A 72,089-nucleotide genomic window follows, 5' to 3' on the forward strand; every position below is an offset into this window, starting at 1 on the left:
TTGGGACAAAGTCAAAAATGGAGGGGAGATATGTAGCAAGGTGAAGTCCCTATTGAAAAGACGTTCCCGCTAGCTTGGCTAACAGGGAATTCCCCATTGGCTGACCTGGTAGAGTTCTGGTCTGTAGTTCGAGCAGTCTGGGGTTCAATCCCACCACCGTCCTGGCCACAAGTGGCCAGCCAAAGGAGAATTCCCCGTTAGCCAAGATAGCAGGAACGTCTTTTCAATCTGGACTTCACCTTGCTACGTACATATTACCTGATGAAATCAGAGCTACTGTAATTGACTGTGTTCTTGTACATGGTATGAGCATGAGGGAGGCCAGTCAAAGGGTCCAACCAAACATCAGTAGATTCACTGTGTCCACCATAATCCCAAGATTTAGAGAAGAGAACTGGTCATTACCTTTTCTGACATTATAATATGTAAATGTTGACAGGAATTACTGTATGACTATACTACTGTACCACAGTATACTGTAAGTAAATATATGCTTCAGTACATCACTGTGCCAATGTACTGTAGTATTGTAATGGAGGGTTAGTCTAACTGTTTGTAGGCCTAGTATTCCATGTACATTTTTGTACTTTATTTTTATGTAGGCTTACTGTATAGTAAGTCCCTTCAGCTGCTCCCTTGTTTGCACTCGGGGTTGTCACAGCAAATCCAAGGTGGATCTGCATGTTGAATTGGCACAGGTTTTACGCCGGATGCCCTTCCTGACGCAACTCCACATTACATGGAGAAATGTGGCAGGGGTGGGATTTGAACCTGGAACTGAAACCAAGTGCATTAACCACTTGGCCACCATCCCTTCTATGTAGGCTTACTGTATACAAGTGCTAATGCACGATTTGTTAGTTTTTGTACTGTACAAGTGCTATGTGTAAATGCACAGGATTTCTGTTATTTGTATTTGTATTTTTTTTTACTATGTTCGAGTGCTAAATGCACAGGGTTTTTGTTTTGCAACCTGCATTTAGCCTACAGTGAACAATAAACATTTGTTTCTACAGCTTCATGTCCTGAACATTGTATTTTCTATTTTTCTATGTAGCGTTTAGAGACTGCTCAGTAGTGTTTTTAATTTTGATTGAGTCTGGGCAAGATTTGACAACATAGTTCAGTTTTGAGCACAGATTGAAATGTTTTGAGGCGAAAGTTTGGTTTTGCAAGAAGAGTCTGTGGTTTTGTGAATGAAGCTTGAAAACTGGGTTTTGTGTTCACAGTTTAGAGAAAAAGAGAGCAGTTTTTGAGAAATGTGTGTTAGCAATTGAGAAAAACTGTAACCACACACACGCACACACACACACACACGCATATATATATATATATATATATATATATATATATATATATATATATATATATATATATATATATATATATATATATATATATATATATATATATATATATATATGTGGGATTTCATGTTAAAGTCCCATGCTCATATGACTGTACATGGAAAATGTCCCCTAATATAAAAAAAACTTTAAGAATTTAAATGACTCATTATGGACTTCTGTGACATATTGTATGCCACTCCTGCTTGCCCCTCATATGACCAAAGAGGGCATCTTGCAAGTGCTGTCAGTGACAGCAAAAGGTTGCCGAACCCACAATCTTTAACCATTTGGTTCTTGCATCTGTGTTGTAAAACTGCTTTAAAAAAATAATAAATTAAAAATTGGTCATTGGTCATTCGTAACCTACCATCCCTGGTTCTCAAGACCAGGCACCTAAGTGGCTCTACTCTTCTTCTTTTTTTTTTTTTTTTTTTTTTTTTTTTTTTTTAGATATTTAGATATACTTTAGTATACACTAGTAGAGTTCTTAACCTTGGAATTGGTATGTACAACCCCTGGCAAAAATTATGGAATCACCAGCCTCGGAGGATGTTCATTCAGTTGTTTAATTTTGTAGAAAAAAGCAGATCACAGACATGACACAAAACTAAAGTCATTTCAAATGGCAACTTTCTGGCTTTAAGAAACACTATAAGAAATCAAGAAAAAAAAGATTGTGGCAGTCAGTAACGGTTACTTTTTTAGACCAAGCAGAGGAAAAAAATATGGAATCACTCAATTCTGAGGAAAAAATTATGGAATCACCCTGTAAATTTTCATCCCCAAAACTAACACCTGCATCATATCAGATCTGCTCGTTAGTCTGCATCTAAAAAGGAGTGAACACACCTTGGAGAGCTGTTGCACCAAGTGGACTGACATGAATCATGGCTCCAACAGGAGAGATGTCAATTGAAACAAAGGAGAGGATTATCAAACTCTTAAAAGAGAGTAAATCATCACGCAATGTTGCAAAAGATGTTGGTTGTTCACAGTCAGCTGTGTCTAAACTCTGGACCAAATACAAACAACATGGGAAGGTTGTTAAAGGCAAACATACTGGTAGACCAAGGAAGACATCAAAGCGTCAAGACAGAAAACTTAAAGCAATATGTCTCAAAAATCGAAAAATGTACAACAAAACAAATGAGGAACGAATGGGAGGAAACTGGAGTCAACGTCTGTGACCGAACTGTAAGAAACCGCCTAAAGGAAATGGGATTTACATACAGAAAAGCTAAACGAAAGGCATCATTAGCACCTAAACAGAAAAAAACAAGGTTACAGTGGGCTAAGGAAAAGCAATTGTGGACTGTGGATGACTGGATGAAAGTCATATTCAGTGATGAATCTCGAATCTGCATTGGGCAAGGTGATGATGCTGGAACTTTTGTTTGGTGCCTTTCCAATGAGATTTATAAAGATGACTGCCTGAAGAGAACATGTAAATTTCCACAGTCATTGATGATATGGGGCTGCATGTCAGGTAAAGGCACTGGGGAGATGGCTGTCATTACATCATCAATAAATGCACAAGTTTATGTTGATATTTTGGACAATTGAAAGGATGTCTGGGGATGATGAAATCATTTTTCAAGATGATAATGCATCTTGCCATAGAGCAAAAACTGCAAAAACATTCCTTGCAAAAAGACACATAGGGTCAATGTCAATGAGCAGATCTGATTTGATGCAGGTGTTAATTTGGGGGATGAAAATTTACAGGGTGATTCCATAATTTTTTCCTCAGAATTGAATGATTCCATATTTTTTCCTCTGCTTGGTCTAAAAAAGTAACCGTTACTGACTGCCACAATCTTTTTTTCTTGATTTCTTATAGTGTTTCTTAAAGCCAGAAAGTTGCCATTTGAAATGACTTTAGTTTTGTGTCATGTCTGTGATCTGCTTTTTTTCTACAAAATTAAACAACTGAATGAACATCCTCTGAGGCTGGTGATTCCATAATTTTTGCCAGGGGTTGTATATAGAAGATATACCTTACTGAATTTTCATGTACCTGCAGAAAGAGCTTTGCCTCCTGTTTGAAAGCACTGCAAAAAAGCATAAATTAAACTTTAATAAATAATCTAAAATTATATTAAAATACGAGGTCTATTAGAAAAGTATCCGACCTTATTATTTTTTTAAAAAACCATATGGATTTGAATCACGTGTGATTACATCAGCCAAGCTTGAACCCTCGTGGACATGCGAGAGTTTTTTCATGCCTGTCGGTGATGTCATTCGCCTGTGAGCACGCCTTGTGGAAGGAGTGGTCCAGCCCCCTCGTCGGAATTCCTTTGTCTGAGAAGTTGCTGAGAGACTGGCGCTGTGCTTGATCAAAATTTTTTCAAAAACTGTGAGGCACATCCGAGTGGACACCATTCGAGAAATTCAGCTGGTTTTCTGTGAAAATTTTAACGGCTGATGAGAGTTTTTTGATTCTTTCTATCGCTGTAAGGACTTCCCACGGAGCGGGACGTCGCGCAGCGCTCCGAGGCGACGTCGTCATCCTGTTTCAAGCTGAAAACCTCCAAATTTAAGCCTCTGTTGACCCAGGACGTTGTGAGAGAACAGAGAACTTTCAGAAGAGGTCGGAATCAGCAGTTTATCCGGACATTCCACTGTTAAAGGAGATTTTTTTTAATGAAAGACATGCGGACGGATTGGCGCGTTGGCTCGCAGCCAGCGCAGCTCGCCCGCCACAGGAAAAACACCTCCGTTGGAAGCCTTAAGGACAAGTTGGAACATGCCCTGCTGTTAAACAATTTCTCAGATACTCACTCAACTGAAAGCCACCAAAAGCCGCCTGGATTTTACAAATGGTTATCAACACGGAGGTGTCTTTCCTGTGGCGGGCGCGCCCGGGCCAATCCGTCCGCACGTCTTTCATTAAAAAAATCTCCTTTAACAGTGGAATGTCTGGATAAACTGCTGATTCCGACCTCTTCTGAAAGTTCTCTGTTCTCTCACGACGTCCTGGGTCAACAGAGGCTTAAATTTGGAGGTTTTCAGCTTGAAACAGGATGACGACGTCGCCTCGGAGCGCTGCGCGACGTCCCGCTCCGTGGGAAGTCCTTACAGCGATAGAAACAATCCAAAATCTCTCATCAGCCGTTAAAATTTTCACAGAAAACCAGCTGAATTTCTCGAATGGTGTCCACTCGGATGTGCCTCACAGTTTCTGAAAAAATTTTGATCAAGCACAGCGCCAGTCTCTCAGCAACTTCTCAGACAATGAAAATCCGATGAGGGGGCTGGACCACTCCTTCCACAAGGCGTGCTCACAGGCGAATGACGTCACCGACAGGTGTGAAAAAACTCACGCATGCGCACGAGGGTTCAAGCTTGGCTGATGTAATCACACGTGATTCAAATCCATGTAGTTTTTTAAAAAATAAAACTGTTTCTTTTCTAATAGACCTCGTATATTAAAATTACTTACCCAAGAAAAACATCTAAAATTTCTGGTATAATGACCAGTCATCTCTATTTATTTGTCAGTGATCTTATGACGTGAGTCAGGTAGCTAGGCAAAGAAACTTGCGCTATATTGCTTGGGGGACAAAGTGGGAAAGTGGGACAAATTACACACAATGGACATTAGAAATTGTGTGTAAAAAAAAAAAAAAACCCACAGCCAACAAAGAACATGAGTGGCAGAACAATGTCCACAAACCAAAGAAGCTAAAACTGATTCAAATGAACTATGCTACAATTGCTAACACTACCATTAACAGCTAGTAACTGCTCCCTTGTTTGCACTCAGGGTCGCCACAGCAAATCCAAGGTGGATCTGCATGTTGAATTGGCACAGGTTTTATGCCAGATGCCCTTCCTGACGCAACTCCACATTACATGGAGAAATGTGGCAGGGGTGGGATTTGAACCCGGAGCCTTCTGAACTGAAACCAAGCGCATTAACCACTTGGCCACCACCCCTGCCAATTTGAATAATTGCCTTCAGCTATCAAAACTTGTACTAAATTTAATGTTCTTGTTGGTATTGACTCTAGGAGACCCAACATCATGGAAGAACATGGAAGAACTTGTTCTTAATTTTGAAGCAGATTTTATATATGTGTTATTTTACACATGTATACGAGGTCTGTGAGAAAAGTATCCAACCTTTTTATTTTTTTCAAAAACCATATGGATTTGAATCGTGTGATTGCATCAGCCAAGCTTGAACCTTCGTGCACATGCGTGAGTTTTTTCACACCTGCCGGTTGCGTCATTCGCCTGTGGCAGGCTTTGTGTGAGCACTGGTCCACCCCTCTCGTCATTTTTTTATTGCTAATAAATGTCTGAACGATTTGGAGCTTTGCTGCATCATTTTTTTTCCAGAAACTGTGAGAGACCTCCAGGTGGACACCGTTCGAAAAATTAATATGGCTTTCAGGGACGATTTTATGGAATTACACAGATTAAGGAGTGATCCAGACGGTTTAAAGACCGCCCACAACTGCTGAGAGTGTGGCGCGCTCCCAGCCCCCATCGACAGGCTCCAACCCCACTGGAACAACCAGATCATTTCCAACGTGAAGGCTTTGTTGATCCGGGACGTCATCTGACTTTCACAAAAAGGCAGAAGGTGTGGACATCAGCACTTTTTCGGCACATTCCACTGTTACAGGAGTTTTTTTCATGGAAAGAAAAGTGGAGGGACGCGCCACGGAGTCGTTCATTACGCGGCACAAAACCACCTACGTGTTGGTCTCACAGGACGGCTTAAAGGTGGATTTCAGATGGCTGTCGGTTGCTTTTCAGTCGTGTGATTATCCGAGAAATTGAGCATGAGCTGGACATGCCCGAACATGTCCTGTGAGGCTTCATCACGGCGTTGCTTTGCGCCATGCGGCTCCACCGCGACACGCGGAATTCCTCCGCTCCTCTTTCCATGACAAAAACTCCTGTAACAGTGGAATGTGCCGTTCATTTCTAAACTGGACGCTGTCTTGATCCGGTATGTCGTCTGACTAACACAGGAATTGTGAAAAGACGTGGACATCAGCACCTTTTCGGCACATTGAGACAGACGTGCGGAGGAGTTCAGACATCCAAATCATTCAGACATTTATTCACAATAAAAAAACAACAAGAGGGGTGGACCACTGCTCACACAAAGCCCGCTCACAGGCGAATGACGCAACCGACAGGCGTGAAAAAACTCACACATGCGCACGAAGGTTCAAGCTTGGCTGATGCAATCACACGTGATTCAAATCCATATGGTTTTTGAAAAAAATAAAAAGGTCGGAAAAGTATCCGACCTTTTTATTTTATGCAAAAAATATATGGATTTGATTCATATGTTTTTACGTGGAAATGGCGGAATGATTTGGGCTTTGTTCCATAAGAATTTTTTCAGAAACTGTTAGAGACAGGCAGCTGGAAACCATTCAGAAAATTCACATGGCTTTCGGTGAAAATTTTATGGGCTTCACAGAGATTACGGAGTGTTACTACCGCTTTCAGGATGGCCCCACAATGGTGCACGGCGCGCAGCGCTCCAAGCTGCGATCGACAGGCAGAAACCACCATTTAATTTCTAAACGGATTGCTGTATGGCTCCGGGACCATCGTGTGCAATTTCTCTGGTTATCACAAGAGCTGGACATCAGCCATTTTCCGGCAGATTTCACTTTTAACAAGAGATTTTGTCATGGAAAGCTGCGCGGAGGCTTCGCGCGTCAGGACCGATTCGCTGATGGAGCGAGACAAAGAACACCTCCGTTTTTGAGTGCCCAGCTCTCCACAATTTCTCTTATACTCACTCGACTGGTAAGCACTGAAAGCCAAGATAGGCATGTCCCAACGTGTCCTCTGACACTCCAAAACGGAGGTGTTCTTTGTTGTTTTCACTCCAGTTTTTCATGAGCTGAAGACTTCTATGTACACAAAAGTTTATACTCCTTGAATTGTGTTTGTGAACTTGTTAAAATTCATGTCAGGGTACTTCATTTTAGCCAAGGTAATCCAGCCACCTGGCAGGTGCGACACATCAAGATGCAGATTAAACAGCAGGATTATTGCACAGATGTGCCTTGAACAGGGTTACAATAAAATGTCAGTGTAAAATGTGCAGTTGATCATGGAAAAAAGAGCTTTATTCGGTGAAGAAGCTGGAGTGTCGTTCCTGGGCTGACATGGTTACATGTGGTCTGCAGCTGTGAGACCCGTTGGAAACAACATTAGAGGCGGATTGTAGTTGTGAAATGAACATTCAAAGCACAGCCAACGGCTCTGGTGGACACTCCTGCAGTCAACACCAACTGCACGATCCCTCAAAGCTTGTGACGTCTGAGGCATTGTGTGGTGTGAGGAAACTGCACAGTTTGGAACCTTCCGTGCTTCATCTACAGCTAATTAACTCAGGTGTGTTCAGCCAATCAAGAGCTGAGAAACACCAGAGTTTAAAAAAAAAACACTTGTTAGTAGAGCAGGTGGACAAGTAAACCGTGTGAGACAGGTCCTGTTCAGGAGCAGCATTGATCCTTGTCAGCATTGAGCATTGAGATCCTTGTCTAGGGGTTACAGAGTCTTGTAACCAGAGCATCCTTGGTACGTTGTTGCTGCTGGAGTTGAGGCTGTGATGTGTGTGAATTGAATTGGTGAATATGAGCCATGGTTGTAAAGCACCTTAAATGTATCACAGAGAAGCAGTTCTTTCCATTTACACTGAGCGTGTGACATCCGTTATGTTTGACACTAGCAAAGCCCCTTCAGCTGCTCCCTTGTTTTTCACTTGGGGTCACCTCAGCAAATCAGAGGTGAATCTGCATGTTGATTTGGCACAGGTTTTACGCCAATGCCCTTCCTGACACAACTCAATATTAAGATAAGATAAAGTTTATTGATCCTACAGCGGGGAAACTCGCTGCAGCTGCAAGAGTCATAGAGTATTAAAGAAAAATATTTACATTAAAGGAAAGTAGCTAAAGTATATTGCAGTGTTTGCCGGTGGGTGCATAAATACTGATGTGAATAGATTATGTGAAAAATAGAATACAGTGAGTCTAAGTATGTATAGATGTGGTAAAATTATTGCACAGGATAAATTGCACAGTTGTGCATGTAGAGAAGCTTGAATCTTTGACTGGACTGGGTTGCTTGACGCGAGGACGTTTCGCTTCAAATCGCAGAAGCTTCCTCAGCTAAAATTCTTGCTCTGGTAGTCTGACTTCTGTCTTGACTCTTGTAGAGAAGAATAAACAGAAGCCACAAAAGCTGGAGTTTTAAACCTAACCAGACCCCTCCTACTGAGAGGCAGACTGCTATAGGCTAGTGACTAAACAATTGCTCTAATTAGCACCTATTGTGCTCTAGTTAGCACCCTCCTAATGACAGGGCAGCTGTCCCTCCTAATGATGGGACAGACGCCTCTCCTGCCGGCTCCCATGACAACACTCCTGATGACGTGAATGAGTCATTACCATGACCAAAAGACTGATTTGAAGAGAAACATCCTCGCGTCAAGCAACCCAGTCCAGTCGAAGATTCAAGCTTCTCTACTATGGAAACCACCTGGACAACTGAGAGCCTACACAGAAAAAGTTGTGCATGTAATAAAGCACATTTTATTTTGTGCAGGGGTGTGTTTTCTTACAATGAATGTTCAAATTATTTCTTCATGATTGAGAGACAGCATTATTCTGTCCCAAACTGAACTTCATCCTTAGTGAACACACAACCCTTCCACTGGGTCATGTCCATATTGACTCTCAACTCTTTTGAGTTAAACAATGATGACCTTGACATTGACCTTTTAAGGTCAACAAAAGCCAAAGGTCAAGTGATCAAGAGAAAGTTGTTCATATTTGTGTTTCATATTAACACTGTTACTCTAAATAGACATTCTAAAACTTAGCTTCACGGTCACTCAAGGTCATGTGACAATAGAAAGGTGATGCATGTCTTCATATTAGTGTTTAATAGTAACCATAGTTGAATGTTTTTTTCGAATTCCTCAATTCCATGGGGTTGCAAGCGGTTCCCAAGCAGAGAGCCTCTGGTTCAAGGTCCCATTCTGTGTGCACGTGGAGCTGCATCAAGAAGGTCATCTGGCACAAAATGTGCCAAACCAACATGCAGATCCATGAACCTCAGCAAACAAATGGGGGCAACCAAAAGACACCCATTGTACCTGTAATAATTTGACCTTTGAAGGTCAAAGGTGATGTGAAGAAAGACTTCATATTATTGTTTAACATCCATGAGTTTAACTTTTGAGTTCCTTGAAACAGCCATTCTAAGCATTCCCTACACAGACACTGGGACAAAATTTGTTTGACCGATTCTTTTCTCGCCTGTTACTGCTGTTTAACAATGTGGCATCAAAAATAGTCATACTATGGTCCTCATTTCAAAAAGTTGTTCCAGATGCAGCCACTCATTTTTAGGCTTTGGTTTGGTCGGTGATTAACAAACTGATTCTTTGGAAGCAGAGGAAATGAGTATTTTTTAATTAACTAATAGCATGGATGAAACCCATAATTAAGCAGGTGATTTTGTTCATCTTAAATGAGCAATAATAATGCAAAGTACACATTTATGCACAAATTGCTGTGCCAGAACTGTCAGAATTTGCACAATTTCTAGAAACTCGACTTTGGGGGAGGGAAGATTTGTTGTTTGTGCAAAAGCCTGTGGCCACATATCAAATACTGTAACATCATTTATTCTTCCCGGTGGATTCGGAATTAACTAATTAAGTCTTCCTGAATGGAATAAATCTTCCAAAGTGTGCATGTGGTGATATTACTGAGGCAAACAAAGAACAGCAGCAGCCTGTGCACTTGTCATTTATTTCACACATTCATCAACCGCCTCACAGTACATAAATAAAAGCTGTTTGCATATAAACACATTCCACTTTGATTTACAGGGACACCAACATTGCTTTTATTTGTTATTTTCTAAATGCTGTGAGGCTTAAAGTTCATTGTCCTTCGCTGGAGACACATTTGCATAAAGCAGGAAGGAGTACAAGGGGGCGGGGCTAGCTGTGTACTAGTTACACTGTAAAATGCCAGAGATTAGAACAGCCAATCAGTGACAGGCTTTCAATCAAAACAAGTAAACGCTGTTGTTAACATTCATGTGCCGTTTGGAACAAAAGCAAATATACAGAGAAGCGTAAAAGTTGTTGGACTGAAACATGAAGCCCTTTGCCACAAAACCACCCTGTGGACAGGAAGTGCCACAGGCTGGAGGGGAAGAGATCTCACTCACACACACAGTCTTGCATCCTGATCAACCTCAGCTTCAATCCCAAATGAACAATGTCCCATTAGTGCCATCTAGATGGCGAGGGCAGGACTACACAGAGCTTAAGCTCGCTGGGTTTCATATTTTCATGAACCTGACTCAGGATTGTATTTTGCAGCTTTTCTTTAAAAAAATAAAAAACAAAAAACAAACACTGTCTTCAAGTAAAATCAACAAAGGACTATTTGTCACGCTCTCTGAGCTGAAGCACCAAAACATTTACAACTTAAATAAGAGAAACACAACAGAATAGTAACACTAAATCCAAATAATAAACTGTACAAAGTCAAGAAGCCATGAAGGTGCTTGCAGTTAATTATGATTCAAGAAACAAACATGAAATAGGTTAAGGAGTCCTCGCGGTATCAGGTAAAACTCATCCTCAGGTCTGTCCGTTACAGAGAGGACATACGGACGTTTTGGAGATGATGGCTTTATCACTTCGGTTTTTTCTGGCCTCGTCTGCTCATTGCGCAGATGAAACGTGTCCTGTATGATTGTAAGAAGTGTTTCAGCTGAGTCCAGCAAGCGGCGAGAAGTCATGACTTATTCCTCGTCTGTGTTCTTCAGCATGAGAATGGAGTTGTAGATCTTCAGGGCCGGGCCTAATTTGATTGACAGGATTTTAACTATGTCCGTCTGAGTGAGCAGCAGGAAGGCCTCGCCATCTATTTGCTGAAGACAGAAAAAAGAAAACAGGTTGATTCAGATCCTTGCCACATTCACACAGATGCTGATATGTGCATGTTTTTGGTCTACACATTATGTTTGGAGACATTTCTTCTTAAACACACAAGTGCAAAGTGAAGCTAAATATGCCCAACTTTTATAATTTTTTTTCCTGTGTGGCCTCTGTGGTAGAATAGCAGTCTGTCAAGTGTTTAAGCCAGTGTTTCAAATGCACAAAATACAGACACTATCAGCACCCGCTAGACTTCCTTTTGACCTTGATAAATTGTGCTGCTTGTGCAAGCCACCTTATTTGCTTGTTCCCTCCCAGAATTTTGTGCACCCGGGTGGACAAACCCCAAATTGCACATTCATGATGGGAAATGCGCTAAACGGACAATGCATGCTATTCTGCTCATTTGACAGAGGCAATCCTTATTGTGAACAGTTAGTAAACGTTAACACAAGTCTTTACAAACACAAACCTTTAGTAAATCGGGTCCACAGTGTCTTGCAGGTTTTGTCAAGCAGTAATAATCCAGGTTAATAGTGAAGGTCTTACCTCTGTTTTAAAAGTAGCAGCATGTTCTTTACATCCTGGGAGTCCTTTAACAAAAGTGGCCACCTGCAGAAAAAAAAAACAAAAACCATGGATCAAATATCTGCTGACTAGCTGCACCTTAAACGACCTTTAAAAACCAATAAATATCTATGGGTCAGTCATTTCCAGACTGACTGATACTTGTGTTTTAAACTTGAAAGGTAAGCAGAAAAGCTCCCCTTGTGAATTTACTGCACTGGTGGGCTTGTACACTTCAGTGGTGGATAAATGTGGACTGTTTCATTTTCATGGGCGCACTCCAAAGCTCCTCAAACAACATCGATCATTACGTGACTCACACGTTGGTCTGACACACGGTTATGAGAGATGTTTTAAACGCCTGATATGGACTCCAAGTCACAAGGGATGTTTTAAACGCCTGATATGGACTCTGGGACTTAATGTAGGAGGAAGAACTGAATCATCTTTTGCAGATGTCATTATTGGTCCAAAACACATCTTCAGTGCAGCTGGTTTGCATCACCACAACCCAGTTTGTCAAACTACCACACAGAAAACTTAGTTGTAACATTAATCCAATTGTTCATACATTGCGGGCCTGTTTTACTAAGATCCCAGATAATGAATGCTAAACTGCGTCGGCAATCTAAACTTTTACACATTGGGGTGGAGATAATTTTGCGATTGATTTACTAAAAGCAAATGCACAACTGGTAGCAGGCAGTAATGTGGTGTAGACAGCAGTATATAAATTAGGGATGGGACCGATCCGATACCGATGTAATTCACGTATCGGAAAATACCAATCCAACGACATTTTCCGATACCGGAGAAGAGCTACTGTGAATCCTCTCAACTGCTGTTGTTTGTTCTCTGCTTGTTTACTGCAAAGTGGGCAGAGAGGAGGAGGAGAGCTTTCTGAAGCTGGGCAGTTTGAGAGAGCTCTCTTCTGCAGTGTTCTAGCTGCGGCTAGTGGCAAATTTCTGCCCAGCTCTCGGGTTCAAATTGTCTGTTCGTCGAGCACGGATTTTCAGAAAAATTAACTGAATTGTTGCTGAAAATGTGTCCTAAAAAGTTAGTCGCTTCACTGTCCCGAGGCTGTCAAACGGCATGAAAAGCCAGTTCAGCGTGCAGCCGAGGACAGTGAACAGAGATTCTGTCCGCCAGGGCTGTGAAATGAAAATTGTGAATTCCGAGGGGGGCCCCAGAATTAAATTTTTATCTAATGATACTTTTTCAGCATCTCCTGGAAGAACAAAGCTCAAAATTAGTGGATATGTAAATGATCCTATATTCAACCTTTTATTTGACCTGTCAATGATGATGTTGAAATAACAGAATATGACGTGGAAGTAGGATCTGGAATGATTTTCCTTTTAATTGTAAACCAAATTATGCATTAACTCAGAACAATTAAACTACATGAAATTCATGAAGACTGAAAAGACTGTTACAGCATTTCAAAAACCACAGCTAAAACTTGTAGAATATTTGGAAAATCATGGTAAAATATCAATAACATACCTTATAGTAAAAAGTCACATATGCTTGTGTAAATTCATGCAGCCTAAATCCATTTAAAGCCACAATGTCTTTTTTACAATGAAAGAAAGTCTAGATTAGTGAAAAAAAGTCACATAATCTTGTCTAAAATCCTGTTTGAACAGCAGAATGTTTATTTTCCAGGGAGAGAAAAATTCTTACCGTGTTTCCTGGCACAGTTCACTTTTCCCGTTTCTTTTATCTTTCAGGTGTGTTGATAAAGCCAGCGACAATTCCACAGATTCTTGTCCTTATAAGACTTTTTCAAACCGTCTTTCTCGCCATCTTCTCTCTGTGTGACGTCGGTCCGTGACACAGACATGCTGCACAAATCTTCTTTTAAAAACTTGAAAGCTCTAAAAGTTTGGGATGTCCACATGCTAAGTTTAGCTTAAGCGTCGCACAGGAGCCACACAGCATCGCAGCAGCAACCAACCAGTCCTGCTTTATGACAGCTGTCGTAACAGCTACGCTTTGAGTGTCATTTTTCCTCCGCAAAACTTCGCAGATCCGAGGAAGCTGATCTGTATCTGTAACACACAGATCAGTGACCACGGACTTATAAAACTTGCACAATTTTGTAAAAAAAGAACGCTTTGCAATAAGCATTTTAAAAACTCAGTGATGTTCACGACTAAAGAGTACATCACTAACACCCCACCCCCTCCCCATGATGAAATCCGCGGAATCCCGCGGATCCGCGGAGGTTTCACAGCCCTGGTCCGCTGAAAGGGGAAAAGTCTCCATTAAAATCCTGTGCTTGGGCATTGATGATAATACACTAATTTTACAGTTGAAAGGCTTCATGTTTCCAAAAAGTTTGAAGTCTGGGCAGCACAAAAACAGCAAGAGAAAGAAGAAGAGAGAGAGATGGAGGGAGGGAGGGAGAAAGCAAGAGAGAGAAAGTGAGCAAGAGACAGACAGACAGAGGGAGAGAGACGGGCAGAGAGAGAGAGAGAGAGACAGGCAGAGAACTAAAATTCTTAATTCTTTCACCAAAACATCAAATCTAGGCTTTTATCTTACATATACACCTTCTGGCAAATTGTAGCTGAACTTTCAGGTCTCCTTTTTAAGAAAATCCTCATATAAAATCAACAATAATGATAATAATGATAATAATAACAATAATAATAATAATAATAATATTAAAGCAAACAGAGCTCTGGTATGGGATCGGAAAAGTATCAGTAGATATCCAAATTCAGGTATCGGGATTGGATCGGAAGTGAAAAATTGTGAATTGTGCATTCCTAATGTAAATGAGGATTTTGTGTGTGTGTGTGTGTGTGGCTGTAAGTGCAAAATTAAATTAAATCAAGTCAGCCACTTGAGTTATTGGATGCAGGTGCATAGCCCCTCTTTATCCAGATCTCATACACATAGAAGACAACACAGTTCTTTGAGTTATTATTGATGCACACAGTAACAACACAGCAGAACGCACACGCAGTGCATACAAACGTGCATGCACCATCCCACATAGCTACATGCAGTCGTGCGCACACTGAAGTCTGCAAGGGACGAGACACTTGCTCGTGCGCATAGGTAGCTGTGCACAGTGGTGGAACACACAGACAGCTGCCTGTGTGCCAGCAGAAAGTACAGCTCTGTGCGCTATGTACATATGGTAGTTTGTGTGCATTTCACCAGGAGAATGCACGCACAGTGTGCACATCATCCCACATAAGCCTCGAGATGTGCGTGCATGTGTGCTCTTATCCTTATCCTATATCTAAGTTGCAGCAACAAGAGGTACAAGATCAGATGTATTTCACAACTCTTTTTAAGGATATGTATTTGCTAATTTCACAAATGTTTAATTTTTGATTGCATTTTTTGAGCTTGAAAATTCTTCTCTGCTATAAAGTTAATCAATATGAGGACAAAGCTTCAGCTTTTAGCTCATACCTTTTTTGTTAAGGGTCCAAAAAAGAACATTTTATTCATTAAAAAAAAAAAAAAAAAAAAAACCATCGGCTGATTTATCGGCTATCGGCAAATCAACCGATTTATCAATTATCAGCATTTTTTTCATCCAAATATCGTTATTGGCATCGGCCTCAAAAAATCCATATCGGTCGGGCTCTAATACAGACGCAAACAGCACTCCTAAATTTAAATATTGGTTATGCAAAACTCACATATTTGCATATTGCATTTGTATGTTCCCTCCCAGAATTTTCTACGCATGTGGACAAACCCCAAATTTCATATTCATAAAGGCAAATGTACTAAATTCACAATAAGTGCCATTTTGTGCATTTGACAGATGCAATCCTCGTTGGTAAATTGGTAAATCAGCATGCAGGTGTATTCACAAGTGCAGTGGTGCACATTTTTACACATGCAAACATTTAGTAAATCAAGCCCTTTTTTAAGTGAAGAACCAACCGACACTGAAATATTGAACACACAATTTTAATCCTTGTCTATTTACCTAGATTTTTGTTGTCATAATCTCTCAGTCAGTTTTACTTTCACACATGAAACTGGAAATAAATTTCTCTTCATCTGGCAGAAACTATTTTAATTTAAACAGTATTTCCATTTTTTGTAAGACTTTTGAGACACTGAATTATTTTGTACATAATGATAAAGTCTTGTCATGATCAGGATCATTAAAGGTGCAATCCCCTTTGATTTAACAATTTAATAGTCATATAAACTATTTTCTTCCGCAACACAATAATTTTGTTCCTTAGTATTCAAAGAAAGGAGCCACAATCTTATATCACGAATACAATAGAAAGTCATTTTGTCTGGAAACAATTTAGAATTTTGACCCATGTGGAACAAAACAGTATGACACCATAACACAATTTCTGTGATGACAACATATAGATGATGGGTGTGAGGCTGTGAACCCTTTAACACCAAACCTGAACATCATGGAGTAATAAGAAACATGGTAGACTGATAACTAAGACTGAAAGTGCCAAAAACTATGTAAAACTGAAGCTGAATTACAAGTAACAGCCACATACATAACAGGCTACCAGAGAAGAATTCAGGATACAATATGGGCATATTTGTCATTAAGGATTTGCTGAATATCTGCTGGACAGGTGATACAACACTCACACCTCTGCTGTATCAGTTATTAACACTAATATTAGTTACATTTACAATGTTTTTTATTTTGTTTGCAAAACTGAGACAGTAAAGAGACTTTTACACATACTTTAAGGTAAAGGTCGAACCTTAACCATGTCTACTCGTACATGTACTTCCTTCTTCATGTCATCTGAACGAACTCACTATATTTACTATGGAATCCCACAAAATAAATACCAGCAACAAAAATCAGCTGTAATTCTGCAACACACCACAGAAATAACCATAATTTATAATAACTAGACTTCAACATAAAGCAAATTCTGTGGAAAAACAAATCAGACTAGACCTTTAAATTAGTTTACAAGATAATTGAATGCGGAGGCATGTGAGATGTTTTTCTCTCATGACTTGCAGCTTGAGCATTCAGTTTGAGCAGCTGAGTGTAGTTAGTGATGTGTGAGCGGATTCTTGAGAAACTGTTGAATATTAAAAATGAGGTGGGCTTCATAGATAATTGGCAAAGCTTCTGGGGAAAACCTGGTCTTGTTAGGAAAGACGGCATCCATCCCACTTTGGATGGAGCAGCTCTCATTTCTAGAAATCTGGCCAATTTTCTTAAATCCTCCAAACCGTGACTATCCAGTGTTGGGACCAGGAAGCAGAGTTGTAGTCTTACACACCTCTCTGCAGCTTCTCTCCCCCTGCCATCCCCTCTTTACCCCATCCCCGTAGAGACGGTGTCTGCTCCCAGACCACCAATAACCAGCAAAAATCTATTTAAGCATAAAAATTCAAAAAGAAAAAATAATATAGCACCTTCAACTGCACCACAGACTAAAACAGTTAAATGTGGTCTATTAAACATTAGGTCTCTCTCTTCTAAGTCCCTGTTGGTAAATGATATAATAATTGATCAACATATTGATTTATTCTGCCTTACAGAAACCTGGTTACAGCAGGATGAATATGTTAGTTTAAATGAGTCAACACCCCCGAGTCACACTAACTGTCAGAATGCTCGTAGCACGGGCCGAGGCGGAGGATTAGCAGCAATCTTCCATTCCAGCTTATTAATTAATCAAAAACCCAGACAGAATTTTAATTCATTTGAAAGCTTGACTCTTAGTCTTGTCCATCCAAATTGGAAGTCCCAAAAACCAGTTTTATTTGTTATTATCTATCGTCCACCTGGTCGTTACTGTGAGTTTCTCTGTGAATTTTCAGACCTTTTGTCTGACTTAGTGCTTAGCTCAGATAAGATAATTATAGTGGGCGATTTTAACATCCACACAGATGCTGAGAATGACAGCCTCAACACTGCATTTAATCTATTATTAGACTCTATTGGCTTTGCTCAAAATGTAAATGAGTCAACCCACCACTTTAATCATATCTTAGATCTTGTTCTGACTTATGGTATGGAAATAGAAGACTTAACAGTATTCCCTGAAAACTCCCTTCTGTCTGATCATTTCTTAATAACATTTACATTTACTCTGATGGACTACCCAGCAGTGGGGAATAAGTTTCATTACACTAGAAGTCTTTCAGAAAGCACTGTAACTAGGTTTAAGGATATGATTCCTTCTTTATGTTCTCTAATGCCATATACCAACACAGTGCAGAGTAGCTACCTAAACTCTGTAAGTAAGATAGAGTATCTCGTCAATAGTTTTACATCCTCATTGAAGACAACTTTGGATGCTGTAGCTCCTCTGAAAAAGAGAGCTTTAAATCAGAAGTGCCTGACTCCGTGGTATAACTCACAAACTCGTAGCTTAAAGCAGATAACCCGTAAGTTGGAGAGGAAATGGCGTCTCACTAATTTAGAAGATCTTCACTTAGCCTGGAAAAAGAGTCTGTTGCTCTATAAAAAAGCCCTCCGTAAAGCTAGGACATCTTTCTACTCATCACTAATTGAAGAAAATAAGAACAACCCCAGGTTTCTTTTCAGCACTGTAGCCAGGCTGACAAAGAGTCAGAGCTCTATTGAGCTGAGTATTCCATTAACTTTAACTAGTAATGACTTCATGACTTTCTTTGCTAACAAAATTTTAACTATTAGAGAAAAAATTACTCATAACCATCCCAAAGACGTATCGTTATCTTTGGCTGCTTTCAGTGATGCCGGTATTTGGTTAGACTCTTTCTCTTCGATTGTTCTGTCTGAGTTATTTTCATTAGTTACTTCATCCAAACCATCAACATGTCTATCAGACCCCATTCCTACCAGGCTGCTCAAGGAAGCCCTACCATTATTTAATGCTTTGATCTTAAATATGATCAATCTATCTTTGTTAGTTGGCTATGTACCACAGGCTTTTAAGGTGGCAGTAATTAAACCATTACTTAAAAAGCCATCACTTGACCCAGCTATCTTAGCTAATTATAGGCCAATCTCCAACCTTCCTTTTCTCTCAAAAATTCTTGAAAGGGTAGTTGTAAAACAGCTAACTGATCATCTGCAGAGGAATGGTCTATTTGAAGAGTTTCAGTCAGGTTTTAGAATTCATCATAGTACAGAAACAGCATTAGTGAAGGTTACAAATGATCTTCTTATGGCCTCGGACAGTGGACTCATCTCTGTGCTTGTTCTGTTAGACCTCAGTGCTGCTTTTGATACTGTTGACCATAAAATTTTATTACAGAGATTAGAGCATGCCATAGGTATTAAAGGCACTGCGCTGCGGTGGTTTGAATCATATTTGTCTAATAGATTACAATTTGTTCATGTAAATGGGGAATCTTCTTCACAGACTAAAGTTAATTATGGAGTTCCACAAGGTTCTGTGCTAGGACCAATTTTATTCACTTTATACATGCTTCCCTTAGGCAGTATTATTAGACGGTATTGCTTAAATTTTCATTGTTACGCAGATGATACCCAGCTTTATCTATCCATGAAGCCAGAGGACACACACCAATTAGCTAAACTGCAGGATTGTCTTACAGACATAAAGACATGGATGACCTCTAATTTCCTGCTTTTAAACTCAGATAAAACTGAAGTTATTGTACTTGGCCCCACAAATCTTAGAAACATGGTGTCTAACCAGATCCTTACTCTGGATGGCATTACCCTGACCTCTAGTAATACTGTGAGAAATCTTGGAGTCATTTTTGATCAGGATATGTCATTCAAAGCGCATATTAAACAAATATGTAGGACTGCTTTTTTGCATTTACGCAATATCTCTAAAATTAGAAAGGTCTTGTCTCAGAGTGATGCTGAAAAACTAATTCATGCATTTATTTCCTCTAGGCTGGACTATTGTAATTCATTATTATCAGGTTGTCCTAAAAGTTCCCTAAAAAGCCTTCAGTTAATTCAAAATGCTGCAGCTAGAGTACTAACGGGGACTAGAAGGAGAGAGCATATCTCGCCCATATTGGCCTCTCTTCATTGGCTTCCTGTTAATTCTAGAATAGAATTTAAAATTCTTCTTCTTACTTATAAGGTTTTGAATAATCAGGTCCCATCTTATCTTAGGGACCTCATAGTACCATATCACCCCAATAGAGCGCTTTGCTCTCAGACTGCAGGCTTACTTGTAGTTCCTAGGGTTTGTAAGAGTAGAATGGGAGGCAGAGCCTTCAGCTTTCAGGCTCCTCTCCTGTGGAACCAGCTCCCAATTCAGATCAGGGAGACAGACACCCTCTCTACTTTTAAGATTAGGCTTAAAACTTTCCTTTTTGCTAAAGCTTATAGTTAGGGCTGGATCAGGTGACCCTGAACCATCCCTTAGTTATGCTGCTATAGACGTAGACTGCTGGGGGGTTCCCATGATGCACTGTTTCTTTCTCTTTTTGCTCTGTATGCACCACTCTGCATTTAATCATTAGTGATCGATCTCTGCTCCCCTCCACAGCATGTCTTTTTCCTGGTTCTCTCCCTCAGCCCAAACCAGTCCCAGCAGAAGACTGCCCCTCCCTGAGCCTGGTTCTGCTGGAGGTTTCTTCCTGTTAAAAGGGAGTTTTTCCTGTAGCCAAGTGCTTGCTCACAGGGGGTCGTTTTGACCGTTGGGGTTTTACATAATTATTGTATGGCCTTGCCTTACAATATAAAGCGCCTTGGGGCAACTGTTTGTTGTGATTTGGCGCTATATATACTCAACAAAAATATAAACGCAACACTTTTGGTTTTGCTCCCATTTTGTATGAGATGGACTCAAAGATCTAAAACTTTTTCCACATACACAATATCACCATTTCCCTCAAATATTGTTCACAAACCAGTCTAAATCTGTGATAGTGAGCACTTCTCCTTTGCTGAGATAATCCATCCCACTTCACAGGTGTGCCATATCAAGATGCTGATTAGACACCATGATTAGTGCACAGGTGTGCCTTAGACTGCCCACAATAAAAGGCCACTCTGAAAGGTGCAGTTTTATCACACAGCACAATGCCACAGATGTCGCAAGATTTGAGTGAGCGTGCAATTGGCATGCTGACAGCAGGAATGTCAACCAGAGCTGTTGCTCGTGTATTGAATGTTCATTTCTCTACCATAAGCCGTGTCCAAAGGCGTTTCAGAGAATTTGGCAGTACATCCAACCAGCCTCACAACCGCAGACCACGTGTAACCACACCAGCCCAGGACCTCCACATCCAGCATGTCCACCTCCAAGATCATCTGAGACCAGCCACTCAGACAGCTGCTGAAACAATCGGTTTGCATAACCAAAGAATTTCTGCACAAACTGTCAGAAATCGTCTCAGGGAAGCTCATCTGCATGCTTGTCGTCCTCATCGGGGTCTCGACCTGACTCCAGTTCGCCGTCGTAACCGACTTGAGTGGGCAAATGCTCACATTCGCTGGCGTTTGGCACATTGGAGAGGTGTTCTCTTCACGGATGATGCGAAGGAGATGTGTTGCACTGCATGAGGCAAATGGTGGTCACACCAGATACTGACTGGTATCCCCCCCAATAAAACAAAACTGCACCTTTCAGAGTGGCCTTTTATTGTGGGCAGTCTAAGGCACACCTGTGCACTAATCATGGTGTCTAATCAGCATCTTGATATGGCACACCTGTGAGGTGGGATGGATTATCTCAGCAAAGGAGAAGTGCTCAATATCACAGATTTAGACTGGTTTGTGAACAATATTTGAGGGAAATGGTGATATTGTGTATGTGGAAAAAGTTTTAGATCTTTGAGTCCATCTCATACAAAATGGGAGCAAAACCAAAAGTGTTGCGTTTATATTTTTGTTGAGTGTATATATATATAAAAAAATTGATTGATTGATTGATTGATATTGCCGTCATTTTGCACATTCTGATGTGTCATGAGGGGACATTAATAATGCAACAGTGGTAACTGCATGTCCCTTTTATCTGGACAGTGCATCCCTGTGCAAATAGAAACTGAACTGCAACAAAAATCCCTGCTGAGCAAACCTGTTCCAACAGCTGTGTGTTAAACCGACAGCTGAATAAAACATGCTGTTGTTATCAGAAATGTATGTCATATCCAGATGACATCTGTGAAGAACAGGCATCTCATTTGATTTTTAATTATTAATTATTTTTAATTGATTCCTCTCCTTGTACCTTTTCCACATGACTTAATACATGAGGAGAAAAAAAAAAAAAAAAAAAAAAAGAACAACACGTGTGGGAAACATGGCTGTAGTTAAGAGCTTCAGAATGTGTGTCTACCTCCTCAGCACTCCATGTGGCCACTCTCTTGGCAGTCAGGCCCAAGACCTCAGGCAGCAGCTGGCAATGTTTGTCCCAGCAGAGAGCCACCCTGTTGGGGGGAGAGGCGGAGACGCCTGGGGAGAACACAGACTCGTGCAGAGCCTGCTGCAGAGAGATGTTGTCTGGAGAGGCTGCGTGGAAAAAAAAAACGGAGGAGGAATGCAGATTTCAGTGAGCAGAAGTGCTAACGTATGCTGTGGGAATGCAACGAATTATCCATGGCACATTCCCACGCACCTTTACTTTCACCGATCTCTTCTTTCACATAGTGTATTTTCAGGTACTTGGGAACTGGAGCGGTCCTGCAGGAAATGGCACCATGGCCATTAGAAATCAGCTGAGAAAGTTTGATGTAAGGGCTTTAGAGAGGCTGAGTTTTACCGTTTAGGCCTGCTTCCATTATGGCTTTGCTCATTGGCGCCACTTGGTGGCTCGAGCTGGCTGTTGCGCCCCATACGCTCAGCTTCAACTGGCACAGGTTTCCTAGCAACACAGATAATTCACTCTCAGGTACAGACCACTGCAATGGACTCAGTGTTAAAACACTTCTGCGAGTTCAAAGCATGTTTCAGTAATGACACAGAAACAAACCTGTTCTGGGTCTCACTGGATCCTTCTGGCTGTTCTGGTGTAGAAGAACTCTGTGTTGTGGCATTTGTCTGGCAGTCAGGGCGTCGCCCCCCACGAGGATGAGGTCCACTGAGGGTGAGAGGTCGTTCTCCACTGAGACGGTCCGGTAAGCCCTCCTTGTTCAGATTCATCTCTGAGTAAGGACAGCTCACCTGACTGCAAACACAACGCCCAAAACACTTCATACAGGCCAACAAACAACATTATAAAGCATTCAAATAAAAAGCAAATACAGATTAAAGGTTAAAATACAGTTTAAAGGTGGAAACTCCTTCTGGCAGCTCACAATAATGTACATGCCATTTAAGAACAGACTGTTCTTCTCTTGTATTTACAGTATGGCACAAACAGCAATCCAACACTGAATATTTAATATGAGCTCCACTCAAAACAAAATACTGCTGTAGCAAAATAATGCAGCAAAGAGAGTATAAAAATGGCATATAGTCTTGAAATGCCTTGTTTTAAGTTTGGATATTCAACTAAAAGTGACATAAAACAGAGAAAACACACACACAAACTAAAAATGACTTTAAGACATGCAGGATACAGAAAAAGAACATGCAATATTTTATGTTATATAACGGCTGAGTGGATCCTTGTCATTTGATTGGGGGGTTGTATGTCACGTGACATGAATTATTTATACTATTTGCCACTGTGTTTCACTGACCGTGCAAGTTTTTTTTAATATTTTTTTTCTATATGAAATGTGCTATTGCACGCCACGACAATCGAGCATGCTCACACTACGGGGGCGGCATTTAGCTAAACATAGCGGAGTTTGTTTTGCTGGCAGACAACGATTTGAAGGAGCTAATTGACGCTGCTAATTCTTCTAACACACACACACAAAAAAACAAACAGGGCTGTGAAATGAAAATTGTGAAATCCGAGGGAAATTCGCAGGAGGTAGATTGCAGAATATTTTAAATAAATCAGGGTAAAATATCAATAACATACCTAATAATAAAAAGCCACACATTCTTGTGTAAATTCCTGTAAATCCACTCAAAGCCACAATGTCTTTTTTCCCATGAAAAAAGTCTACATTAATTAAAAACTAATTTACACTGTTGTGTAAATTCATGTAGCCTAAATTCATTCAAAGCCACAATGTCTTTTTTTCAATCAAAGAAAGTCTAGAATAATGAAAGAAAAAAAGGCACATAATCTTTTCTGAAATCCTGTTTGAACAACACAATGTTTATTTTCCAGAGAGAGAAAAAAATTCTTACCAGTTCGCTTTTCCCGTTTATCTTTCAGGTGTGTTGATGAAGCCAGCAACAATTCCACAGATTCTTGTCCTTATCACACTTTTTCAAAACGTCTTTCTCGCCATCTTCGCTCTGTCTGATGTCACTCCGTGACACAGACATGCTGCAAAATTTTTCTTTTAAAAACTTGAAAGTTCTAAAAGTTTGCGATGTCCACATGCTACGTTCAGCTAGCTTCGCACAGGAGCCACACAGCGTCACCGCAGCAACCAACCAGTCCCGCTTTACGACAACTGTCGTAACAGCCAGGCTTTGAGTGGCATTTATTTTCCTCGAAACTTCGCAGATCCGAGGAAACTGATTTGTATCTGTAACACACAGATCAGTGTCCACGGACTTATAAAACTTGCATGATGTCGTAAAAAAAGAGAATGCTAAAATAAACATTTTAAAAACTCAGTAACGATCACAATTAAAGAGTACAACACTGACACTCCCGCACCCCTCCCCATGATGAAATCCGCGGAATTCCGCGGAGTTTTCACAGCCCTGCAAACAACCAAATCCACTATGCTGTAAGCCATCTGGAGGCATGAAGAGCTGTTAGGATGAAAAGCTGGACTAAGGAATTACACGAAGTCTGGGTTTTTTCTGTTTTTTGAAGTACACAAAGTTAGTGCACGGCATCACGGACTACATCATCACAATTTTGGACTCCAATTTAAAGTTTGCGTTGGACTGTTAGGCACCACTGGAACACCAAAATGTAAGTCCCTTTTCTGTTGTTTATCTTCTTTGTCTTTTGGCTGTTCCCGTTAGGGGTTGCCACAGCAGATCAATCGTTTCCATCTCGCCCTGTCTTCTGTATGTTCCTCTGTCACACCAACCACCTGCATGTCCTCCCTCAGCACATCCATAAACCTCCTCTTTGGCATCCCTTTTCTCCTCCTGCCTGGTGGCTCCATCCTCAGCATCCTTTTCCCTATATACCCTGGGTCCCTCCTCTGCAAATGTCCAAACCATCTCAATCTCACCTCTCTTTGTCTCCAAACTGTCCCACCTGAGCTGTCCCTCTGATATGTTCATTCCTAATCTTGTCCATTATCATCACTCCCAAAGAGAATCTCAACATCTTCAGCTCTGCCACCTCCAGCTCTGCCTTCTGTCTTTGTTAGTGCCACCGTCTTTAAATCGTACAACATAGCTGGTCTCACTACTGTCTTGTTTTAGCCGTTATATAAAACAAATAATGAATATTTTTTCATTTGTCTCATTGAATGGTATATTCCATCTTTCACCTCATGAAATATTCATACCACTGAACTCATAAACATTCATTATTTGTATAATATGACATAAAAAAGGGGGTTAGCGCTGTGAAACAAAAAGTGGAAACATAAACATCACTGTTGTTACTAACGTGTAGTGTGTCCCGTAGCGAGGACCTTTGATGTGACCAATCCCGTTGCATCCTGGGGTTGGACATCCTTGTCCTGGGGCAGTTGGTGACTCAGTAGAGCCTGAAACGTATGTGGACAAAACAATAATCTATGTGACCAAGTCTATTTTAAATTCCAACAAAACCTGCTCTCTGCATCCAGATGTGAACGTGTTGCTTTGTGCCCTGACGTGAACATTTTGGGTTCCAAACTAACTCTTAACCAGGAGTGATGGGGAGATTCAAAGTGTCTCACTGTTAGGTCGTTGTAGTACGTGTCCAGTTTTCTGACACCACCCAACAGGGTGGAGGTCGGGGCAGTCAGTCTCCACCCAGTAGTCGTACTCTGAACTCCAGCCATCAAAATGAATCTACAGCAGAAACAAGCAGGCAGATAATGACTATCTGCATATACAGTAAATATAAGGTACTCATCGACACGGACACGTTTTGTACCTGTAGTCGGTGATCCTCTGTGTTCACTATAGTTGCAACCCTGATGAGCATCGGGTTCCTTTTATCAACAGCTTCCACTTTCATTCCAAAATGGAAGCCATGTGGAGGTCGCTGTAAACAGAATACATCATCACTGTAGTTTGACACGTGTGATAAACATTACAAATCTCTATGGACTATAGGGGCATCTCCAGAGAACTGGAAGATGGGGTCTCTACTTATGTAGAGGCAGTGAAGCAATCCAGCATGTGGACAGTACATAAGTTCACCTCAACAGAGTATCCACCGATTCCACAAACATCTCAGCGTCATCCGTGATGTTAAAATCAGAAACTTTTACTCTCCAAAAAAGGCAGCCAAGCTGCTGGTTTCCACAACCCTACCAAACACCCAGTCCATGCCAATGGTTAATAGTGTAAGAGCTAGAACATATCCCTGACAAATGCAAACATTCCCCGGGAAAAATTCAGAAATTCCAGCAGCTTGTTGAAGATCTTGCAAATTCTCAGGATGCTCCAGAGAACCAGCCTTTCCTTTGCAGAGCGGCACAACAAGTCCTTTCTTTCAGTCCTTAGGGATGATACAAGTCTCCCAGATTGAAACAAAGATTGCCTGCAATTCCAGGAGGATAGCATCTCAGTTGGATGCAGAAGATCCCTGAGGTTTTCAGATCTCTCTGAAGCTTAATAGGAATTTTTACTACTTTATACTGTTTGGGCTCCTTCACACATATGCAAAGTTTAAACGAAGTGCACACTTAGTGCGCATGATGCAGGAATCGTGTGCAATCCATGTAATGCCGTCCCTGCCGCAAACGCCTCATACATCTGTTGCTACAACTATTTGCACACAAATGCCTGAAAGACAGAGTGTGCACTGTACGAATCCATCACACCCTCTCACGGCAGGTGCCAGCCAAATTCCAGGTGAAACGCACGGACACCTAACACCACTCACAACACTTAGAAAATGTGTGGGCAGTCGCACTCTTGGCATGACAAGAGACTGCAGACAATCACTGTCGTACTGCTGTGAAATTTGTCTAAGTTCCCCACACTGACATGTGGGTGTGTGCGGTCCACTCATGGGAGGTGTGGCTTCCAACAGAAGCAGCTGTGGTAATCTGTCATTCTTGACATTCCAGCTACACAACACCTACTGTGTTTGGACAGTCATGGACTAACAAATGTCCACTGTGAGGCACATGTGTCTGGTTGCTGTATTTTCGTGTACATAAATAAAAACATATATCGCTGTGGTGGCGACAGACTGTAGCAAGTGAGCGCGTGCATGGAGTGGACACTGACAGCCCCCCAGGTTGAAACGGACCGTCAGATCAGAACACGCAGCGGGTGATCTGACCGTCACGTCACACACGTGAGCTCTGTTCCACATGATGCGGTGTCAGTGCTGTGGTGCGCCATCCACAAGACACGCATGTCGGGCAGAACACGTGTGCAACCGACTGGACGCACCTGACCAGTAGACGTGGATGTGATCAGAGCACACTGCTTCTCATTCATGTCATTTCATGACTGTATGTCTGTGACCACTGGTCATCAGCAGAGGAACAGACGGATCATATTTATATGGCTTGCTTGATAAATGTGGTGTTTCTATATGTCGTGGGATTTAAATTTTTTTGTAATACTTCCATGTCCTTCCTGATATGAGGCAGATTCCCACAGCTTTCAAAGAACAGCTCTCTAGCTCAGTGGTAAAGTCTCTGACTGGGAATCAGAGCTTTTGAAAGGCGCGAGTTCGCATCCCAGTTGGTGTATTTTTTCTTTCCGTTTTTCTTTTTTATTATTATTCCACATAAGCAGTGCGATGTGGTCACCAGCTGGTTTTTATTTTTTTATTTATTCCACATAAGCGGCGCCATGTGGTGCACTGTTCCTACTCGACGGACACTGGCGCGTGCATGAACTCTCACACCGGGTTCAGGCACGCCTGCCCGTCGGTGCGATGTTTCGTGCATGATGTTTCGTGCGCTAATTTCTAACTATTTCGCCGTTTTAATCCAAACACCGTCCAAACGTTGCACTCTGTGTGAAGGGGCCATTAGAATGTTACACAGCAAAGACACTGTGTAGCTTCGGAAGAAAAACTGACACTTTAATAAGGTGACGCACACAAAAAGTAAGAGGACACATCATTTTTAACTGGTATAGAAAAACCACTTTGGCACATGTGTGCTTTTTGTGTGACGCACCGGTTTGAAAGCCCGAGCAGGGGCGGACTGTGACCCTGTCTCTTCCAGATATTTCTCCCATGAGAAAGTCTTTGGTTGCTTGTACTCTGGGGACAGAAACTGAACATAACTTTCATTTCCAAAAGACAAACACAAACTGTAATAACACATGAGCCAATACTACTGTACAGTGAGTGACATAATTCAAAAACTGTGGTAACAATATGCACAACATTAAAGTAGTTTTGAAACATGTTAGAAAGAAATTAAGTTAATGACGTTAAATCAGTAGTTATTTGTTGTCATGGTTAGTCGTTGAGATATGGGAAATAAATAAGAGTATGTGCCACAGAGAAATACGACTAAGCCTAACTGACAAAGTCTTTATGAGTTGATAATGTTAGATTGTGCCTTATTTGGTCCCTACAGTACATGAAAATAGTTTATACTGACCCACGTGTGTCTTGGTCTGTGTCTTACCAGCTGGAGTGGTCAGTGTTAGCTTAGTCTCTTCACAGTAACCCACGGGATGGATGTAAGGAGAGCTAGTGTCACACCTTAACACAAAACATCAACAAAATTTAGACCTTTTATAATTTGTTTCAATAGCATAAAATGTAACATTTCTGTGTCCTACAGGAGTAAAGGCAGAGCAAACATTTGACTCCAGATTTCAGTTAAGTTCAAGCCACAGTAAAGTTCTGTTCACATGAAAAATTCCTGCTCTTGTGCTCTGCACACCGCACTGATGAGCACAAACATTTATGAATCCTCAACTCAGAATCAAATTTTCACGTTGGGCACAGAAAGAACAAGAGCAACCAGAGATTTCTGACGCCCGTCAATCCAGATCTGGATCACCTCCAAAATTCAGTGGAGTCTTCCATGCCCTAATATCTATGTGTGGTGCAAATCTGGTGAGAATCCGTGAAGTAGTTTTGAAGGAATCCTTCAAAGACTATATAGGAAATCTTGATCCAGATCCGGATCACCTCCAAAATTCAGTGGAATCAAAACACCCCAAGTTCACCGGGCGTTACATCGATTCACACAAGGCCTGTTCTAGGCTGTTCCGAGCGGAGCACAGGGATTGCCGAGGTGGCTGGGAGTCTTGGAGTCAAGTGGTATACCTGCCCAGGAGAACTTGGCAACACCTGTTTGAGGAATCGGCCGGGAAATTCTTTAGGTGCAACTCTTCTGATGATGATGCAAAACAGCACAAATTTTTCTTACTCTTTCCTGATTTTTTTCCTTTTCCAAAGGTAAGAAATGGGTATTCACTTTGACGTGCAACCCAGAAACTCCAGACTTACTGGCTGTTCTCACATGTATGTCTGCTGTGAATATGCTCACAAAAGGTTAGTCAAATTCAGGTCAAGCTTCAATAACTCTTACCGTCGATGTGGTGCACCCCCGTGAAATCGTTCGCAACACACAATAATGGAGAAGGTGTGTACGTACATAATTAGTATTAGTGTAATAATGAGAACTTTAGTACGGCAGCGTATTGCATTCAATGGATAAAAAAAAAATTAACTGCTGATCTCGTAATTACGAGAAAAGATCTCATAATTATGAGGTCAGAATCTCATAATTACAAGAAAAGATCTTGTAATTACGAGATCCTGATCTCGTAATTACAGGAGAGAAAAGATCAGGTGTCTAAATTATTTTATGTATATACTTCCGTACTTCCAGTCCCGGAGTAAAGAAGCGGGCTGAGCTTAGCCGATGATAACACACTGCAATCAAACACAAAGTGTGGATTTTCCCCTGAAGTGCTCCCGGATGAATGTCCAGGGAGGACCACAGGGCGTCTTCCAGCTTTCACTCACACAGTCCCACCGACCACTGAGGGACAAAGCGGGACTCACTCCCACCCGGGTGCATCCCAGTCTGTGGGCCCTGTGCCCCGCCTCGCTGGAGGAGTTTCATTCATCCAGGAATAGTTTAGGGAGAAATACACACTTTGAGTGCACCGTGTTGTGGGTCACAGTGCAGTGTCGGAGGTTACAAATTGGCCGATTTTTGATTATCACTCGGGAATTCTCACGCTTGTCTTTACTGAGGAACTGGAAGTATGGAAGCACATTGTACGGAAGTGATTACACACACACACACACACAAAATAAATAAATAAAAATAAAAATAGCCTGATGTCGTAATTATGAGATTTTTTCTCGTAATTACAAGATCGGCCGTCAATTTTTTTTTTTTTATCCAGTGAATGCAATACGCTTCCGTAATTTAGCATTCTGTGTCTTCAAATGTGAAGAATATGTATCTCCGGATCGAGGCCTTTCTTTTTTGTCTCGAACCAAACACACACATGAACCTCACCCCGTGCCGGGCCCTCACCAGTAATCGTACGTGTCATCCCAGTTGTCAAAATGAATGAGCAGTCGGTTGTCAACAACAGCAGCAATGGTTGCTACACAGATCAGGGACGGGTTCTTCCTGTCAACTGCCTCCAGCTTCATACCCGCTCGAAATCCAGATGGAGTTACAGACTAAAAAATACAAATAAACCATTAAGAATATGAAAAAGGGAATAAAAGACGCAGAGCTAAAGAACCACCTGATAACGGCAGAGCTATTCACTCACTGTGTTTAGGCTCTTAAAAAGGTGTTTGGGGGCCAGCTGACCTCTGCAATTCTTTACATACATGCTCCAATTAAACTCCCCTTCCTTACAGCCTACAAGACAAACATACTCAGGACAGATGTCAACAGTTGGAGTTGTGTATGTCCAACAAAGTGTTGAACAGATGGGTCTGTGTGTGTGTGTGTGTGTGTGTGTGCATGTGAGAGACCTACCTTTAGGCAACAACAACTTGTGTCCGTTCTTTTCACACCAGCCAGATGGCTTTAAATCCCATGAGTCAGCATTGGCCCAGAAGTCGTAGCACTCTGGGTAGCCATCAAAGTGGAGCCTCACCCTGTAACCCTGAATCTGAAAAGCAGACAGATCATGGTAGCGCGCATGTCACAAACAGGAGACATGCAGCTTCATTATAAATTTTTTTTAAAAAAAAGGAAAGAGACACAATAGGATTTGACCTTTTCTGACCCACCACCTCATCAACATCCATACCTCTGCAACACTGAGTACACAAAACAAAGACGGGTGACACGGGTCCAACCCCTCCAGCTTCATTCCCACCTTAAACCCGTTCCTGCTTTGAGGAAAAGACTGGTGCTGCAAGACAAATGGAGATTCATCCACACTTCTGTTTAACAGGGAACATGTTTTCGTTTCTGATATAAAAGCAGCAGGTGAAAACTCTGAATTATACCTCTTTAAATAGTTTAACAGGGGCAGCAATGGCTTTCTCCTCTTCTAGATAAGCAGACCAGCTCCATGTTTGTTTCTTACTCGCTGGAGCAGTCACTGTCATTTTGAAGGGGGGGGGGGGGAAGAACCAACTGTTAAAACGTTATGAAATTTAACTATCCCACAATATCCTGCTCTGTGATAATGAAATGCATGTAACTGGCTGATTGAGAGTACAATATTTTTAACTTTAAGCTTCAATTTATAGGAATGCTAACAAAACTGACTGACCCTTCAGCCTTATGGCTATAGACCTGTACACTACCTGTTAGCAGGAGGAAAATGCAGAGATCAAGGAATACTTGTGCATTCATGTGGAAAGTACTACCTGACTGACTGGTAAGAAACGTACCACATGCACCTGTCAGGTGGGCATGCGGGAAGCAGAGCATAAATATGTTTTTAAAACGTGTGCCACGGATCTGCAGATGAAATGGGAGCACGCATGACTACAATGATGGCTCCAGCTCCATCAGCATAGTGTTTATGAAATGGAGCAAGACGAAAAGCAGATTGTTCTGTGTGACTCGTGTTGAATATATCCGATATGAGCAATAACAATTTTGACCTCTGCCGATGAAGTTGGAGGTTATGTTTTCGCTCCTATTTGTTTGTTTGTCTGTTTATGAACAGCCTGGAGCCCACAATGTTTCATATGTCGTTATGATTTTTTTTTTACTGAAGATTCATATCCTGATAGGCAAGAAATGATGAAGGTCATAGGTCAGGAAAAATACCAATCTTTAACATTGAACTAATTTTCAAAAATTCGTACCCCGGTCAAAAAAGATCAAATTTCTTTCATATTTGACAGTGTTATGGAGGATAGTATCCTTTATCGACTGACAAAGTTTGATCCAGATCTAATCCAGATTACAAATTTTGTGGCAATTTAAATTTAACATTGAAAACACCATTTAATATATGTTTTACATTATAGCTTAATCAAACATGCCCCACTCATATTTGAAGTGAGGTGCAAACTGGCATTCACTATCACCTGACAAAGCTTGACCTGGATCTGATCATTTTTGCGGCTTTTGTGGACATCTGAATTTAATATTGAAAAGCCCATTTGGTGTAAATTTAGCATTATATCTTAATCAAACATGCCCCAATCACTCTCATAGTTGAAAGTGAGGTGCAGACCGGCACTCGCTATCACCTGAAAAAGTTTGATCTGGATCTCATCATTTATGTGGACATTTGAATGTGATAATGTGACATTTGGTGTATATTCTGCATTATATCTCAATCAAAAGTGCCTCAATCACTATGGATTTATCTACACTGCCAAACTGGATGGAGATTCCAATGTTATGCCTGTTTGTCTATCTTCCAGTTATCAGTCAGAAACCAAGTGCCAAAAAGCAATGACAAATTGTGCATAGCGAGATAACCAATGTTCTATGAAAATTATCTGAAAAAGAATTCAGAAACTGAAAAAGCTGAAAAAAACCTGACAGCACCACAAAAAAACTGATTCAAGTGCATAAACTAAATACATACGCCTGACATTTGATCACATCTAATTTATCTTATGAAAAGCCACTTCTTACAGTACTCTGACCTTCAAAGGAAGATTTTGTGGAATTGGAAAGTAGTGTTGGCGGAGGTTTGCGATCTACAAGCGCGCTGCTCTAATTTATTTATGCTTTGAATGGACCTGATACTGATCACTTATACTCAACAAAAATATAAACGCAACACTTTTGGTGTTGCTCCCATTTTGTATGAGATGAACTCAAAGATCTAAAACTTTTTCCGCATACACAATATCACCATTTCCCTCAAATATTGTTCACAAACCAGTCTCAATCTGTGATAGTGAGCACTTCTCTTTTGCTGAGATAATCCATCCCACCTCACAGGTGTGCCATATCAAGGTGCTGATTAGACACCATGATTAGTGCACAGGTGTGCCTTAGACTGCCCACAATAAAAGGCCACTCTGTGAAGGTGCAGTTTTGTCTTATTGGGGGGGATACCAGTCAGTATCTGGTGTGACCACCATTTGCCTCATGCAGTGCAACACATCTCCTTCGCATAGAGTTGATCAGGTTGTCAATTGTGGCCTGTGGAATGTTGGTCCACTCCTCTTCAATGGCTGTGCGAAGTTGCTGGATATTGGCAGGAACTGGTACACGCTGTCGTATACGCCGGTCCAGAGCATCCCAAACATGCTCAATGGCTGACATGTCCGGTGAGTATGCCGGCCATGCAAGAACTGGGACATTTTCAGCTTCCAAGAATTGTGTACAGATCCTTGCAACATGGGGCCGTGCATTATCCTGCTGCAACATGAGGTGATCTTCTTGGATGTATGGCACAATGGGCCTCAGGATCTCGTCACGGTATCTCTGTGCATTCAAAATGCCATCAATAAAATGCACCTGTGTTCTTCGTCCATAACAGACGCCTGCCCATACCATAACCCCACCACCACCATGGGCCACTCGATCCACAACATTGACATCAGAAAACCGCTCACCCACACGACGACACACACGCTGTATGCCATCTGCCCTGGACAGTGTGAACCAGGATTCATCCGTGAAGAGAACACCTCTCCAACGTGCCAAACACCAGCGAATGTGAGCATTTGCCCACTCAAGTCGGTTACGACGACGAACTGGACTCAGGTCGAGACCCCGATGAGCATGCAGATGAGCTTCCCTGAGACGGTTTCTGACAGATTGTGCAGAAATTCTTTGGTTATGCAAACCTATTGTTTCAGCAGCTGTCCGAGTGGCTGGTCTCAGACGATCTTGGAGGTGAATATGCTGGATGTGGAGGTCCTGGGCTGGTGTGGTTACATGTGGTCTGCGGTTGTGAGGCTGGTTGGATGTACTGCCAAATTCTCTGAAACGCCTTTGGAGACGGCTTATGGTAGAGAAATGAACATTCAATACATGAGCAACAGCTCTGGTTGACATTCCTGCTGTCAGCATGCCAATTGCACGCTCCCTCAAATCTTGCGACATCTGTGGCATTGTGCTGTGTGATAAAACTGCACCTTTCAGAGTGGCCTTTTATTGTGGGCAGTCTAAGGCACACCTGTGCACTAATCATGGTGTTTAATCAGCATCTTGATATGGCACACCTGTGAGGTGGGATGGATTATCTCAGCAAAGGAGAAGTGCTCACTATCACAGATTTAGACTGGTTTCTGAACAATATTTGAGGGAAATCGTGATATTGTGTATGCGGAAAAAGTTTTAGATCTTTGAGTTCATCTCATACAAAATGGGAGCAAAACCAAAAGTGTTGCGTTTATATTTTTGTTGAGTATAAGTGATCAGTATCAGGTCCATTCAAAGCATAAAAAAACTAGAGCAGCGCGCTTGTAGATCGCAAACCTCCGCCAACACTACTTTCCAATTCCACAAAATTTTCCTTTGAAGGTCAGAGTACTGTAAGAAGTGGCTTTTCATGAGATAAATTAGATGTGATCAAATGTCAGGCGTATGTATTTAGTTTATGCACTTGAATCAGTTTTTTTGTGGTGCTGTCAGGTTTTTTCAGCTTTTTCAGTTTCTGAATTCTTTTTCAGATAATCTTCATAGAACATACAATATGGGAGCAAAACCAAAAGTGTTGCGTTTATATTTTTGTTGAGTGTATATCAGATGGGCAACCTTACTTTTAATATTTCAAAAGATACATGCCCCCCCCGCAATGGCAGCATGTCAACGTACCTAATTTGGCAATTTTGGCACCTCTCCTGCCTTTTGAAGCCTTGGCCTTTTCCTGCAAAAGTTTAAACAAACATAACAGTCATCACTATCAACTTATCTATCTTGGAAGTTTCCTAAAACAAAAATACTCCAAGATAAATCTGGTTCATAACCGTATTCAAAGCACAGGACAGTGTTCTGTAGCTCGTAATGTGAACAACACTAAAGAGTAAATATTAACCAAAACATTTACCTCTAGTTCTTCCTGGTTGTCATCTTCTTCATCACCAGAATCCAAATAGATCTTCCTCTTTTTGCGCACACGTTTACCGAGCCTCTCACCATCAACCACCTGACTTTCCCTCATGTCGCCTGGAGATGATCTGAAGAAAGGTTTTGGTTTGTGACCACAATAATAAGCTGGACTCCAAAGATTCATTAGAGAATAATATGTATGTGTCTTTACCTGCCACTAGAAGGCTGAGCACAAATGGAGCTACAGAATTTACCATGAAGCAGGGTGTCACGAGGAACACGGATACCACAGGCCCGACACACTTCCAGCTCCCCATTTGAGCTCATTTCTACACTTGAGCCAACCTCAACACTGGGTCCAACTTCCACACTTGGTCCCTCCATACTGGGGCCCTCCTCTAAAGACAGAAGCACCGGACCAGGAGCTAAAGGAGAAGCAGAAATATCTGTTAAATCTAAATTTCCACAATATCATAAGGCTTACAGATGCGATGTCATTGTTGTACCCTGAGACGACCCAGGTTGACCTGGATTGACTGGAGCTCTGGTTGTGCCAGCCACTGATGGTCCCTCTGGTGGAGGGGTAGGACTGTGAGAAGGTGCTGTAGGTACACTCGCAGAGGTAGGTTCTGCCTCCCGCCCTTTGACCTCTAGGTCTGTGACAATTTCCAAAGTCCCAAACTCTGTCATACGAAACTAAGAGACACATAAATGTTTAATCATACCTGTGTGCTCAGAGAAGGGGTGAACAATTAATCATTATTCAATTAAAAGTAGGATTTGAAACAGTTGTATTCAAATCACAAACAACTTTTACTTTAATTAAAATGTAATTTATGCTAACACTGTCATAACTAGCTGACTAAACAGTATGAAATATCTGTCAAACTCACCAGCTATTTCTCATCAGAATATTTATGTAGGTTTTGTAATTGAGGGTGTTATAACTATGCAAGTCTTCTCGGAATTGGCCTTTTTGTGACAGATTTTAAAACAAATCCTACAATGAACTGCATACTTTAATTAAACTATTTCCATGTAGAAATATAACTACCACCAGCAAAATGAGAGTTTGCGTCTGTGTGTGAGTGCAATAAAATGAGAACCACTGAACTTTTATGTTCCTTGGCAACATAACTCGAATGAGTTTAAATATGGAAGTCATAGGTCAGCGTCATTACATTCCTCGTTAACTGGTGATAAAATGCTAACCTCGAAGGCAGGCCTGGAATTTACTGAAGACTATCCCAAATTAGGTCTGAAAACACACATTTTGATATTTTCTCCGGTTCCGATTCAAATACTATGAACACAACTTTAAAATAATTGAGGACAATCACAAATAGGAACTAAAATTAGACTATTGTACCCTGATGTCACTCCCTGGCAGCGTGGCAATGCCATCTTTCCAGTCCAAAGCACCGATCATGTCAAACTCTGCCCCCTGGGGGGGAACATCACATGGTGGTGTGTCAGTCATTTCCACGTCTCTGATATTCTGACCACCTGCAAGGACAGACACAGCAATTCTTTTTCATATAGCTTCAACTAACACAAAAACCTGAAACTGTTCAAAGGATTTTCAGCAAGATTCAGACCATATTTCTGACTCTGATTGCATATTTTTTCCCCACCTATAACTGAATAATCAAGGAGTAGACTGAGAAATAGTATGTCAACAAAGGCTGAAACTAAAGCAAACAAATGACACAATCGTCGCAATTTAAGGAGTCATCCTCAAATGACTTTCTTTTAAACAACAACAAAAAAACTTCCTTCACTAAATCTTTTTACATTTCAGTGTGAGGTTGACAAGTCCCCAGGATTGAGCAGTACGGGTTTCAATATTTTGGTCAATGATGGACAGTTCTGGTACTCAACAGCAGTCAAGGACACCTGAGCTATAGTCACAGCTTTGTGTTGTTTACAGCCCCCAAATCCAAAGCTTCTCATGTGGCCTTTGACAACCTGTCAAAACCAGTTTCTCAAATTTAGCCAGTTTGAATCCAGTGTCATATACCTAATTACATGCATCTGGCTTTAATCCCATTTCAAGAAGATTAAAGGCAGTTTAAACCAGTCTGTCTGTGGTACAGAACCATTTCGAAACAAAGCATCTCTATTTTATCCTGAATAAAATCAGTTAAATACGTACATTTAACTGCTGGTTTAGAGATATTCAAATATACAGTTGTATGCAAAGGTTTGGGCACCCCTGATAACTTTCATGGTTTTCCTTTATAAATAATTGGTTGACTGGATCAAAAATCTCAGTTAAATATATCATACAGCAGATGAACACACTGATATTTGAGAAGTGAAATGAAGTTTCTAGTATTTACAGAAAGTGTGCAATAATTATTTAAACAAAATTAGGCAGGTGCATAAATTTGGGCACCCTTGTCATTTTATTGATTTGAATACATTTAGCACTAATTATTGGAACACAAAATTGGTTTGGTAAGCTCAGTGACCCTTGACCTCTTTACACAGGTGAATCCAATCATGAGAAAGGGTATTTAAGGTGGCCTTTTGCAAATGTTTACCCCCTTTGCATCTCTTCTAATGAGTGGCAACATGGGAGCCTCTAAACAACACTCAAATGACCTCTAAATAAGCTTTTTCAGCATCATGGTTTAGGAGAAGGATACAAAAAGCTATCTCAGAGATTTCAGCTGTCAGTTTCCACTGTGAGGAACATAGTGAGGAAATGGAAGACCGCAGGCACAGAACTAGTTAAGGCCCGAAGTGGCAGGCCAAGAAAAATCTCAGACAAGCTGAAGCGAAGGATGGTGAGAACAGTCATAGTCAACCCACAGACCTGTTCCAAAGACCTACAACATGATCTTGCAACATGATCTACTAAATATTGATGTATTTTTTCTGTTGGGGTGCTCAAATTTATGCACCTGCCTTATTTTATTTAAAGAATTATTGCACACTTTCTGTAAATCCTATAAACTTCATTTCAGTTCTCAAATATCAGTTTGTATGCTATATGATATATTTAACTGAAATTGCTGATCCAAACAACCAATGATTTATAAAGGAAAATCATGGAAATCATCAGGGGTGCCCTAACTTTTGCATACAACTGTATATACGTTCAAGGTTCTCAGCAACATGGCTTCCTATTGGTCTTCCATACATTTCCCCTATAATCCTTTTGACGTCTTCAGTTTTAAACTAGATATGCTTTAATAGCATCTTTAAACGTATAAACAGTTTAAAACCAATCAAAAAGAGTTGAACACTTGTCAGTCGACACTGACCGCTGCAGCACTACTGCTTCATAATTAATTAATTTTTCAGTTGGCAAGGAACTAAGACAATCTTGGTGTAACATAACTATGCAAAGAGACAAACACTCAAGGACCACTATAAACTTGGTTTTATTACCATACCAAGGCTATGACTGCAAATAGGACCAGCCAAACATTCCAATTTTGACTGTGGCAGATGACAGCCTTTCTGACAAACCAGATTTAAGAAGCTCAAAAGGACCATTAGTAAGTCCCTTCGGCTTTTCTCTTGTTTCACCCGGGGTCACCGCAGCAGATCCAAGGTGGTTCTGCATGTTGATTTGACACATAGAGAATGGGCAGAGGTAGCCTTGAACAAAAAACCTTCTGCTATGGAAACATGCATACTTAACCGCTTGGCCACACAACACCAAAAGATTTCAACCTTGAGGATTTCAAATACTTTGTCTCCATGATATGGAGCTTAGAAAAACATGATATCACAGTCTGAAAGACACTCAGCTAGAAGGTCCTCAACCTAAAAACAATCAGTCAAGAAAGCACAAAACGAGATTCTTCCATGTTGCAACCATAGAAACAATCCTACTCCAGGCGTTTGAGACATGGATGCTCACCAAGGTGTCAGCCATACAAGGATGCCGTCTTGGACTGTATATATGACCAATGAGGACATCTATTGCAACTTCCAAAAGTGGCAGCAAAGATGGAACAATTGATGCACTGGAGACTGTGTTAGACACTCCCTATTTAACAACTGGCCAAGTTATTATCTGGAAGCCCATCCATGGTCAACCAAGTCATGTTCAGCTGCCAATAAATCATGTCAAAATGCTAATGGAGGACACAGGAGTAGAAACAACAGCAGAACTGGACAAATGTATTGTAATATCATTGGAAGGGACCTGAAAACAACATGCCCAAGTCAAAACTTGAGCTGACTTAGTAGTAGTGATATCACCTTCTTAAATATGACAAACTGTTAATTTACAGATGTGTTCATTTTATTTCTCTTTCACAGCCCATGTGTTTGTTTTTGCCCCCAATGTCCACATAGATGTTTATTTTTCCTTTCAGTCCATGTTTTTCTTTCACAGTAACCTTGTACATTGTTTATTTATTTCAGTCTAAATGTATATTTTGTCATTTTTTGCTTCCACATTACCCATTTATTTCAGTCTTTCAGTCCAAATAAATTTTTTTTCAACTGTTCACATGTATGATTGTTTTTCCATCACAATCTACATGGGTTATGTTTTTAGTTCTTTCATGGTCCATATATGTTTGTTTGTTTGTTTGTTTGTTTAATTATTTTACTTTGCTGTTTTTTTTTTGTTTGTTTTTCCCAGTCCACATGTGTTTTTTTCCAGGCTGATCCAAGCTGCACTTGTAAACAATCACCCAACATCACCGGCAGATGGCGCCTGTGGGCTACGTTGCAGATTACACCATGCACTTCGATTTCAGACAAAACAGTCAATAATAATAATGTTTTTGCAGTTCAAATAACAGGAAAATAGACACACAAACGCCACCATAAGAGCGAATCACCATCAAGCTCACTAACAAACACGCGAAAACACGTGCCAACTTCAAGTTAACCACATAACTTCGTCTTTTCCTTGTTTTAAGAGTATCTCTTAAAATAAGCTGTTTGCCAGATTGTGGAGAAATGAGAGGGCAAATTGCTCATCACTTTAAAAGATAACATTGCTTTGCACACTGACTGGTCGAACTTAAAGGCGTTTTAATCGGATTGATATTGCGATATAACGTTTTAGTGTTGACGCATGCTTAACAATGGATTAAGGTAATACTGTCCGTTCGTACAGCGGTCACAACCGAGTGAAAAGTAATCTCCAGCCCCTGTGCGTGTGCTGTGATTAAGTCTGATTTTGCCCTGAACGGCTCAGTTTTAATCTCGCCATAAATAAAGTGAACGTTAAGAAGCGCCCATGATTAGCACTGGCACAAAATGGCGGAGCATAGGAAGAGGCCACCGACACGTTTAAACTATCTAAATTACTCGAGTTAACAATTTAAACAAATCCCACAGGGCTGCTACGTGTCGAACAAAAGCCGGCGCTTGCCGTATAATTTCCTGCCCGGGTGTTTTTCTTCACCCTGTTCGTTTTCTTTACTTTCCTCATTGTCACGGAATGTCAGCCCAGGGTTGCTAGCTAGCGCCGAGGCTAACAGGCAGCTAGCTCCGCTCCGTTCATTTGAACGGGGCGGCTGCTAACCAGCTAGCCGTAGCATTGTGACTGGATGCAGCCAGCTAAGGACAATCTGTAATAAATAAGTTTCCCGGTTAATAACAACAGGAAAACGCCAAAAATCCGCATTCCAACACACACGCACGCACTAACACCGCCGTGTTCTGACGAGCTTAAACAGTGTTGCTTGATTGTTTTCTTCAACAGAAACTTGAAAAAGAAAAAACGATTTATTCTCGCCGCTTTTAAATCAGAGTGGAAATAATGTGAACTAACGCCAGTTGGCAAAAAAAAATTAAATAAACGCTCTGTTTTTTCCCCGATTTTGCCGCCGTTAACGGAAACAAACGAACATTAAAGACTGTTTTTTTTAAAAACTGCATTATAAAAAATACATTCTGCAACTCACCTCGTTTCTCTTTTAACTCTTATTTAGAGCTGGATATAGGTGGACGCGCATGCGTGCGAGATGCGCTGCCTGACAACTTTGAGTCTCGGAAAAGTTCAGTGTCGCGAATCGGTGTTCAATACAACGGCCTGCGCACACGACTTTAGACAAAAATAAAACAGGCAGAAGTGTTTTTTTTTTAAGGAGCTCAGTGGAATAGATTACAGCTCGTGCGTTAACAGAAGTGTTTGCGCAGAGACGTGCGTGTGGAGCGCAGGCACGGCAGTGAGTGCGTAAGCCGTGTGGACGTCCACAAACAGCTGATTTATGTCCTATTTCAAATGGTATTATTACTCAAACGGCTTATAAACTCACGCCAAGTCAAATTTCCAAAGCAAAAGAAGATACGTTCGGGTTGGTTTGGCTCCTAAATGGCTGCTTGGCGTGACTGAAGCGAACACATAAAGCTACAGTGTGCAGGATTTAGGAGTATTATTAGCAGGATTTGAATATAGCATTCATAACTGTCTGTTCATTGGTGTACAATTACTGGCAACAACGAATCTACGTGTTTTCATAAGCTTAGAATAAGGGAAACTTATACCCCCTTCCATTTAACTCAAAAGTCTTAAGTCGCCATTGCATTGCACATTACAATACAGTAAGTTGGAAAATAAGATGTATGTCTCCAAGATTTTGGAGTACAGAGAGCAACAAAAGTATGAGCTCCATCAGGAGACCTCATGGAAGAGGACAGCTGACGCAGAAGTTACTGACTGCTCTGTTTTCTGTTTTCAACTGGTGCTGCTAATATTAGCTAACCCAGTAACGACTGGTTACACAGAAAACGGAGCAGTCATTAATATTTTTATCTACTGAGTTAGCTAATATTAGCAGCACCACTGAGTTAGCTAATATTAGCAGCAGCAGCACCAGTGGTGCTGCTAATATTAGCTAACTCAGTGGTGCTGCTAATATTAGCTAACTCAGTAGATAAAAATACCACTACTGTGTTGTGTATCGATGCACAACACATTGTGTGGTGTTTCGCATGTTAAAAGAAAAAAAAAAATACTGTAGCAGCATGTCCACAGACAACAGTAGGATAGTACTCTGCAAAATTTAGTCAGTTGGTCACAAACAACCTGATTAAAGACTACAGCTTTCACTTCTGTTGATGTTTGGAGCAGCCATCTTGGATTATGTGGGGTTCAAATGAGTCGGAATTCTAACCTCACTGGGTGTTCCCGGAAAACCACAACAATAAGATGGAATTACGACTTCAGTGGGTGTTCCCTCTGATAACTCCAACTGGAATTTTCCAGTAATACCGACATCAATTCATTCACACACATACCCTGAGTTTGCAATCCAAGATAGCTGCTCCAAGCATTAACAGTTGTGAAACTGGTAGATTTTACTTTTAGGATTTTTGTCTCTTTTTTGGTGGGCCCAATTTAAGAAGTTGTACACACAGTACTGTCTTACTATTGTCTGTGGACATGTAGCCCTTTATAAATGTGGAATACCGTGTAGTGTGTTATCACCTGGTACGCTACTGGCTAACCTGGTAGATGTTGCTCTCAACAATGATGGGTTACACAGCACAACAAATGGAGAATTAAATTGAAATACTAACAAATTTTCTCCACCACGTGTCCTTCCATTTCCATGACATCTCTTTGGTAGGCCACACATATTTGAAGCTCTTTACACGACAAAAGAGCAAGCACAACAATGGCTTTCTTGGAAGAAGCCATCTCGTTTTCTGACTTGCAGTGTTGTGTGGAAAGTGAAGCACATTTAAGTCAGTTGTGACGTCATTATCAGTTGCAATTTATGACTTACGGGGTAACTAGAAGGCTATATTACTCTTATAAAAGTATAAGAGGAATCGGTTGTTCCCCGACACACTCAGAAAATGACTCATTGGATGAACTCAATTCAATTATGAGCAGGATTTTCATCTAATAAATATATGTAGCCTCAACTCAAATAAAGAGCATCCATGCAAGATAATTTAATTTAATTTAGTTGGGACTACATATATTTTTTAGAAGGAAATCCAATCCAATGAGTCAGTTTTTGGCAGCATGGTAGTGTTGCCTCACAGTGAGAAGGTCATGGGTTCGATTCCCACCTGTGGCCTTTCTGTGTGGAGTTTGCTTGGTCTCCGCGTGATTGCGTGGATTCTCTCCGGGTGTGCCGGCTTCCTCCCACATCCAAAGACATGCAGGTTAGGTGGATTGGAAACTTTAAAATTATCCATAGGTGTGCGTGCAGGTGTGACTGTTTGTCTATATGCGGCCCTGTGACAGACTGGTGTCCTGTCCAGGCTGTACCCGCCTCGCACTCTATGACTGCTGGGATAGGCTCCAGCCCCCCGCGTGCCTTACTTGGACCGGACTAGCAGTTGAAGATGAGTGTGTGTGTGTGTGTGTGTGTGTGTGTGTGTGGTGTGTGTGTGTGTGTGTGTGTGTGTGTGTGTGTGTGTGTGTGTGAGTGAGTCTTTTGAGAACCCTCATTTTTATGAAATGGGGGATTATTGTTTATCATAAGAGAAGGCATCAATCCCCATCATCAAAGAAGTAAAAAGTGTAGGTAAACATAATCATGACCAGCGATGGCATAATTCAATGTGCAACTGCAAATCCTACACACTGTAGGTTTAAATTGTAAAGCAAGCAACTTTACAGTACTTGCTACCACTGCTTTCCAAGTCTTTATAAATCGCCTGTGAACAAAAGGGCAACTTTACATGTCCCTGCCCAAACAAGCCTAGACATGTCCCACTGGGGTATAGGAAAAAAAACCCATGGGGAAAAAACCCAACTTGTATCAGTCACCACAGTTTATTGTCATAAGTGTAACTGTACCATTTATATAGAATTTACATCCACCTAATGCAGTGCCCTGCCCCTGCCAGTAGTTCTGCCACACTTTTGCGAGCCTCACTGTAATCCACACACAAGTTGAGCAGTCTTTGCTGTTGGCTTTTTGTGACCTTCTTCATGCGCTTCATGGGTGGCTGTCCTCGAGCATCCCATACAAAGTCAGCCTGGACAAGGGCTTGGTCCTTCTGCAAACACTTGATTACTTTCCAGATGGTGGGATGTGAATGCCTGACCAGTTCCTTGTAGCACCAAAGCAATCCCACTTCTCTTTCAAGTTTCACACATATCTGCCAAATGCAAATGTGGGTGCTGTTTCAAGCACTGTTGCATGTACGACAACTCTTGTTTGTTGTTTTTGCACCTAAAGTATCAAGCAATCCCACCTCTCTTTCAAGTTTCTTGCTAATATGTCACAACATATACCCTTCGATATCGGTTATTTGCTGTGTCTTGAAACCCCTCTCTTTTTCATGGGAGATTAAAATCAGTTTTAATCAGAAACTTTGCATGGTACAAGTTTTTTTCCACTGGGGTTTTTTTCCGTTACGTTTTTTTCCCACTGTGCCAACATTCTTATTTAAACTAATATATAAAGAATATTGGCAAATAATTATTTTAAAAGCTGCAAAAATCACCCAAAATAGGAGCTTCACTTCTCCTCACCTGTATCTATCACAATCCAGAATTTCAAAGTTGAATATACAACAGTTTTTAAAGTTACTGATGGAAATTTTGTGGCCCTGCTCACTGAGTTACTGTGTTCAAGGTGACTGTAAACTCAGAAAACCCAAGTTGGTAACTTGCGGTTAGAGAAAACAATATGAATGCTGTAGTAAATATTCACACTTTGTTGTTGCCTTTAGTAGGATTACATACGAGGGCTGTCCGTAAAGTATAGGTCCTTTTTATTTTTTTTCAAAAACTATATGGATTTCATTCATATGTTTTTACGTCAGACATGCTTGAACCTTCGTGCGCATGCGTGAGTTTTTCCACGCCTGTCGGTGACGTCATTCGCCTGTGAGCACTCCTTGTGGGAGGAGTCGTCCAGCCCCTCGTTGGAATTCCTTTGTCTGAGAAGTTGCTGAGAGACTGGCGCTTTGTTTGATCAAAATTTTTTCTAAACCTGTGAGACACATCGAAGTGGACATGGTTCGAAAAATTAAGCTGGTCTTCAGTGAAAATTTTAACAGCTGATGAGAGATTTTGAGGTGATTCTGTCGCTTTAAGGACTTTTCACGGTGCGAGACGTCGCGCAGCGCTCTCAGGCGCCATCATCAGCCTGTTTCAAGCTTAAAACCTCCACATTTCAGGCTCTATTGATCCAGGACGTCGTGAGAGAACAGAGAAGTTTCAGAAGAAGTCGGTTTCAGCATTTTATCCGGATATTCCACTGTTAAATGAGATTTTTTTAATGAAAGACGTGCAGACGGGTCCGCGCGTCGGGACGCAGCCGACGCAGCGCGGCGGCACAGGAAAAACACCTCCGTATTGATAACCATTTGTTAAAATCCAGTTGGCTTTTGATGGCTTTCAGTGGAGTGAGTATATGAGAAATTGTTTATCAGCTGGAGATGTTCCAACTTGTCCTCAAGGCTTCCAACAGAGGTGTTTTTCCTGTGGCGGAGCATCGCGGCGGCTGCGAGCCGACGCTGCAATCCGCCCGCACGTCTTTCATTAAAAAAATCTCCTTTAACAGTGGAATATCCGGATAAAATGCTGAAACCGACTTCTTCTGAAACTTCTCTGTTCTCTCACGACGTCCTGGATCAACAGAGCCTGAAATGTGGAGGTTTTAAGCTTGAAACAGGCTGATGACGCTGCCTGAGAGCGCTGCACGACGTCTCGCACCGTGAAAAGTCCTTAAAGCGACAGAATCACCTCAAAATCTCTCATCAGCTGTTAAAATTTTCACTGAAGACCAGCTTAATTTTTCGAACCATGTCCACTTCGATGTGTCTCACAGGTTTAGAAAAATTTTGATCAAACAAAGCGCCAGTCTCTCAGCAACTTCTCAGACAAAGGAATTCCGACGAGGGGCTGGACGACTCCTCCCACAAGGAGTGCTCACAGGCGAATGACGTCACCGACAGGCGTGGAAAAACTCACGCATGCGCACGAGGGTTCAAGCATGTCTGATGTAAAACATATGAATGAAATCCATATAGTTTTTGAAAAAAATAAAAAGGACCTATACTTTACGGACAGACCTCGTATATATAAGTTATTATGGCTGCTTGCCTCTGGTGAGCGAGATGGAAAGTGTCTCAGATGAACACATTAGAATTTGTAATTTCGACTCAGCAATAATATTAATATTTGCATTAATACTTGTAACTATGCATTTAAATCACTGCAATGGAGATGGAGCTCCTAATTTCCCACTTGATGAGATGGAACGCAGCATCACTCACTCACTTAACTGCCTGACCTATACATGCTCTACTTTTCACAAAAATATTTCACTGTAGTCATACATCTTTAGACTGTGTTTATATTCTACTGTATTGTACTGTAACTCTGTGTTCACAAGGAATAAGAAGCTAATTTAACTCATGGAACAGCAGTGGCGGCACCAGAGTTTTTTCTTGATTACTTGATGATGATGATCATCATCATCATCATGACACTCATAATAATAATCAACATTAGTTTTACGCATAAACTGTAGATATACTGAGCAATCCCTGAGTATGAAATCCCCCAGAGGTTTTCTCTCGAGAGCCCGAAGAGCCGATATGAAGCCCATATCTGGGCATTACCATGTTGGCAACGATGACTCCGCCTACATCACAACAAACCTCTATCTTCGAGTCTGAACTAGCTAAGCCAATTCGCCCTATTGACATATACCATAATCCCTTGCGCACCAGAGAGACACTGCAGTCAAACAACATAGAGAATCCACATGATGACAATTGTAAATTAATATTATACTACAAAAATGTAATTTTTTATGCTTTTTGTCAAGTTAATAAGAGACTGCATGCATGATACCCTGCAAACTTGCTATAACAATTATAACAAATAATTTGTGTCTGCTACGTTTAATCTGCGTGGAATTTAATAAACGCAAACCGAATTTCAGAAATATTATATATATATATTCGTCTGGAACAAAGAGGACAAACAGTGTTGTAAAGAACAATAATCAAGATGTTAAAGAACAAACTTCACTTTCCCCCAGAACGACATGATCAGGAAGCGAGCGTAGCTCACAGCAGCTCCCATTGAAAATAACGGAGAGACAGCCTGTGATTCTCACATGTTTACATAAAATAAACGCAATAACGTCTAGAAACCCAGAGAATATATTCATGAGAGTTTTAGGCACAATATAAAAATAGTTTTATGTTGCGATGTTAATGGTGTTTTCTGTGTGCAGCGGTTAAAGTGAAGCCCGATCAGAGCGTATCAAAGCAGTTCTCAATGTTACTGAGATCGGCGACCTCTCCGAAGTTTTGCAGGATTTGAAACGTCAATAGGGCGAATAGGCTAACCTCAGTTTGGGTGTTTATTAAATCATATTTTTGGGGACTGCACGGTGGGTTCTAATAACGGTTTGCTTTGGTGTGGGCATTCAAAGTTATGAGGTGCATATTTTCTCATTAATTGTGCGTTAGTGTGACCCTAACAGATCAAGCTACCGATAGCTGGTAAAAGTGCTATTGCTGTTAGCATACAACATTAAATAAGATGAGACTTTCATTCACCGCATTTTGCAGTGCAGACATCTCAAATGATCCATTAGAACATTTCATCACAATAAGTGATATTATTCCAAGCATGTTTATTAAAATGCTCAAAACGACAGACAGAGCCCTTCACAACAGCTAGCACCCACGTCGAGTGGAGAGTCAGAGGTGCTAGACTCAGCAGCTGTCCCTCAAAAGCAACCATGAACCTAGCCCAACAACCGGCCCGGCTATGAATTGGGCTGGATACTGGCCTCCATCTCCACTCCCAAGTGACCAATAGGAAAGCAGAGGCTGACGTCAGCATCTTGGTGGCCAACCAATCACAGGCTAGGAGAGAGAGGCCAGGTTGTCAGGCTACCGTCAACCCTAATTTTGCCTAACTTTATAGCTTAAAACATCTTAAAGTAAGAAGTCAGAAAAAACATACACCCATAAAGTTGGCATGGATGGAAAAACTAGCTAAAACTAGCTAACCGTTTTTGTACAAGGCTGATTTGGCTGATGTTTATTTTTGCTCTAAAGTTGGACCTACTTGCTTTTGGAGCCAGCCTCAAGTGGCCAGTGAAGGAACTGCAGCTTTTCTTTTTCCGGTGTCTCACACTGAAATACCCCCATACCAGATTTGTATATTCGCAATTTGTGCATGCGTGAAAAATGGAGAGTTCTGTACTGAATTTACCCTTTCTGTGTGCCGACCAAAATAAGGTTTACAGGCAGGTTATTTTCCTGCATAAATTGAAACCAGTTCTAAGTCCTTTCCAATTCTTATGCATGTGTGACAGAGAGGCCAGCAGGAGTCGCTGTGTTTATCGTAGTCAGTAGGCCGCCTCACTCCCCTGACAGCTAAAGGATTCTCTGGCTACTCATGCCAGAGCCTGGGTTTTAACCGACTGGACAGAGCGTCTGCTCCCCATGCTGGAGATCGTGAGATTGCGTCCCGAGGGGAGTGAGTGGGATGAGGCAACAACAAAAAACACACAGAGTAAGCCGCTATGCGTATGCGCATATAGCACATATACAAATCTGGTACGGGCGTCATCTCACTCCGTGACACTGGGTTGGCTTCATCTGAGGTCATCGAAGCTTAATCAATCAATCAATCAATTTTTTTTATATAGCGCCAAATCACAACAAACAGTTGCCCCAAGGCGCTTTATATTGTAAGGCAAGGCCATACAATAATTATGTAAACCCCAACGGTCAAAACGACCCCCTGTGAGCAAGCACTTGGCTACAGTGGGAAGGAAAAACTCCCTTTTAACAGGAAGAAACCTCCAGCAGAACCAGGCTCAGGGAGGGGCAGTCTTCTGCTGGGACTGGTTGGGGCTGAGGGAGAGAACCAGGAAAAAGACATGCTGTGGAGGGGAGCAGAGATCGATCCTAATGATTAAATGCAGAGTGGTGCATACAGAGCAAAAAGAGAAAGAAACAGTGCATCATGGGAACCCCCCCCAGCAGTCTACGTCTATAGCAGCATAACTAAGGGATGGTTCAGGGTCACCTGATCCAGCCCTAACTATAAGCTTTAGCAAAAAGGAAAGTTGTTAAGCCTAATCTTAAAAGTAGAGAGGGTGTCTGTCTCCCTGATCTGAATTGGGAGCTGGTTCCACAGGAGAGGAGCCTGAAGCTGAAGGCTCTGCCTCCCATTCTACTCTTACAAACCCTAGGAACTACAAGTAAGCCTGCAGTCTGAGAGCGAAGCGCTCTATTGGGGTGATATGGTACTACGAGGTCCCTAAGATTAAGATGGGACCTGCTTATTCAAAACCTTATAAGTAAGAAGAAGAATTTTAAATTCTATTCTAGAATTAACAGGAAGCCAATGAAGAGAGGCCAATATAGGTGAGATATGCTCTCTCCTTCTAGTCCCCGTCAGTACTCTAGCTGCAGCATTTTGAATTACTGAAGGCTTTTTAGGGAACTTTTAGGACAACCTGATAATAATGAATTACAATAGTCCAGCCTAGAGGAAATAAATGCATGAATTAGTTTTTCAGCATCACTCTGAGACAAGACCTTTCTGATTTTAGAGATATTGCGTAATGCAAAAAAGCAGTCCTACATATTGTTAATATGCGCTTTGAATGACATATCCTGATCAAAAATGACTCCAAGATTTCTCACAGTATTACTAGAGGTCAGGGTAATGCCATCCAGAGTAAGGATCTGGTTAGACACCATGTTTCTAAGATTTGTGGGGCCAAGTACAATAACTTCAGTTTTATCTGAGTTTAAAAGCAGGAAATTAGAGGTCATCCATGTCTTTATGTCTGTAAGACAATCCTGCAGTTTAGCTAATTGGTGTGTGTCCTCTGGCTTCATGGATAGATAAAGCTGGGTATCATCTGCGTAACAATGAAAATTTAAGCAATACCGTCTAATAATATGCCTAAGGGAAGCATATATAAAGTGAATAAAATTGGTCCTAGCACAGAACCTTGTGGAACTCCATAATTAACTTTAGTCTGTGAAGAAGATTCCCCATTTACATGAACAAATTGTAATCTATTAGACAAGTATGATTCAAACCACCGCAGCGCAGTGCCTTTAATACCTATGGCATGCTCTAATCTCTGTAATAAAATTTTATGGTCAACAGTATCAAAAGCAGCACTGAGGTCTAACAGAACAAGCACAGAGATGAGTCCACTGTCCAAGGCCATAAGAAGATCATTTGTAACCTTCACTAATGCTGTTTCTGTACTATGATGAATTCTAAAACCTGACTGAAACTCTTCAAATAGACCATTCCTCTGCAGATGATCAGTTAGCTGTTTTACAACTACCCTTTCAAGAATTTTTGAGAGAAAGGAAGGTTGGAGATTGGCCTATAATTAGCTAAGATAGCTGGGTCAAGTGATGGCTTTTTAAGTAATGGTTTAATTACTGCCACCTTAAAAGCCTGTGGTACATAGCCAACTAACAAAGATAGATTGATCATATTTAAGATCGAAGCATTAAATAATGGTAGGGCTTCCTTGAGCAGCCTGGTAGGAATGGGGTCTAATAAACATGTTGATGGTTTGGATGAAGTAACTAATGAAAATAACTCAGACAGAACAATCGGAGAGAAAGAGTCTAACCAAATACCGGCATCACTGAAAGCAGCCAAAGATAACGATACGTCTTTGGGATGGTTATGAGTAATTTTTTCTCTAATAGTTAAAATTTTGTTAGCAAAGAAAGTCATGAAGTCATTACTAGTTAAAGTTAATGGAATACTCAGCTCAATAGAGCTCTGACTCTTGTCAGCCTGGCTACAGTGCTGAAAGAAACCTGGGGTTGTTCTTATTTTCTTCAATTAGTGATGAGTTAGAAAGATGTCCTAGCTTTACGGAGGGCTTTTTTATAGAGCAACAGACTCTTTTTCCCAGGCTAAGTGAAGATCTTCTAAATTAGTGAGACGCATTTCCTCTCCAACTTACGGGTTATCTGCTTTAAGCTACGAGTTTGTGAGTTATACCACGGAGTCAGACACTTCTGATTTAAAGCTCTCTTTTTCAGAGGAGCTACAGCATCCAAAGTTGTCTTCAATGAGGATGTAAAACTATTGACGAGATACTCTATCTCCCTTACAGAGTTTAGGTAGCTACTCTGCACTGTGTTGTTATATGGCATTAGAGAACATAAAGAAGGAATCATATCCTTAAACCTAGTTACAGCGCTTTCTGAAAGACTTCTAGTGTAATGAAACTTATTCCCTACTGCTGGGTAGTCCATCAGAGTAAATGTAAATGTTATTAAGAAATGATCAGACAGAAGGGAGTTTTCAGGGTAATACTGTTAAGTCTTCTATTTCCATACCATAAGTCAGAACAAGATCTAAGATATGATTAAAGTGGTGGGTGGACTCATTTACTTTTTGAGCAAAGCCAATAGAGTCTAATAATAGATTAAATGCAGTGTTGAGGCTGTCATTCTCAGCATCTGTGTGGATGTTAAATCGCCCCACTATAATTATCTTATCTGAGCTAAGCACTAAGTCAGACAAAAGGTCTGAAAATTCACAGAGAAACTCACAGTAACGACCAGGTGGACGATAGATAATAACAAATAAAACTGGTTTTTGGACTTCCAATTTGGATGGACAAGACTAAGAGACAAGCTTTCAAATGAATTAAAGCTATCGTCTGGGTTTTTGATTAATTAATAAGCTGGAATGGAAGATTGCTGCTAATCCTCCGCCCCGGCCTTACCACTTGGTTTTGCAGTACCATTTTCCCCTGACTTTGAAAAAACCCTGGAAAATGTACCCCGTTAAATAAAGTGAGTGATTACATAAAGTAATTCCATCTATTCCTGTTTGACTTACAGAATAACTCAAAAACAGCTAATCCTATCATCTTGTAAGTCACCTCATTAAAATGGCATACGAGGGCAACCTCATAAAATTTCAAGAACTTTGATCCAGCACTTAAATTCCCTAAACCAATTTTGTGTAACCTATGTAATACCCCATAAACCTGTCTGCCACCTTGCTGGATTGTTTTGGTGGATGGATGATGGATTAGGAGCAGGTGGACTGTCAGTTAAGCAGACAGGCAGCCTCCACACAAAAATGTACTAAATCAGCGAGACAAGCTGTTATTTTCTTATTGTTTCACAGCAGTTAGGTTCTTGAATAACACAACCACACCTCTATAGAAAGGATTTTGGACGAGGGAGATGGTCAAGTGAGATACAGAGTGAAATGGGTCCATGAAGAGAGAGCGTTTTCGTAGAGAAATGTAAAGCAGATACATAAACTGTTGTTTCATGGTTGTTGAAGAGTAGATACCTTATAAAATTTCAGTTAACAATGTCACAAGTCCACACAAGTCTGTAGAAAGGATTTTATTGAATTGGGACACCCCCCTTTGCACCACACCAGTCTCAAACCCTGACTGAGTGCATGTTTTGCAGTGACTAGAGCACCACCCCTGACCACCCAACCACATGCATGTTTCTATGTTGGAACAAAATAGTGCTACAAGGAAACCCATGTACAGTAGATTAAAACTAAAATTAAACATAATACTTGCTAGAAAACAAAATAAATTTATTACAAAGTAAATGAAACATGAAAGTAACTGAATATAAACAATAATTATTATAATATTAACTAATTGAATAAAAGCTAACTGAAGCTAACTAAACATAAAAATTAACAAAATAAAGCTTAGAAAAGGAAAGGATAGGTGAAACTTTAAAAACTAATTGAATCGTAATAAATCGTACATTTTCTTCCAAATAATGGAATCTGGATAGGAATGGTGCTGCACTACATATAGTGAATCTCACACACACACACACACACACCACACACACACACACACACACACAACCACCAACACACACACATCAACACACACACACACACCACCACGCATCTTCAACTGCTTAGTCCAATTAAGGGTCGCGGGGTGCTGAAGCCTATCCAGCAGAGAGTGCGAGGTGGGGTACATCTGCGGACAGGACGCCAGTTCTGTCGCAGGGCCACAAAACAGACAAACAAACACATTCACACCCACAAGCACACCTACGGACTATTCAAGATACCAATCCACCAAACCCGCATTGTCTTTGGATGTGGGAGGAAACCGGAGCACCCGAGGAAACCCAAGCAGGGGAGAACATGCAAACTCCACACAGAAAGGCCAAGGTGGGAATGACCCCATGACCTTCTCGCTGTGAGGCAACAGTGCTAACCACTAGGCCACCATGCTGTCTATAGCGAATCAACTGAATATAAAGTTAAATTAACTTTACAATGAATAAAGCATAAAGGTAATGAGCCATAAAAACGTTCTTCTGTGGCAATGAATTAAAATGACAAACTGACTGATTATTAAAATAGTTGAAAATTATTTTGTTCTATTTCAGGATTTTTTTTGTGAATTTTTTCCACCTTATTTGCACATAAAAAGAACCAAAACCACTATACAGAATATTAGAAACATGCAGTATAAAGCTCATCGATTAGCACACACAGAAAAGTCGAAGAAAACACGTCTAAAAAATACAAAACTGATTAACGTAGCTGTTAAATTATACTGTTGTTGTACTTGACTGCTATAATTATCTACACACTTAGGCATAATAAGAATATAGAATTGTAATAATAACATTCCTGATTTTTAAAAATGGCAGTGAAAGAGTTTTTGTTAATATATGATCTTTCGGGAGAAAATCGTTAACTCGTGCCCACTGTATCTCAGGTGTGCCGCTAGATGGCAGCAGATGTCCATGTAGTGAGGGATTAACCTGGTCGTTTTTTGCTGCAGTGTGGATTATTTTGCAATATATCATGTTATACGAACCATGAGATGGCATTCATGGGTAAAGCGGTCGACTCAAAGGTAAGAGGTAACTTGAAATATCACGATTTGATCGAAAACTCTTCCTCTTATTAGGCGTTTGTAAACTGTCAGCTCGATCGTTGCAAAGTCATCTGCGATGAAACAACGAATATGACGCGCTGTTTTGCTATGATATTGTATGTTGTGTATTTTACACGTAGACAGAATTCCTCCGTTATGATTTTAATTTTTTTTCTCCCACGCTGCCGGCTGCACGCGCTGCAGCGCAGGGGGGTCTGTTGCGTCACGTGGAAAATATGTGGGTTGGCCACGAGACAGAAAACTATTGTGAAATCTTGTCTCCTTGTCTGTCAATCCCTCAGACCGTCCTGTATAATCTGCTGCTCTGTCTGATCATATTTTACTGTGTCTTCTACATGATCGGGAGTGTGTGTTTTGGCGCCTTCAGGTAAGAGCACCTCACTGCTGCCAACACATTTAATTTAATTTAATTTAAATAACAAACCATGGGCCGTTAATTTACATGCACACTTGTGACCAAAGAGCATGCTGGGAAATGATGGGGACAATCCCACAGTATGTAATATATCAAGGTCCTGTGCAATTAACATAGACTGTTAATTAAATATGTTTCTTTGCAGATGATACCTTTGTATAAATTTCCTTACAGAGTTGTGTTGGTTAGTTAATTTAGTTAAATCACTTATTTATTTGTTTGTTTATTTATTTACCTGCCAACAAAAAAAAACAAACAAACAATGTTTTTGGAAATGGAAAAGACAGTAAATAAATTCGATGTAATTTGATTGTTGTGGCAATAAAATCACTGATCTAATATTAGTTGTACAGCCACTGTTTCTGAGAACTTTTCACATCTGTGTTGCATGGAGTCAACCAACTTCTGGCACCTGTGACCAGGTATTCCTGCCCAAGATGATTGGTCTACATTCCATAATTCCTTCAGAAACGGCATTGTTGGTCTCACCCCACAAATTTTGTATTGGATTAAGGTCCTGGGATTGGGCTGGCCACTCCATAACATTAAACTTGTTGGTCTGAAACTAAGATGCTGCTAGTTTGCTGGTGGTTTGGGGTCATCTTGTTGAAACACCCATTTCAAGGTATTCAAACTGATCCGTGATCTCTGGTATGTGATAATTAGGCTCGACACCATAGTATGAGAAACACCTCATACGTATTATGATGCTTGCTCCACCATGCTTCACGGCCTTCACAGTGCGCTGTGGTTGGAGTTCAGTTTTTCTGGGCCATTTGACAAACTGTCTGCAGCCCCTAGACCCGAAAATAACAGTCTTCTTTTCACCAATCTACAAAATGTTGCACCATTTCTCTTTAAGCCGGTCATTGTGTTGTTTGGTAAATGTAACCTCTTCAGCACATGTCGGTTTTTCAACAGTTGGACTTTGTGGCTTCTTACCTACAGTACTCACAGGCAACTTTGATCACCCTGAAGCTGATCATTGGCTAAGTCTTTGCCATTCTGGCTACTCTTTTATCCATTTGAATGATGGTTTTCCATTTTCTTCTATGTCTTTCTGATTTTGGTTTCCATTTTAAAGCATTTGAGATCATTTTCTGCACTTCTTTATATGTTTTCCCCTCTCCAATCAACTTTCTAATCAAAGTACGCAGTTCTTCTGAAAAATGTCTGGAACGACCCATTTTACTCAGCTTTTCAGAGAGAAATGCACTGTAACCAGCATGAACAACATTTGCTGCCTTCATCCTCAAATAAGGGCCACCTTTCTGAGATCTGTTTTTTTTTTTCGCAGAAAGAAAAATGCAGACACTGCTATTTTTTAACAGCCTGATATTTGTTTTTCTTCAGTTTCTGTAAAGTAACAACACATTTTGATAAATTTGTCTGTTTTGATTTGGAATAGAATGTGCAGTGTTCCCAATGCATTTGAATCTATGGAAATAAAATGTGCAATCAGGATTTTGAGCTTATTTACTTTTTAAACACACTGCTATTATTTTGAACACAGCTGTATAAGAATTTAATGTGCTTTAAATCACACAGGATGACTGTCCATATAGTGTTAAAATTAACACTGTTCTTGGCTTTCTATAATTCTCCCCAGTTCCACCTTAAAAGTTATATTCCTAATAGCCCGCAATAACCACACAGTGTTACTGTATGATATAAAATTGTATTTTCAACACTACAGAGAGTTTTTAAACATTGCTCGCATGAAGAAGTGCAACTGCTCAGGAATTTTTTTCACAGACAAAGGCTTCAGGTTGAGTTTGAACCCACAACCTTTTGTCATTACTCTCTCAACTTCTAGTCGGTGTTAAAAATTACAACTTCAGGGAGTTGTAACACTCTTAGAGTTGAAGCAACACTGATATGATAAACTGACATATACCTCAAACATAGTGCAAGATTTACAGTTGAAAATGGTCGAATACTATTGTAAGAGTTAAAATTAAATCTGAAATATGAGTTGTCCGCTTTTCTGGTGCATTTGTTAGTGCAGAAGTCCAACTGTTTTATTTTCTATAGTTTTGTTGGAGGATGAGATTTATTGTCATTGCCATTACACAAGTGCAACAACAACGAGATTACGTCCACACTCCAATTACCACAGACAAGATACAGCAATTAATCCACAATTATTATTTGTTTATCGATATAATGGCACACATCAGAATTAAAAACACATATACATTTGACATTGTTTGTGTGCACTAAACTTTGAAACAGTCCGTTATCCGAATTGAGGCAATGTGAGTGAGGGAGCCGCAGCAACATGTGGTCGCGCAGCCGCCAGCTTGGTGGGGAACAGGGAGCTACAGCAGCTAAAGCTGCGCTGCACCCCAGAGGGGGAAGGGAGTGGCGTGAGCGGGGGCCGGGATGGGGTGGGAGCATGCTTACCATTCTCTGTCCATGTGTGAGTGGCACATGAGTTAAGTTATGTTAGTTTCTGTCCGTGTGTGCTGGAGTTGCAGAAGATTTCAATTTATTTCAATTTATTTTCATCTATATAGCACCAAATCACAACAGAGTTGCCTCAAAGCGCTTCACACAGGTAAGGTCTAACCTTACCAACCCCCAGAGTAACAGTGGTAAGGAAAAACTCCCTCTGAGGAAGCAATCTCAAGCAGACCAGACTCAAAGGGGTGACCCTCTGCTTGGGCCATGCTACAAACATAAATTACAGAACAATTCACAAAGAATTCACAGACGAATATACAAGAAATGCTATTGGCGCACAGGACGGAGGGTCGCCAACACAAATACAACTCCCATCTCTGGATGGAGCTGCACCTTAACAGAGAGAAAAAACAGAATCAGGCATCAGAAAGACAAAAAATACTGTATAATTTGCCAACATTAAACAAGAAAAACAGAAGAAATACTAAGGTGATCGCCGGCCACTAGCCCTATACTTCACTAAAGACCCAGAATTTAGGTAAAGTTGAGGCCGCAGCCCGCTCCAATTACTAATAAATTAATTAAAAGAGTAAAAAGCGTAAAACAAAACTGTACCAGTATGCTAGCCATATGAAAGGGAAAATAAGTGCGTCTTAAGTCTGGACTTGAAAATCTCCACAGAATCTGACTGTTTTATTGACGCAGGGAGATCATTCCACAGAACAGGGGCACGATAAGAGAAAGCTCTGTGACCCGCAGACTTCTTATTCACCTTAGGGACACAAAGTAGTCCTGCACCCTGAGAACGTAAAGCCCGGGCCAGTACGTAAGGTTTAATTAGGTCAGCTAGGTAGGGAGGTGCCAGTCCATGAATCATTTTATAGATTAGTAGCAGAACCTTAAAATCTGATCACTGGGACAGGAAGAGTGAAGGGATGCCAAAAGGGTGTAATGTGGTTGTACTTTCTGCTTCATGTCAAAAGTCTGGCTGCAGCATTTTGGACCAATTGGAGACCCATAATGCTAGACTGCATTAAACCAGAAATAGAACATGCAGTAGTCCAATCTAGAAGAAATAAACGCATGGATCAGGGTCTCAGCATCAGCCATAGACAGGATGGGACGAATCTTTGCTATATTTCGCAGGTGGAAGAAAGCAGTCCTTGTAATATTTCTAATGTGGAGGTCAAAAGGACAAAGTAGGATCAAAAATTACCCCAAGGTTTCTCACTTTGTCAGTGTGATGTATGACACACGAGCCTAGGCTGAGCGTTAACTGGTCAAATTGATGTTGATGTCTCACTATACCAAGAACCATCATTTCAGTCTTATCAGAGTGTAAAAGTAGGAAGTTTCTAGACATCCAACTTCTCACTGATGCAAGGCAATCTTCTAGGATTTTATGTGAATGGGATTACCAGCAGTTATCAGCATGTATAATGAGTACATCTGCATAGCCGTGAAAGGTAATCCCAAAACGCCGCAATATGTGCCCAAGGGGTGCTATATAAAGGGAGAAAAGCAGGGGGCCTAAGACAGACCCCTGTGGAACCCCAAATTTCATGTCACTAAGTTTAGAGGTAGTGTTACTGTACAAAAAACAGTGAAAACGACTGGTCAAGTATGACGTCAGCCATGCAAGGGCACTCCCAGTAATCCCAAAATGATTTTCCAGCCTATCACGTAGAATATGATGATCCACTGTATCAAATGAAGATAAGAAAGAAGGCGCCGAATGGTTCACCAAGGCCGTAGAAATTCTTCTGGAGGAAAACAACGGGGCATTTTGTCCTTCAGAGGCTGATAAGCCTGCCATGTTTATGGTTGAGAAGTAAAAATACCTTTGCAGCTCACATAAACAACCAGATCCAAGTTATGAGTATTCCCTGGTCTCCGACATCTTCCTTTGCAAGTCGTGCTTTGCTCCGAGATATTATCTGATTGCATCTGACTTCAAGGGTTAACACAGTCTGAGAATGTATCACCTTGCCCAACTCGCTAATCATGACGGACAGGTGGGTTGTGGTTCTGGTGGCAGCTATCTTGCCAATTCTCCGGTAGGTCAGGGCAGCGTATAAACCAATAAGTACCAGCCCTCCTACAGTAAAACCAAAATAAATAGATCTTCGACGTCCTCCACAGAGAATGGCCACCGAGCATGCGACATGCCATTACTCCCAGGCGTCAAGAACATAGCCCGCAGGGTAGGTTCCATCTGGGCACGCAGGGTCCCCCGGCCCTGATTTCCTTGTTGAAAAAATGGTGTCAATAGCATTCAGAGACCAGCTGATCAATTCCATGGTTAATCCAATACAGTTTGAAGAATTCACAGTCCGGTGAGGTAGGGACTTGAAGGTTGGAGTAGAGATAGAGGAAGAGGAGGAGATGCGACCACCCTCGCCGGAGTCCCAAGCAGATTTGACTTTACTGTTAAATAAAAATGTGTAAAATAGCAGACATACAGAACAATCTGGAGTGTTCAGTCTTTGGCTGGCCTCTTACACTGTTTGTTTTTTTAAAGGACTGTTTTAACTTTAAAACATTAGTTTCTGGCAGCCTTAAAAATTTAAGTTACCTAAACTTGATAAATTAAAGTAACTTTAATAGTGATTCATCCATTGCAAGTATCACGTCTTTTCATGTCATCGTCACGAATGGTTCTACTATGGATTCGTGTGGTGACGCCTATGTCGGGAGGATGTACGGTACAAAAAATAAATCGGGTCGTTTCATGTTTGATCACTTCCTTTTGTGTCTTTTCTCCAAGTTCTTTGTCCTTCCTTGATACTTGACCAAAAACACATTTAACAAAAGTTATTAAAGTACTCACAGTCCCCTAAAGTTGGCCATTGAAAAACAGCCATATTCCTGAAACATCTCATTAATGTTGAAAATGTGAATCACATAGAAGCACAAACTTTAAGTCTTTCAGTGGTTTTGCACGTATACGTGTGTAGTGCTGTGAGCCACATTGTATTCTTAAATGACAAAAACTGAATACACCAGACTTGCAACAACAAAGCCACTGATTCAGAGTCACTTGTTTTATATTTTGTCATGTGGAGGGTTCTTCTTTTCTGAAAATTCATGACTCAGTAAATCTGTAGCTCATGGGACATTTTCAGCTTCCAAGAATTGTGTACAGATCCTTGAAACATGGGGCCGTGCATTATCCTGCTGCAACATGAGGTGATCTTCTTGGATGTATGGCACAATGGGCCTCAGGATCTCGTCACGGTATCTCTGTGCATTCAAAATGCCATCAATAAAATGCACCTGTGTTCTTCGTCCATAAACAGACGCCTGCCCATACCATAACCCCACCACCACCATGGGCCACTCGATCCACAACATTGACATCAGAAAACCGCTCACCCACACGACGACACACACGCTGTATGCCATCTGCCCTGGACAGTGTGAACCAGGATTCATCCGTGAAGAGAACACCTCTCCAACGTGCCAAACACCAGCGAATGTGAGCATTTGCCCACTCAAGTCGGTTACGACGACGAACTGGACTCAGGTCGAGACCCCGATGAGCATGCAGATGAGCTTCCCTGAGACGGTTTCTGACAGATTGTGCAGAAATTCTTTGGTTATGCAAACCTATTGTTTCAGCAGCTGTCCGAGTGGCTGGTCTCAGACGATCTTGGAGGTGAATATGCTGGATGTGGAGGTCCTGGGCTGGTGTGGTTACATGTGGTCTGCGGTTGTGAGGCTGGTTGGATGTACTGCCAAATTCTCTGAAACGCCTTTGGAGACGGCTTATGGTAGAGAAATGAACATTCAATACATGAGCAACAGCTCTGGTTGACATTCCTGCTGTCAGCATGCCAATTGCACGCTCCCTCAAATCTTGCGACATCTGTGGCATTGTGCTGTGTGATAAAACTGCACCTTTCAGAGTGGCCTTTTATTGTGGGCAGTCTAAGGCACACCTGTGCACTAATCATGGTGTTTAATCAGCATCTTGATATGGCACACCTGTGAGGTGGGATGGATTATCTCAGCAAAGGAGAAGTGCTCACTATCACAGATTTAGACTGGTTTCTGAACAATATTTGAGGGAAATCGTGATATTCTGTATGCGGCAAAAGTTTTAGATCTTTGAGTTCATCTCATACAAAATGGGAGCAAACCAAAAGTGTTGCGTTTATATTTTTGTTGAGTATAAGTGATCAGTATCAGGTCCATTCAAAAGCATAAAAAAACTAGAGCAGCGCGCTTGTAGATCGCAAACCTCCGCCAACACTACTTTCCAATTCCACAAAATGTTCCTTTGAAGGTCAGAGTACTGTAAGAAGTGGCTTTTCATGAGATAAATTAGATGTGATCAAATGTCAGGCGTATGTATTTAGTTTATGCACTTGAATCAGTTTTTTTGTGGTGCTGTCAGGTTTTTTCAGCTTTTTCAGTTTCTGAATTCTTTTTCAGATAATCTTCATAGAACATACAATATGGGAGCAAAACCAAAAGTTTTGCGTTTATATTTTTGTTGAGTGTATATCAGATGGGCAACCTTACTTTTAATATTTCAAAAGATACATGCCCCCCCCGCAATGGCAGCATGTCAACGTACCTAATTTTGGCAATTTTGGCACCTCTCCTGCCTTTGAAGCCTTGGCCTTTTCCTGCAAAAGTTTAAACAAACATAACAGTCATCACTATCAACTTATCTATCTTGGAAGTTTCCTAAAACAAAAATACTCCAAGATAAATCTGGTTCATAACCGTATTCAAAGCACAGGACAGTGTTCTGTAGCTCGTAATGTGAACAACACTAAAGAGTAAATATTAACCAAAACATTTACCTCTAGTTCTTCCTGGTTGTCATCTTCTTCATCACCAGAATCCAATAGATCTTCCTCTTTTTGCGCACACGTTTACCGAGCCTCTCACCATCAACCACCTGACTTTCCCTCATGTCGCCTGGAGATGATCTGAAGAAAGGTTTTGGTTTGTGACCACAATAATAAGCTGGACTCCAAAGATTCATTAGAGAATAATATGTATGTGTCTTTACCTGCCACTAGAAGGCTGAGCACAAATGGAGCTACAGAATTTACCATGAAGCAGGGTGTCACGAGGAACACGGATACCACAGGCCCGACACACTTCCAGCTCCCCATTTGAGCTCATTTCTACACTTGAGCCAACCTCAACACTGGGTCCAACTTCCACACTTGTCCCTCCATACTGGGCCCTCCTCTAAAGACAGAAGCACCGGACCAGGAGCTAAAGGAGAAGCAGAAATATCTGTTAAATCTAAATTTCCACAATATCATAAGGCTTACAGATGCGATGTCATTGTTGTACCCTGAGACGACCCAGGTTGACCTGGATTGACTGGAGCTCTGGTTGTGCCAGCCACTGATGGTCCCTCTGGTGGAGGGGTAGGACTGTGAGAAGGTGCTGTAGGTACACTCGCAGAGGTAGGTTCTGCCTCCCGCCCTTTGACCTCTAGGTCTGTGACAATTTCCAAAGTCCCAAACTCTGTCATACGAAACTAAGAGACACATAAATGTTTAATCATACCTGTGTGCTCAGAGAAGGGGTGAACAATTAATCATTATTCAATTAAAAGTAGGATTTGAAACAGTTGTATTAAAATCACAAACAACTTTTACTTTAATTAAATGTAATTTATGCTAACACTGTCATAACTAGCTGACTAAACAGTATGAATATCTGTCAAACTCACCAGCTATTTCTCATCAGAATATTTATGTAGGTTTTGTAATTGAGGGTGTTATAACTATGCAAGTCTTCTCGGAATTGGCCTTTTGTGACAGATTTTAAAACAAATCCTACAATGAACTGCATACTTTAATTAAACTATTTCCATGTAGAAATATAACTACCACCAGCAAAATGAGAGTTTGCGTCTGTGTGTGAGTGCAATAAAATGAGAACCACTGAACTTTTATGTTCCTTGGCAACATAACTCGAATGAGTTTAAATATGGAAGTCATAGGTCAGCGTCATTACATTCCTCGTTAACTGGTGATAAAATGCTAAACCTCGAAGGCAGGCCTGGAATTTACTGAAGACTATCCCAAATTAGGTCTGAAAACACACATTTTGATATTTTCTCCGGTTCCGATTCAAATACTATGAACACAACTTTAAAATAATTGAGGACAATCACAAATAGGAACTAAAATTAGACTATTGTACCCTGATGTCACTCCCTGGCAGCGTGGCAATGCCATCTTTCCAGTCCAAAGCACCGATCATGTCAAACTCTGCCCCCTGGGGGGGAACATCACATGGTGGTGTGTCAGTCATTTCCACGTCTCTGATATTCTGACCACCTGCAAGGACAGACACAGCAATTCTTTTTCATATAGCTTCAACTAACACAAAAACCTGAAACTGTTCAAGGATTTTCAGCAAGATTCAGACCATATTTCTGACTCTGATTGCATATTTTTTCCCCACCTATAACTGAATAATCAAGGAGTAGATGAGAAATAGTATGTCAACAAAGGCTGAAACTAAAGCAAACAAATGACACAATCGTCGCAATTTAAGGAGTCATCCTCAAATGACTTTCTTTTAAACAACAACAAAAAAACTTCCTTCACTAAATCTTTTTACATTTCAGTGTGAGGTTGACAAGTCCCCAGGATTGAGCAGTACGGGTTTCAATATTTTGGTCAATGATGGACAGTTCTGGTACTCAACAGCAGTCAAGGACACCTGAGCTATAGTCACAGCTTGTGTTGTTTACAGCCCCCAAATCCAAAGCTTCTCATGTGGCCTTTGACAACCTGTCAAAACCAGTTTCTCAAATTTAGCCAGTTTGAATCCAGTGTCATATACCTAATTACATGCATCTGGCTTTAATCCCATTTCAAGAAGATTAAAGGCAGTTTAAACCAGTCTGTCTGTGGTACAGAACCATTTCGAAACAAAGCATCTCTCTTTTATCCTGAATAAAATCAGTTAATACGTACATTTAACTGCTGGTTTAGAGATATTCAAATATACAGTTGTATGCAAGGTTTGGGCACCCCTGATAACTTTCATGGTTTTCCTTTATAAATAATTGGTTGACTGGATCAAAAATCTCAGTTAAATATATCATACAGCAGATGAACACACTGATATTTGAGAAGTGAAATGAAGTTTCTAGTATTTACAGAAGTGTGCAATAATTATTTAAACAAAATTAGGCAGGTGCATAAATTTGGGCACCCTTGTCATTTTATTGATTTGAATACATTTAGCACTAATTATGGAACACAAAATTGGTTTGGTAAGCTCAGTGACCCTTGACCTCTTTACACAGGTGAATCCAATCATGAGAAAGGGTATTTAAGGTGGCCCTTTTGCAAATGTTTACCCCCTTTGCATCTCTTCTAATGAGTGGCAACATGGGAGCCTCTAAACAACACTCAATGACCTCTAAATAAGCTTTTTCAGCATCATGGTTTAGGAGAAGGATACAAAAAGCTATCTCAGGAGATTTCAGCTGTCAGTTTCCACTGTGAGGAACATAGTGAGGAAATGGAAGACCGCAGGCACAGAACTAGTTAAGGCCCGAAGTGGCAGGCCAAGAAAAATCTCAGACAAGCTGAAGCGAAGGATGGTGAGAACAGTCATAGTCAACCCACAGACCTGTTCCAAAGACCTACAACATGATCTTGCAACATGATCTACTAAATATTGATTGTATTTTTCTGTGGGGTGCTCAAATTTATGCACCTGCCTTATTTTATCTAAAGAATTATTGCACACTTTCTGTAAATCCTATAAACTTCATTTCAGTTCTCAAATATCAGTTTGTATGCTATATGATATATTTAACTGAAATTGCTGATCCAAACAACCAATGATTTTATAAGGAAAATCATGGAAATCATCAGGGGTGCCCTAACTTTGCATACAACTGTATATAGGTTCAAGGTTCTCAGCAACATGGCTTCCTATTGGTCTTCCATACATTTCCCCTATAATCCTTTTGACGTCTTCAGTTTTAAACTAGATATGCTTTAATAGCATCTTTAAACGTATAAACAGTTTAAAACCAATCAAAAAGAGTTGAACACTTGTCAGTCGACACTGACCGCTGCAGCACTACTGCTTCATAATTAATTAATTTTTCAGTTGGCAAGGAACTAAGACAATCTTGGTGTAACATAACTATGCAAAGAGACAAACACTCAAGGACCACTATAAACTTGGTTTTATTACCATACCAAGGCTATGACTGCAAATAGGACCAGCCAAACATTCCAATTTTGACTGTGGCAGATGACAGCCTTTCTGACAAACCAGATTTAAGAAGCTCAAAAGGACCATTAGTAAGTCCCTTCGGCTTTTCTCTTGTTTCACCGGGGTCACCGCAGCAGATCCAAGGTGGTTCTGCATGTTGATTTGACACATAGAGAATGGGCAGAGGTAGCCTTGAACAAAAAACCTTCTGCTATGGAAACATGCATACTTAACCGCTTGGCCACACAACACCAAAAGATTTCAACCTTGAGGATTTCAATACTTTGTCTCCATGATATGGAGCTTAGAAAAACATGATATCACAGTCTGAAAGACACTCAGCTAGAAGGTCCTCAACCTAAAAACAATCAGTCAAGAAAGCACAAAACGAGATTCTTCCATGTTGCAACCATAGAAACAATCCTACTCCAGGCGTTTGAGACATGGATGCTCACCAAGGTGTCAGCCATACAAGGATGCCGTCTTGGACTGTATATATGACAATGAGGACATCTATTGCAACTTCCAAAAGTGGCAGCAAAGATGGAACAATTGATGCACTGGAGACTGTGTTAGACACTCCCTATTTAACAACTGGCCAAGTTATTATCTGGAAGCCCATCCATGGTCAACCAAGTCATGTTCAGCTGCCAATAAATCATGTCAAAATGCTAATGGAGGACACAGGAGTAGAACAACAGCAGAACTGGACAAATGTATTGTAATATCATTGGAAGGGACCTGAAAACAACATGCCCAAGTCAAAACTTGAGCTGACTTAGTAGTAGTGATATCACCTTCTTAAACTATGACAAACTGTTAATTTACAGATGTGTTCATTTTATTTCTCTTTCACAGCCCATGTGTTTGTTTTTGCCCCCAATGTCCACATAGATGTTTATTTTTCCTTTCAGTCCATGTTTTTCTTTCACAGTAACCTGTACATTGTTTATTTATTTCAGTCTAAATGTATATTTGTCATTTTTTGCTTCCACATTACCCATTTATTCAGTCTTTCAGTCCAAATAAATTGTTTTTCAACTGTTCACATGTATGATTGTTTTTCCATCACAATCTACATGGGTTATGTTTTTAGTTCTTTCATGGTCCATATATGTTTGTTTGTTTGTTTGTTTGTTTAATTATTTTACTTTGCTGTTTTTTTTTGTTTGTTTTTCCCAGTCCACATGTGTTTTTTTCCAGGCTGATCCAAGCTGCACTTGTAAACAATCACCCAACATCACCGGCAGATGGCGCCTGTGGGCTACGTTGCAGATTACACCATGCACTTCGATTTCAGACAAAACAGTCAATAATAATAATGTTTTTGCAGTTCAAATAACAGGAAAATAGACACACAAACGCCACCATAAGAGCGATCACCATCAAGCTCACTAACAAACACGCGAAAACACGTGCCAACTTCAAGTTAACCACATAACTTCGTCTTTTCCTTGTTTTAAGAGTATCTCTTAAAATAAGCTGTTTGCCAGATTGTGGAGAAATGAGAGGGCAAATTGCTCATCACTTTAAAAGATAACATTGCTTTGCACACTGACTGGTCGAACTTAAAGGCGTTTTAATCGGATTGATATTGCGATATAACGTTTTAGTGTTGACGCATGCTTAACAATGGATTAAGGTAATACTGTCCGTTCGTACAGCGGTCACAACCGAGTGAAAAGTAATCTCCAGCCCCTGTGCGTGTGCTGTGATTAAGTCTGATTTGCCCTGAACGGCTCAGTTTTAATCTCGCCATAAATAAAGTGAACGTTAAGAAGCGCCCATGATTAGCACTGGCACAAAATGGCGGAGCATAGGAAGAGGCCACCGACACGTTTAAACTATCTAAATTACTCGAGTTAACAATTTAAACAAATCCCACAGGGCTGCTACGTGTCGAACAAAAGCCGGCGCTTGCCGTATAATTTCCTGCCCGGGTGTTTTTCTTCACCCTGTTCGTTTTCTTTACTTTCCTCATTGTCACGGAATGTCAGCCCAGGGTTGCTAGCTAGCGCCGAGGCTAACAGGCAGCTAGCTCCGCTCCGTTCATTTGAACGGGGCGGCTGCTAACCAGCTAGCCGTAGCATTGTGACTGGATGCAGCCAGCTAAGGACAATCTGTAATAAATAAGTTTCCCGGTTAATAACAACAGGGAAAACGCCAAAAATCCGCATTCCAACACACACGCACGCACTAACACCGCCGTGTTCTGACGAGCTTTAAACAGTGTTGCTTGATTGTTTTCTTCAACAGAAACTTGAAAAAGAAAAAAACGATTTATTCTCGCCCGCTTTTAAATCAGAGTGGAAATAATGTGAACTAACGCCAGTTGGCAAAAAAAAATTAAATAAACGCTCTGTTTTTTCCCCGATTTTGCCGCCGTTAACGGAAACAAACGAACATTAAGACTGTTTTTTTTAAAAACTGCATTATAAAAAATACATTCTGCAACTCACCTCGTTTCTCTTTTAACTCTTATTTAGAGCTGGATATAGGTGGACGCGCATGCGTGCGAGATGCGCTGCCTGACAACTTTGAGTCTCGGAAAAGTTCAGTGTCGCGAATCGGTGTTCATACAACGGCCTGCGCACACGACTTTAGACAAAAATAAAACAGGCAGAAGTGTTTTTTTTTTTAAGGAGCTCAGTGGAATAGATTACAGCTCGTGCGTTAACAGAAGTGTTTGCGCAGAGACGTGCGTGTGGAGCGCAGGCACGGCAGTGAGTGCGTAAGCCGTGTGGACGTCCACAAACAGCTGATTTATGTCCTATTTCAAATGGTATTATTACTCAAACGGCTTATAAACTCACGCCAAGTCAAATTTCCAAAGCAAAAGAAGATACGTTCGGGTTGGTTTGGCTCCTAAATGGCTGCTTGGCGTGACTGAAGCGAACACATAAAGCTACAGTGTGCAGGATTTAGGAGTATTATTAGCAGGATTTGAATATAGCATTCATAACTGTCTGTTCATTGGTGTACAATTACTGGCAACAACGAATCTACGTGTTTTCATAAGCTTAGAATAAGGGAAACTTATACCCCCTTCCATTTAACTCAAAAGTCTTAAGTCGCCATTGCATTGCACATTACAATACAGTAAGTTGGAAAATAAGATGTATGTCTCCAAGATTTTGGAGTACAGAGAGCAACAAAAGTATGAGCTCCATCAGGAGACCTCATGGAAGAGGACAGCTGACGCAGAAGTTACTGACTGCTCTGTTTTCTGTTTTCAACTGGTGCTGCTAATATTAGCTAACCCAGTAACGACTGGTTACACAGAAAACGGAGCAGTCATTAATATTTTTATCTACTGAGTTAGCTAATATTAGCAGCACCACTGAGTTAGCTAATATTAGCAGCAGCAGCACCAGTGGTGCTGCTAATATTAGCTAACTCAGTGGTGCTGCTAATATTAGCTAACTCAGTAGATAAAAATACCACTACTGTGTTGTGTATCGATGCACAACACATTGTGTGGTGTTTCGCATGTTAAAAGAAAAAAAAAAAATACTGTAGCAGCATGTCCACAGACAACAGTAGGATAGTACTCTGCAAAATTTAGTCAGTTGGTCACAAACAACCTGATTAAAGACTACAGCTTTCACTTCTGTTGATGTTTGGAGCAGCCATCTTGGATTATGTGGGGTTCAAATGAGTCGGAATTCTAACCTCACTGGGTGTTCCCGGAAAACCACAACAATAAGATGGAATTACGACTTCAGTGGGTGTTCCCTCTGATAACTCCAACTGGAATTTTCCAGTAATACCGACATCAATTCATTCACACACATACCCTGAGTTTGCAATCCAAGATAGCTGCTCCAAGCATTAACAGTTGTGAAACTGGTAGATTTTACTTTTAGGATTTTTGTCTCTTTTTTGGTGGGCCCAATTTAAGAAGTTGTACACACAGTACTGTCTTACTATTGTCTGTGGACATGTAGCCCTTTATAAATGTGGAATACCGTGTAGTGTGTTATCACCTGGTACGCTACTGGCTAACCTGGTAGATGTTGCTCTCAACAATGATGGGTTACACAGCACAACAAATGGAGAATTAAATTGAAATACTAACAAATTTTCTCCACCACGTGTCCTTCCATTTCCATGACATCTCTTTGGTAGGCCACACATATTTGAAGCTCTTTACACGACAAAAGAGCAAGCACAACAATGGCTTTCTTGGAAGAAGCCATCTCGTTTTCTGACTTGCAGTGTTGTGTGGAAAGTGAAGCACATTTAAGTCAGTTGTGACGTCATTATCAGTTGCAATTTATGACTTACGGGGTAACTAGAAGGCTATATTACTCTTATAAAAGTATAAGAGGAATCGGTTGTTCCCCGACACACTCAGAAAATGACTCATTGGATGAACTCAATTCAATTATGAGCAGGATTTTCATCTAATAAATATATGTAGCCTCAACTCAAATAAAGAGCATCCATGCAAGATAATTTAATTTAATTTAGTTGGGACTACATATATTTTTTAGAAGGAAATCCAATCCAATGAGTCAGTTTTTGGCAGCATGGTAGTGTTGCCTCACAGTGAGAAGGTCATGGGTTCGATTCCCACCTGTGGCCTTTCTGTGTGGAGTTTGCTTGGTCTCCGCGTGATTGCGTGGATTCTCTCCGGGTGTGCCGGCTTCCTCCCACATCCAAAGACATGCAGGTTAGGTGGATTGGAAACTTTAAAATTATCCATAGGTGTGCGTGCAGGTGTGACTGTTTGTCTATATGCGGCCCTGTGACAGACTGGTGTCCTGTCCAGGCTGTACCCGCCTCGCACTCTATGACTGCTGGGATAGGCTCCAGCCCCCCGCGTGCCTTACTTGGACCGGACTAGCAGTTGAAGATGAGTGTGTGCGTGTGTGTGTGTGTGTGTGTGTGTGTGTGTGTGTGTGTGTGTGTGTGTGTGTGTGTGTGTGTGTGTGTGTGAGTGAGTCTTTTGAGAACCCTCATTTTTATGAAATGGGGGATTATTGTTTATCATAAGAGAAGGCATCAATCCCCATCATCAAAGAAGTAAAAAAGTGTAGGTAAACATAATCATGACCAGCGATGGCATAATTCAATGTGCAACTGCAAATCCTACACACTGTAGGTTTAAATTGTAAAGCAAGCAACTTTACAGTACTTGCTACCACTGCTTTCCAAGTCTTTATAAATCGCCTGTGAACAAAAGGGCAACTTTACATGTCCCTGCCCAAACAAGCCTAGACATGTCCCACTGGGGTATAGGAAAAAAAACCCATGGGGAAAAAACCCAACTTGTATCAGTCACCACAGTTTATTGTCATAAGTGTAACTGTACCATTTATATAGAATTTACATCCACCTAATGCAGTGCCCTGCCCCTGCCAGTAGTTCTGCCACACTTTTGCGAGCCTCACTGTAATCCACACACAAGTTGAGCAGTCTTTGCTGTTGGCTTTTTGTGACCTTCTTCATGCGCTTCATGGGTGGCTGTCCTCGAGCATCCCATACAAAGTCAGCCTGGACAAGGGCTTGGTCCTTCTGCAAACACTTGATTACTTTCCAGATGGTGGGATGTGAATGCCTGACCAGTTCCTTGTAGCACCAAAGCAATCCCACTTCTCTTTCAAGTTTCACACATATCTGCCAAATGCAAATGTGGGTGCTGTTTCAAGCACTGTTGCATGTACGACAACTCTTGTTTGTTGTTTTTGCACCTAAAGTATCAAGCAATCCCACCTCTCTTTCAAGTTTCTTGCTAATATGTCACAACATATACCCTTCGATATCGGTTATTTGCTGTGTCTTGAAACCCCTCTCTTTTTCATGGGAGATTAAAATCAGTTTTAATCAGAAACTTTGCATGGTACAAGTTTTTTTCCACTGGGGTTTTTTTCCGTTACGTTTTTTTCCCACTGTGCCAACATTCTTATTTAAACTAATATATAAAAGAATATTGGCAAATAATTATTTTAAAAGCTGCAAAAATCACCCAAAATAGGAGCTTCACTTCTCCTCACCTGTATCTATCACAATCCAGAATTTCAAAGTTGAATATACAACAGTTTTTAAAGTTACTGATGGAAATTTTGTGGCCCTGCTCACTGAGTTACTGTGTTCAAGGTGACTGTAAACTCAGAAAACCCAAGTTGGTAACTTGCGGTTAGAGAAAACAATATGAATGCTGTAGTAAAATATTCACACTTTGTTGTTGCCTTTAGTAGGATTACATACGAGGGCTGTCCGTAAAGTATAGGTCCTTTTTATTTTTTTCAAAAACTATATGGATTTCATTCATATGTTTTTACGTCAGACATGCTTGAACCTTCGTGCGCATGCGTGAGTTTTTCCACGCCTGTCGGTGACGTCATTCGCCTGTGAGCACTCCTTGTGGGAGGAGTCGTCCAGCCCCTCGTTGGAATTCCTTTGTCTGAGAAGTTGCTGAGAGACTGGCGCTTTGTTTGATCAAAATTTTTTCTAAACCTGTGAGACACATCGAAGTGGACATGGTTCGAAAAATTAAGCTGGTCTTCAGTGAAAATTTTAACAGCTGATGAGAGATTTTGAGGTGATTCTGTCGCTTTAAGGACTTTTCACGGTGCGAGACGTCGCGCAGCGCTCTCAGGCGCCATCATCAGCCTGTTTCAAGCTTAAAACCTCCACATTTCAGGCTCTATTGATCCAGGACGTCGTGAGAGAACAGAGAAGTTTCAGAAGAAGTCGGTTTCAGCATTTTATCCGGATATTCCACTGTTAAATGAGATTTTTTTAATGAAAGACGTGCAGACGGGTCCGCGCGTCGGGACGCAGCCGACGCAGCGCGGCGGCACAGGAAAAACACCTCCGTATTGATAACCATTTGTTAAAAT

At 40.9% G+C, this 72,089-nt stretch overlaps 1 protein-coding gene and 1 long non-coding RNA gene across 6 annotated transcripts; both read right to left on the reverse strand.

Annotated features, from left to right (window-relative positions):
- Window positions 1–10,139: 10,139 nt before the first annotated feature.
- l3mbtl1b (L3MBTL histone methyl-lysine binding protein 1b) lies at window positions 10,140–54,248 on the reverse strand. Of its 5 annotated transcripts, none has more exons than XM_034174847.1 (22): window positions 54,117–54,144; window positions 36,731–36,867; window positions 35,868–36,057; window positions 35,573–35,786; window positions 35,360–35,489; window positions 35,128–35,179; window positions 31,392–31,486; window positions 31,190–31,294; window positions 30,913–31,048; window positions 30,701–30,792; window positions 30,454–30,605; window positions 28,576–28,652; window positions 28,117–28,202; window positions 25,902–26,012; window positions 25,702–25,816; window positions 25,428–25,527; window positions 22,752–22,946; window positions 22,542–22,643; window positions 22,398–22,462; window positions 22,119–22,291; window positions 11,851–11,913; window positions 10,140–11,294 (listed from the first exon to the last, which is right to left on the reverse strand). In XM_034174847.1, exons 1-22 carry the CDS (start codon window positions 54,127–54,129, stop codon window positions 11,166–11,168), a joined length of 2,532 nt encoding a protein of 843 aa, XP_034030738.1. In that variant the 5' UTR covers window positions 54,130–54,144; the 3' UTR covers window positions 10,140–11,165. The 5 variants fall into 5 exon arrangements, with proteins under 5 accessions (XP_034030738.1, XP_034030736.1, XP_034030739.1 ...); XM_034174845.1 differs by having other exon boundaries at window positions 28,549–28,652; XM_034174848.1 differs by lacking the exon at window positions 54,117–54,144 and adding an exon at window positions 41,247–41,568 and having other exon boundaries at window positions 28,549–28,652.
- Window positions 54,249–61,896: 7,648 nt separating this feature from the next.
- LOC117513325 lies at window positions 61,897–62,205 on the reverse strand. The gene is made up of 2 exons (XR_004561564.1): window positions 62,045–62,205; window positions 61,897–61,961 (listed from the first exon to the last, which is right to left on the reverse strand). It is a non-coding gene; the product is annotated as an uncharacterized LOC117513325 (long non-coding RNA).
- Window positions 62,206–72,089: the final 9,884 nt, after the last annotated feature.

The sequence above is a fragment of the Thalassophryne amazonica genome, chromosome 7 (genome assembly GCF_902500255.1).
Source record: "Thalassophryne amazonica chromosome 7, fThaAma1.1, whole genome shotgun sequence".
Lineage (NCBI taxonomy): Eukaryota > Metazoa > Chordata > Actinopteri > Batrachoidiformes > Batrachoididae > Thalassophryne > Thalassophryne amazonica.

Bases quoted from the DNA above. Each gene is read 5' to 3' on its own strand.
- l3mbtl1b (XM_034174845.1), bottom strand. The intron at 28,203-28,548 runs GTCAGTATAAAC...TTCTGTCCCCAG, and splicing joins ACAGACCAAGACACACGTGG to AGTACAAGCAACCAAAGACT. The intron at 22,644-22,751 runs GTTTGTTTCTGT...CTGTGTTGCTAG, and splicing joins TCCAGTGAGACCCAGAACAG to GAAACCTGTGCCAGTTGAAG.